This window comes from Aythya ferina (genome assembly GCF_964211825.1).
Source record: "Aythya ferina genome assembly, chromosome: 2".
Lineage (NCBI taxonomy): Eukaryota > Metazoa > Chordata > Aves > Anseriformes > Anatidae > Aythya > Aythya ferina.
This window is the reverse complement of record NC_140297.1, coordinates 127,658,961-127,731,049: the sequence shown is the minus strand read 5'-3', so window position 1 is coordinate 127,731,049 and position 72,089 is coordinate 127,658,961. Positions and strand designations below refer to the sequence as shown.

The 72,089-nt window shown below is 39.9% G+C and overlaps 2 protein-coding genes across 4 annotated transcripts; one reads left to right on the top strand and one right to left on the bottom strand.

The window, feature by feature from the left end:
- Positions 1-12,657: 12,657 nt before the first annotated feature.
- RDH10 (retinol dehydrogenase 10) lies at positions 12,658-38,461 on the bottom strand. 2 transcript variants are annotated; one of them, XM_084511021.1, is made up of 6 exons: positions 37,970-38,461; positions 37,424-37,656; positions 17,905-18,003; positions 16,446-16,591; positions 15,961-16,092; positions 12,658-14,060 (listed from the first exon to the last, which is right to left on the bottom strand). In XM_084511021.1, exons 1-6 carry the CDS (start codon positions 38,253-38,255, stop codon positions 13,937-13,939), a joined length of 1,020 nt encoding a protein of 339 aa, XP_084367147.1. In that variant the 5' UTR covers positions 38,256-38,461; the 3' UTR covers positions 12,658-13,936. The 2 variants fall into 2 exon arrangements, with proteins under 2 accessions (XP_084367147.1, XP_084367148.1); XM_084511022.1 differs by having other exon boundaries at positions 37,424-37,653; positions 37,970-38,451.
- A 289-nt stretch (positions 38,462-38,750) lies between these two features.
- On the top strand, positions 38,751-46,516 carry RPL7 (ribosomal protein L7). Of its 2 annotated transcripts, XM_084511020.1 has the most exons (8): positions 38,751-38,780; positions 39,362-39,844; positions 40,478-40,580; positions 41,168-41,334; positions 41,953-42,090; positions 42,427-42,536; positions 43,439-43,649; positions 46,449-46,516. In XM_084511020.1, the coding sequence occupies exons 2-7, from the start codon at positions 39,468-39,470 to the stop codon at positions 43,645-43,647; spliced, it is 1,104 nt and encodes a 367-aa protein (XP_084367146.1). In that variant the 5' UTR covers positions 38,751-38,780; positions 39,362-39,467; the 3' UTR covers positions 43,648-43,649; positions 46,449-46,516. The 2 variants fall into 2 exon arrangements, with proteins under 2 accessions (XP_084367146.1, XP_084367145.1); XM_084511019.1 differs by lacking the exon at positions 38,751-38,780 and having other exon boundaries at positions 39,299-39,844.
- Positions 46,517-72,089: the final 25,573 nt, after the last annotated feature.

Below are 72,089 nucleotides of genomic sequence, written 5' to 3'. Positions count from 1 at the left end.
AGGGTGTTGTGGTGCCCTGGGAGGGTGGGGGGGGGGAAGGGGAGAGAGAGACACTGATCAGGTGGTGGAAGAGGCATCTGAAGAGAAAAGTGGGTCCTGGACAACGGCTGGGTCTTTCTTTTAGGAAACAAACCCAAAACATTTCACAGAATGACAGTATCACAGAATGGCTGAGGTGGGAAGGGACCTCTGTAGTCCATCTGATCCAACCTCAAGCAAGGCCTTACAGAGCTGCTTTACCAGGACCATGTCTAGGCAGCTTTTAAAGATCTCCAAGGAGGGAGACTCCTCAACCTCTCTGGGCAGCCTGTGCCATTTCAATTGAAGGAGGAAGCAGTGGTAGAAGCTATGCCTGCCCAGCACAAGAGAGGGCTTTTCCCAACACGCAGCTTCCCAGAGCCTTTCTGGTCTGAAGCTGGGCCAGAACAGAGGAAGGCTCTTGTTGGGCCAGCAAAGTGGCATGGACAGGACCATGGCTCTGCAGCCAAATGTTGTGGAGCTTGTCTGGAAAGCAGCTGCATTCTTCTCTCTTTTCCTTTTAAACTCAGTGATTATACAGTTTAAAAAATGCATGACCAAGGCTCCCCCAAAATGGGCTGCAGTGTCATGCCCCTTCCTATGCTGTCTGTGCAGTTCCTGCGTTGCTGAACTTGTTCAGAAACATGATCCTGAGAAAAGCCTGGGGAGAGGCAGCATCCTGAGCAGAGCACTGGCTGACAGCATTGTGAAACAGGGAGCAACACGACTGTCACCTGCAGCCTGAGACCTCCGGGGAAAGCATAGTTTCTGACTTTTTTGTTGTAAGCAAACAGGATTGCCTCACAGAGACAGCTGACTCCATCTTTGGTTTCCCATGCAACACCTGCAGTTCCACAAGCTTGGCTAAAGTTTGGGTCAAAAAAAGGGTAACATTAATATAATCAAAAGTAATGTAATGAATTTAACCGAGTGAATGGTTTCTAAACAGCCCAAGGTCTTCTGGGCTGTGGACTGCTGGGATCCTGAACCTGAACGCTTGTCAGTCTTTTCCAGAAATACCAGCGAGCGTTAGAAAGGATATTGAGCATATCCTCACCGACAGCTTGACTGACCCTTTGTTCCCAGGTGCCTACAACAGCTTCCATCCACATGGAGACCTTTTGAGTGCCCTCAAAAGAGGTGCGTTAGGGCATCAGCTCTGGTCCCTCTCCCCCATTTCCCACGGAGGAATTGAGGGATCAGTGCTGAAGGCCATAGTCTGGACATTGACTACTGTACAGCTGAACATGAAGAGCTTGCAGGATTCGCACCCTGAAAAAAAACATGTCCTGATCATATCCTGACTATTCCCCCAACTCTGTATCATCTTTCCTACTTTGTCCAGCTCCTTAGGATGGACTTACGTTCCCAGCTCTGCTCACAGCTTCCTCCAGAGCTCTGCCAATTCCTTCCCACCAGTCTGCTCCTTAGTTTACATTTCTCAATAAAGATATCCTCCTTGACTGAAAGGATGTCCCCTCCTTCCTCAATCCCAAACCTTCTCATAAATCTCAAAAAAAAGTGATGATAAAAAACAGCTTGTTGGTTATTCTCACTGTGTTGGCAGGTGTATCGGTCTACAGGAACAGGGAGTTTTCTGCCCTCATGCCAATGGAGGCTCAGTCTTGCATCCACCAGAGCCAGCAGTCTCCAAGACTACAGAATAAAAACATAAGTTCATCTAAAAAGCCTAGCAAATGAGACACTTTGTACAAATTTGGATAAGAGGCTTCTTTACACCATTTGTTTTGTGTGGGGTAGAGAGGCTGGGGAAGCTGTTTGCTTGCCTTTTGCCGGAGGCAGCATCAGTTGGCTGGGTTTAATGTGGTATCACTTATGGCAAATACATGCAAAACTGATGTGAGCAGTAAAAGAATTGCTTGCAATGTGGACAGATTTGACCAGAGTAAGATGCATGGTTTGGGTTCAGGGTACCAAATAAGAGAAGCTGAAAGCTTTGTGGTGTGCATGTCCATACACAGTCCCTTTCTCTACATACCAAACACTGTTAGCTGCATCATTTCAAAGTAAAGAAACTCAGTAAAATATTGTCAGAAGCAAATGGTATGTGTAGGAAATAACAGTTTTAAAACCTAAAATCTCTTTTCATTCTTTACTTCTAGTCCTTTCCAGTTTCAGCAGTTGCAAAGACCTTTCCTGACAAAAAGAAAGAAAAAAGCTTGAGCAGCAATTTGAGTGTACTCTTTGTGTAAGTCTCAAACCTGAGCTCGAAAAATGTTTTCCTCTATCTTTGATTCAAGACACAAGCCTCTCAGTTCACTAACACAGCTCAGATCCTACAGGCTGTCACGTGGTTGGCTCCATAACCCTGGCAATTAGCTGAAGGATCTGTCCCAATGAACTATTTTTATTATCCCGCCTTTTTTTTTGTTGTTGTTTTGTTTATCTCCCAGTGGAGGAGCTTGCCAAACTCATTGATATACTTTTTGTGAATAAGCCACTGGGACACTGAGAGCACAGGTGCTCTGAAAGGTGTGCAGTGTTAGGTTACAGAATGGCTCTGATGTGATCTTTTGACTTTTGGGGTTTATTGTTAAAAGAAAAAAAAAAAGAAAAAAAGAAAAAAAAGAGGAAGAAGCAGGAATTGACTACATTTCATTAGAGCTTTCAGTGCAGCAAACAAGCCAGAAGAATTTCTTAAGCCTATACACTAAAATTTGGAAATTTATGTGTAATATCAAACAGATTAAATGAATTGCATCACTCCCTGATTCAGCATATGCAGACCCTTACAGTTGAAGTTTCCCAGTCGATCCATCCTCTTCCCCCTAGTCGTAAATAAAGCCAGGAGTGGAAGATTCCCTTCAAGTAAATTTATCTCTTTGACAGTCAAACAGGTGGCGAAGTTAATGCTAAGTCTCAAGAGAACTTGGTTGGTAAGAATGGCCCTGCAATAACTAACCACAATGATTTACAAGGGACTAAATTGCCAGATTAGGCCTTGATAATTTTTCAACTCTTGACTTCATTATTACCTTGTGGATCTGGATCTTACATCACCTCTAGGAATGCTGGGGATCAAATTAAAGTGGAAACACCTGGTTGAAAGTCAGTTCAAAATACAGATTTAAGAATGAGGGGGCTATTTTTGTGTGCTGGATCTGCTTTTTATGTGTGGTAGACAGCTATAAAATTTTGTTTCTCTGTGTTTGAACTTAATTTTCAAATGCCAGTCTGCCTTGTGTGTGTGCTTGCTAATAATCACTGCTCTTTGTAAACACACTCACTGCTTAGACATCCACAAATATGATCTGTGAGGCTGATTTAGTAGTTAAATGAAGTGTCCAAGTGAGGTAAACTGCAAACTCAAAGACCTAGACCACAATGAAAACCTGTGGTTTGATCTAACACAGCACAACTATCTCGGGAGGAAGGCAGAGGTACTCACGCAACAAGGATTTGTGAAGAAGCAAGACGATACTGTGGTTAAAATGACATGCAAACCTTTTTTAAGTGGCATGTGAGATCTAAATGTTTTTTACTAGGAATTTGTAGCCTTGAACAATAGCGAAGCACTCAGACTGTGATTTAATGACTGGATACACAGTAATGCTTCATAGCACTGTTTGTGGACACTCTTTTGCAAGCCCTTATGCCTTCCTTCCCTTTGTATCTCAGCTCTTCTGCTGGGCCAGGGTGGCTGCAGCTGCAGCCTGGGCTCCAGGCTGGCTTATGCTGAGGCAGTCATTTAAGTGCTGGCACAGGACACACAAATCTGTAAGGCACAACAGCAGGACCCTTCTGCAGGACACCGGGTGGGAAGCCAGCAATTTGTCCAGGTCAAACTGCTGCCAGGCCATCTAGGAAGGTGGCTATTTATAGAGTAAATACATTAAAAAAAAAAAAAAAAAAAAAAAGGAGGCACACATATGGTGGCTGTTTCAATAAGGAAAGCCTCCACCCTCCCAAGGAGTTCCATGGATTTTAATGGGAGCCTGCCACGGTGGCTTGGTGTGACAGATCTTGCCTAACAACCTCAATCCTTGAAAAGCAATCAGTTCAGCCCTGGTGGCAATCTGGAGCAGATGAACTTGGTCTGGAGCCATTCCTCGAGGGCAAGCATGGCTGAGAGCAGAGAAGGGCACAGCGTGCCATGCAGAGACCAGGGTACCTGTGAGGCTGGCAAGGGCTCATCATGGTGCTTCACCAGCTGATAAAGGCTTGTCCCCTTTAGTGGAGGAAGGTGAGGTTCCCCCACCTGCGGCTGCTTTCAGCTCAAGAAGGCTGCACGTGAGATTTGCTCCCACCTGGGGAGGCATCAAGGATTTCGGGAGCTTTTCGCCACATCCCTCATTAAGGACACATGGCACTTGCCCCCACCCCACCCCTGCCATCTGACTCATCCGTGCGAGTGCAAAATGCCAGCCTGGGTGTTTATTGTGTGCTGGGTGTGTCAGGAATATTTTTCTTGGCTCTTGCAAGGAAAGAGGGAGCCAAAGCAGACTCAGCCCACACAGCAGCACAGCCAGCCCTACCAAAGGTCTCAGCTCCACTCCAGGTTTGTAATGAAGTGGGAAACGGCTGTCCTTTGTCTTTCAGGGCAGAAGAAGACAATAGATATATCTGCTGCTGGAAAATCAGTTTAAATACTGGAAATTGGGTTGCTTAATAGCATAACCATGTATGTACACTCCTGTTCACATACCTAGATCCACCCCCTTCCTGCTTCCCTCCATTTTTTGGGGGGTGATGCTTGAAAGTTCCCAATATATGAAGGGAGAGAAGCGAGAGCAAGAAGGTGACAGTAACAAATAGCTCCGTTTTCCCCTCTCAGGACTGATGTGGTTGCCTAGGCAGGTCACCTCCTGGCCTCTCTGGGTCAGACCCCAGTGCCCCAGCAGGCAGAGGGGGCAAGTTTTCGGCACCTCGGCAGGTGAGAAACCTCAGAGTCCTGACCACAACACTGGGATTATCTTCAGGGAGTGGGACTTGAGGAAAAACTCCAGACAGTGACAGAACAGGAAGTTACAGCAGCTGTAGGAGCTGCGGTTAATGAATTTCCCTGTGGGGCTTTAGCTTTTGCTCTGCCTCGCTCCCTCTGGCCCAGAGTGCCGTATTAGTTTCTCCACTTCCCAGCCATCCCAGTCCCACAAGCTGTTCTGTGTAAGAATTTTCAAGGCAGCAGATTGTGTTATGAGTCCCCAGTGAGGGAATAATTTTAGGTCCAATTCCAAATATTTAGTAACAAAGGCTCGGCTTCCCAAGGTGAATCCCAGGAACACTGACAGCATCTCCACATCTGATCATTCAAGCATCAGGAGGAAGACAAAAATGAAAATATGCGTTTTTGAGAAAACAAGAAACTTGGGTCTCACAAGCTCAAGGGTCATGGAATTTCATGTGCAGTTCTGCCCCTTCAGTAAAAAGGGGCTGCCTTGGCTGACCTGACTGTTCATATTAGATGCTCTAGGTCTTCAGAGAAGAACCTTCACAGGGGACTGCAAATATTTAAAATACCAAAAAGCCAGGGAAAGTTAAAAGTTGCATCTTGGAGACTCTGGGAACACGTACCTCCAGGTCTATTATACTTGCTCATTTTAGCTAAAATCTTGCCTCATTTCCAGGAAGGGAGAATTTGGGCAGAACTTTTCCTCCAGTCCCTGTCCCAGACCCAGCTCCAACACAAGACGGACAGTGACTTGACCAAAGTTACTACTGTTGTCTTTCAGTGAAGGTGAAATAAATTATTTTCTTGAGAAAACACCATCTCACCAACAGCCATGGCTTGTAAATTCTCTGTTTATGCATAAGGATTACATATTAAAACAGATTTCAAATTATTTTTAAAACATACTTGCAAAGCTTATAACCTTTTCATACACCTGGCATTACCGTAGAGAGCTTAGTTTGTTCCCCATTTTGTACATTTGCACATCTAGTACTGTTCTCTTTGTTTTACTTTGCTACATAAAATAAGGATGTGAGAGAATACTGTACCCAAACAGATAGGCTGAACTATCACTTGATCAATCTGAATTTTCATAATCGTCCAAGTACTCCTCAGAAATTACCAGTTTAGTCCTGGGAGTAACGAACTGCCTTATTTTGCACGTGCTAGAGGATGATGTATTATGTGAGCCACACGTTATTTTTACATGTCAGAACTGTTAGTTAAACAACCAGAGAAATGGTCACTTCTGTAAGTTCAGAAATAAAATATAGAGAGCACTTGTTTAAATGATTTTTATTTTGAGTCACTGCAAACAGAGAAAAGCTGGTATTTCTTATCAGGTTGTTTGGATTGTGGATACAAGTGAGAGATGAGAAAACCCATGTATCACTGTTTTTTCTGGACCGTTCTAGTTTGTGATCCCTCCGCTGGAAGCCTCGGTTTCATCTGCCTCGTGCTTATTTCCCACAACTGCAAGCACTTGTTAGAGGAGAAGCTGGCAATCCTCAGCATTTCAAGCACTGCCGTTCACAGGCCAGCCCTGGGAAAGCTGAGGCCTTGAGGAAACACCGGTCCCTGGGAGATGTGTCCGCATTAGGGCTCCCACTGCTGCTACCAGAAGCAAGGTTGAATGAGGAGGAGCAACACAACAAGAGCTGGTGACGAAACCTCTGTGCAGACATCCACAAAAGCAAGAGCACTGGCACTAGGCTGATCTGAGGTACTTCTGAGACCTTAATTCCACCCTTGCCTCCAATCTTGCTGTTGACATGACACTCCTCACCTTACATGCCAGAGGTTTAACTAGCCAGGCATGTGTTTCAAAAAAAAAAAAAAAAAAAAAAAAAAAAAAAAAAAGCTGGAAAGCTCAATATTCCTGGCTGTCAGAGCGGCAGGGACGCACTCTGAAAACCTAACATCCTAATTACCCTGGCACGCGTCCGCCTGGCCATTAGCTGCTGACGTACGTAAAGATCTAACTTGTGCAGAGAAACGTTTCTTCTAAACAGTGGCTCTAAATGCTCTTGCCTGGTAGAGGAATAGAACAAGTTCAAGCTAACTCTGCTTATCCACGGCTTAAGTGGCCGTGTCCCAATGAAAGTTTGTAATTATCTTCTAAGGGCTTGTTTAGATGTGACAGTTAATGTAGGGGAGAGCATGATAGGCATTCAACATGAGCTGGATGATCCTGAATAATTCCCAGCGCACAGACCTTCTTACCCCAGAGCCTTGTTCTTGTTTAAATTAAACTGGAACAGTTTATGCTGGTTGCAAAATAGAAGGGTACACACACACACACACGAGCACACACTTAGACGCAGTCATTCCAGAATAGCTTCTGAGCTGGGATGTTTGTGGATGAGCCCTGTACATGAGCTCAGGGCTATGGCTGGCTGCAGATGCCAGCAGAAGAGAGGGCTGGGTGTGAGCACAAGGCCAGGATGCTGTGCATGCACACACACTGCAACGGGAGCTGCTAACACAGGGTACTGAAGAGAAATCCCTAGAGCCACCTTAGCACCCCATTCCTCCTCCCCACTAAAAGCCTGGCCCTGGACACAGTGCCTGGCTTTGCTAACGGCTCAGCTTGAGCTGTTCCCCATGCCTCAGTGCCACAGCAGCTGTATCAGTAATGGGATTAGGAAAGAAAGGCTCCAGTTATCCTAGTGCCACAGATACTGGGATGGGCCTATTGCTTGCTGAGAACATTTCAGTCAGAACAGGCTAATGTTTTGAAGGCAGTTTGGTCAGGTTGTATGGGCAGGGCTGTACTTAAAAGTTTGTTTCTGAAAAAAATGTTGCATCTCCTTGGTTAAAAGCTACAGTCGCCCAGTTTAGGGAGAGAAAAACAAACATCCTGCTGATCTAACATATGCACACACACACAAACACTTGATCGTGACTTCTGCACATTCATCACTTAGCTCAAAAGCTTTTTTTTTCTTTTTTTTTTTTTTTTTTCTCTTGTGGACAAAATGAATTGTTTGTGTATTGCCAGCAATAAGCAGCTAGATAAGTATGCAAGCTGGAATGTTATTTCTGAAGTTATTTTAAATATTTGGTTTGTCCACTTAAACTATGTTTAAATAAAGTTAGTATTAATTTCTTCATTTCTTTGATGGCACAATAAAGCCATTCTGTCTGCTACTACGTCAGCATTTAATGGCCAGGCTGGAGCATGGCAGGCTAATTAGGGTATCAGGTTTTGGGGTTTCCTGTAACTACATTTCTAACTTTGTCAGGAGCTGTCCCTAGACTTCCCAGCTTTTTTGCAAGGAAGAGGAGCAGCTGTGTGACTGAACACCTGGCATTTGGGGTTTGGAGCTTCCCGACAAAGTCATCCTTAAATCATCTGCCCTCATCAACCATTTCTGCCTGTTTTGGGGGCTGTGAGGAAAGTTTCTCTCTGTGATAGAAGATTTTATTTCCTGCTTGTGGAGTATGAACTTGGCAGCAATGGAAAAGTAAGTGAAGCCTCAAGTTTCTGTACTCAGAAAACTTAGGTTTAAAGCACCAGTGGACGGAAACAGACTCTGAGGCTAAGTACTTAATGGATTACCATTTATGTTATGATCATCTGGTTTGGTCGAATAAATGCTTAGGACTTGTTTACTCTGAGACACTGAGAAATATTAGGAATCATATTGAGAGGTTACGTTAACGCTTTTATAGGCATTAAACTCTTGTGCAGATGCATGCTTTCAGAACCATAGTGGCCCACGATGTAATCCTTTTATTTATGTGCATCAGCTATACAGCTGTGGTTCCTCTGAATTTTCTCCCGTTCCTTGTGAAGAGATGGCATTTCAGAGTTCACTTACACACGAAGGCTACAACAGACTGTGGCAGTGTCTGAAAGCAGAGAACAATGGTTGCTCCTGAATTATTTATTCATCATTAAGTGAAAGGATATTGTTCCTGATTAGCTTACCTCACTGAGAGATCCTCTGCACAAGTTATATGATGTAAGCTAAGGTACACACTTATTGTGTGTTAACAATTCACCACCTGAACAGGCCTAACAGGGTGTGGGGGAAAGAACAATCTTTCCTACATTAGACATCCAACTTTGGTGCTCCAAGCTGCAACTAAATTAATACATAAAATAACCAACATGTACCTGGTATGAGAAATTACTAACACTGAAAGCAAAGATATTTAAAGCCTAAACTTGTCTTATCTCACTCCAATTACTTAATGGGTACAGCCAGTTTTGTGGGTACAGACAAGCTTGCTCCCCCAGACACCTCTGTCACAGGGACAGAGGACAAGTTGACATTTATGGGCTCTTATTTAGCTATATAAAGTTACAAGATTAATCCAGGTTCTATTGTCCATTGGGACTGTCCATATAGGAGGTTGATGCATTGAGATGTGAATTCAGATTACTGTAAATTTTATTCCTACATAGCCAAGACCTGAAGAGATGTTAGCTTATTTTCATAGCATGTCTACCAACCAGAATCAAGGCTCCTTTTTGTCTAGAAGAATCACAGCATCATAGAATGGCTTAGGCTGGAAGGGACCTCTGGAGGTCATCTGGTCCAACCCACCTGCTCAGGCAGGGATACATGGAGCTGGTTGCCCAACACCATGCCCAAGTAGTTTTTGAAGATCTCCAGTGGAGGAGACTCCACAACCTCTCTGGGCAACCTGCGCCAGCGCCCCATCACCCACACAGTGAAGAAGTGCTTCCTGGTGTTCAGAGGGGGCCTCCTGTGTTCCTGTTTGTGCCCACTGACTCTTGTCCTGACACTGGGCACCACTGAACATAGCCTGGCTCGAAGGAACTATTTGTGTAGACACTTCCATGGGAACTACATGGATAAATTCTCAAAGTGTAAGCCCAGGAGTAAGCTACCACAAGATAAGCCTGGTTATGAACACATTTTTGACATACCAGTTACACTGCAGAAACTGCCTGTACACATATACTTACCATGGGGCAAACATGAGGAAGTTTACTCCTTAGAGAGGGAAAAGGATTATCTCATACCTTCTGAGGTCTGGTTTAAACAGAACACGTGTAAACCCTTAAGGTACCATTCCTCTGACCAAGCCCAGATGATAGTATCTGAACTAGTCATAGAGACATCTTCTATAGTGAGAAAGAAGTAGCCATCTCCTGCATAGTGAAAGTGCCTAATCCTCAGGTAGGCACAACTCAAACAAGCCAACCCCTCTCTTCCCAGCCAAGTTCCTAACTCAGGTAGTGCCTACTTCTCTCTGCCTATTGCTCTCCACTGACTGTTAAGTCTACAGTGCCACTGTATTTGTGCTGCTAAGAGAAGGGTGTGATTTGTCCTGCTTACTAGGAAACACAATGCTATAGAATGATCTTCAAATACCTGGTTTACAAGGCTATAAACTTGGCATCATTAACATAGGTGCTTTTGGTGAAAATTTCAATGAGCTGCATATTCTACCTGGTTGTTACAGCAAGACAAAGACAGAAAGATACTAAGAGACATGCCATATTTGCTCCTCTAGGCTTAACAGTAAACTTTAGTGGCATTGTACTGCAGAATGAAGGAAAATGTTCCTGTGTCACTGCTTGTTACTTATTGTTACTTATGTCCTGGTTTCAGTTAGAACAGAGTTAATTTTCTTCCTAGTAGCTGGTGGAATGCTGTGTTTTGGCTCAGGATGAGAAGAGTGCTGATAACACCCCGATGTTTTAATTGTTGCAGAGCAGTGCTTATACCAAGCCAAGGACATCTCAGCCTTTTGCTCTGTCCTGCCAATGGGCAGGCTGGGGGTGCAGCAAGAGCTGGGAGGGGACAGAGCCAGGACAGGTGACCCAAACTAGCCAAAGGGGTATTCCATACCATCTGACGTCATGCTAAACAATATATAGGGGTGGCTAGCCGGGGGAGGGGGGCCGGACTGCTGGCTGGGCATCGGTCAGCGGGTGGTGAGCAATTGCATTGTGCATCACTTGTTTATACACATTATTATTAGTAGTACTATTATCATCATTGTATTATTATTTTCCTGTCTTATTAAACTGTCTTTATCTCAGCTCACGGGCTTCACTTTCCATTTCTCTCCCCCATCCCAGAGAGGGAGGGGGGAGGGTGAGCGAATGGCTGCGTGGTGTTTAGCTGCTGGCCAGGTTAAACCACGACAACTTGTATTAACTTAAAACCTTTACCTGAGCTATTTAAATTACATTGGCTTTGTGCTGAAGTAATAGTTTTATTGGTTGATTTGTTGTGCATAGGCAGAACCCCAAAGAGACACAATAATTCTCGTAATTTCTGATCCTAGCTTTAAAGGAAGCTCTCGGCATCATGTGGTATTTGCAGCAATTTAGGGCAATCTAAGTGGGGGAAGTCCCAGTTCCTACTCCATACTCAGTCACAAGCCTTCACTTCCTGCTCTGGCTAAGGCACCCATGCAACTGGAAAGCCACCACATCAACAAGAACATCTTGGATGGGTGACTATCATTCTTACTGCTATTTAAGGCGTGGCTAGAGTTGTCAGAAATTCCAGGACTGTTTCTAAATCAGCTTCTCCATTTCAGGAAAAGTAACATTTTGAATTTGTTTCTTTTGAGGCTTGAGTTGAATTTAAGCTGTTTACCGTTCTGCAAGACATACCATCCATTTTGTTAAGTTCATAGTCACGGCTGTCTTCAAGGTATAAAATTAATCTCAGAGAACCTCCTTAATCAATTCAAGGCATCTGTTACCTCCTTTCTCTATATGTGTCTAATTGACTTTTGAATAGGAAATTCAAAGTTAAGGGTCTGAACCCTTTTAGAAACATGGTCACAGAGGGCTCCAGTCAAACAGTTCAAGAACAGAGATGAACCATATGTTCAGGAATGGTATTGAATTCACAGAAACATATTTGCTAATTAAAATAGAACCTTACGTGCCCTAAAATTTGCTTCTTAAGCCAGTCTATTACCATCATAAAATGTCATGTTGCTTTACAGAAACTTTACAGAAACTTGATATTACTGGTCAGCTTTTCATTTCTCCATTTCCATCAGGCTAGTAAGTGTCTTGGGTATCAATATGTCAACTAGAAAAGCTGCTTCTTAGTCTGAGACAGCAATATAGATTAAGACATTCTAGAGGGGAAAAAAAAAAGTGCATTAAAATGATGCTGTGTAATGGAATGAAATTTGCTGTACTTACTCTTAGTGACTTTGCTGTAAGAACATGAAGTTAATGACTTCCCTAGGGTCAAATTAAGAGTCTTTTTCAAAAGAGCATGGAATTTGGAATAAGGGCTAATGTAAACAGTTTCTTCTACTTTGGACTATTCTCTAAACAAGGCTTAGTTAACAACACTATTCTCCATACAGATATTGGATTTTTTTTTTATTTTGTATGTTATATATATATTTGCAGTAATAACTGCAGTTGTAATGAAACTACATTTACTTTTTAAGGCATTAAAGCTGCATCCACACCAGACTATTTTGTGTAGATCTAAATGAAACTCTATAGAAAACCAAAATGGGTACTCTTCAGAAGCTCTTTGACCAGCTACTTTGTTGATGAGTTTAGAAATGATAGAAAACTGTCAGCTCCTAAAGCCTTATTTCACAGTGCTTATTGATCTACTTATGAGATTAGACTGTAAACCATGTAGTTGACAAAGCGGATACAGGAATTGAGCAATAAATATGTGAACAATGTTGATACTAAAGAGCTGGAGCAGGCAAAAGTAGTTTGAAGTAGTCTTTCAAGGAAGCATTCCAATCACTGCTTTAAGGAAAAGGTGGCTCACTTTAATAACCACACGCATTGGTCACTATTTAACAAGACATTCTAAAAAAGTAATCACAAATTGTCCAATAGTAGTTTACAAGTGGATGGTATACATTAAGATACAGAGGTAGAAGTTCACTTTTACAATGCTTCACTAATACAGGTTACCAAATTCAAGGCACAAAATTGTTCGCTTTACAAAAAATACTGTAAAAATGTCATTTGCTGTTCTACAATGTGAGTACAACTCAAAAAAATCTTTACACCCTTCTATACTCCACATGTAAAGTTGCATCAGGCGTTATTCTATTCTTCCTTTGCTAATAGTTGGCATATGACCAGCAGTTACATAAACAGTTTGTATCTCAGCTGAGTTGCTTTGTCTTTTAGGCACAAGTCCAGTTATAGAAACTTAATACAACAGCTTCCTCAGGGGGGTGGGAAAACTCTGTCAGAAGTATGAAGAAGTAGGAAGAAAATAAATGTATAATCCGTAACAACAGGTTGGATTCTGACATATGCAGAGGGAAACAGAAGAGAGCATATTTCAAATCAAGCAACTTGAAAAAAGTCAGTTTAAATCACTGACTGAACTCCTAGAAAGCCAGATGCCCAGTACAGGTTTGCTCAGAGTATTTCTGAGACATTCACTTGCCTTTGAATCGGCAGAGATTTACAAATTTATTTTTATCTTTGTTTAAATAGAACACACACAATTGCTACAAAAGAGAATTACACCACAATTTGGCCATGTGTCCTTTAGAGAGCTTGGGATAATATAGGAAGAGATGCATTCAGAAACTGAGAAACCGTCCTTGAATTTGTTAAAAGGTCATAAGTAGTAGCTTAAATCTCAAGATTTCCCTCCCTTCCCAAATACCATAGGGAAAAATGAACAGCTTCTGAAACATTGCATCTTCTAGTTGTAGACAGCTCTTATAAACCTTGGCAGGCTGAGGAAGAGATATCACACAGTGCATCCCTACAAGTAGTAGTATGACTAGTTTACTGTACATACAGTGATATTCTAAAGGACAATGGTGGCAGCTACATTGTAAATTCACTTTACCTATCACATTTTCCAAGTACTCTAGTCAGTTTTATTTACAGTATATTTAAAAAAAAGATTTTTAGAGTTCAATACACAGGTTTAGGACCCAAGAGAATGCCACAGTAAGATGTTGACATTTGCATCTCATAGATGCAAGTGTGCTTCACAATTTACTTATGTAACATTATCATATTCACCTAGAAATCTTAGTCCATCCAAACCAGTGTTAAATTCCATTTTTTGCTTCATTGTTGTTTGTAGCCTGTTTCCTTTGAGCAATGAAAGGGTACATACACTTGTCTGCTCCCAAAAACCGATACATGCATACAACTGCTTCAAAAGGCAGAATACTGCAAAAGAGAAGTTATAGAATTGTTAGAAGACAGTATAAAACAAAACCTCCAAGTATTATGTACTTGGTCTTCTTAAAAGCACCATAATAGCTATTGTGGGGGCTTCCTAAGAGTCTTAAAGGATTTTTATTTGCCAGGAATACTTACCGAGAAAGCTGAAATTCTAGAGAGTCCGAGCCATAGAGGCAGGCAGAAAGGAAGAAGCAGCTATTTATTCACATGGCTCCAGATTAAGACTGTATGTTCTGCTGCTTCTTTAAAGGCTTGTTTTAAAGAGATGGGGGCAATTGCACCACAGAAAGCCTACTAAAACCAAAGTTTCTGCTCAAAGCAGCATCAACAGAAGTCACCAGGCATTTAGGATACTCTTTACTTTGGGATTAGGATTAGTTAATGCAATTCTTTGGTTATCAGGTTATCAGATGTCTAACAAGTTTTACACGTGTTCTAAACTCAGTCATCCATCCTCAAAGAGAGGTCTGAAGCAAAGAAAGCAATTTCCTTTTTGCCCCCAACAGATAAAATTCCAAGAGTACATGATGAATAGCTGGCTATGGACCCTCCCCCTTTCCTCCATCCACAAAATATTCCTTTTATTTTAAGGGTGTTACTCAGGAGCTCTAGTGAAGGACTAAGATGGGCTTTCCTCAGCCCCTGGAAACAGTGACAGACACTCAATTCAGTGGAAAGCAACACATAGAATCTAGGCATTAGGAGAAAGAATCACTGAAGTAGATGTCGCTGGTACAGGTGTCTTCGCTGGCAGTAGTACTGCTTGTGTAGTAGCCACTGGAGGGCCTTTGATCTGAATGCTGCTGCCTGGGGCATGGATTATGCAGGAACTTTGATCTCCCTGTTGGAAGCTAAAGTGTTGAATGCAAGACAACCCAAAGGGCCTTTGATGTCACTGCTGCTGCAGAAGGCACTGCTTCTAGCACTGAAGCACCCTCTGAGCATCTGGCTAAAGCAGCTAGCTTTTAAAGACAGTAATAGTGATCTCAATTCACTGACAGAAGGGACACATACATACTCTCTTCCAGGAAAGATGTGAGCAGTCAAGGCCTCTAGTCTTTGGTGATCATGTCCACCAGGAGGGACTTAAAGCAGAGGAGAACAACTGCTTGTAAGTAGAATAAAAATCACCAGGACACTCAGTTTCAAACATCCCTTGCAGAAGGCCAGTAAGACAACACTATATTTTAAAGGTTCCTCCTACACACTAAAGATTAAAAAAACAACAACAAAACAAACAAAAAATAAAACACCAAAACAGAAACAGAAAAACCTGTACAGTTGTGAAACTGTTTTCTCTAAACTAGTAAATTATGTTGAAACAGTGGAATTGAGCCAACTCCTGTATTACCCTGAATCATTGAAATGGAAGCCTAGTTAAAGATTAAGCGGAGTTCCCATCCAAAACCTGTACTGTTTTAAGGCAAAGGAGATAATTCCATTAATTATCCTTTCCTACAGCTCTGCAAATTGGTTCTGAATGTGCAGATTTGCAGCTTGTCTACCATATCACTGTAAGTCCTAGGAGATCTGCAGGCAGAGCTACAGGATCCTTTACTCTAAACTTCCTCATTCCTAAAGAGGAGTCCACAAAATGGAAGAAAAGTCTGTTGAGGAGAAAAGGAATCTAAGGAGGATGGAAGATAGCAGAAAGGCAAAGCCAGGACGAATAATAATACGTAAGATCTCAGTTTTATGGAGCTTTCCATTAAAAAACCTACAGTTGTGCAAGCCAAGAAAGAGACAGGAATTATGACAAAAGAGCACCTATGGCCACCCCTATGTGGGTAGGAGGGCATTTATATCTAGAAAGTGGACATGCTCACATATTCCACCAGCATTCTGTTGCTTGTATTACCAACAAACTGGCATTTCAGATATTTACCTTTTCATGAAGGTGACCATATACATTAGGCGAGGCGTGCAAATCATCGGCTGGTCTGTAAGGATAGCTCTCATAGCCTGCTTCACACAGTATTCTGGCTTCAAGGGCGGAAGGAAAGGCTCGATTTCTTTTCTGAAATATTTGATTAAGATTGATTAAGAATATATGTAAAGGACTGCCAACCTTAGAGAAGCCCATTAACCCACTTTTTTTTGGAATGCCTCAACAATGTCAAAGGCTTCAATTTTTGTGTTCACTATTCAGTAACAACAACTTGCCAAAAGGCAAAACTTGTGCTAAGAACAACAAGACAAAAGAAAATCATTGAATTCAGAAGTCTTTTTCTGGAGTTGGGATTACAGATTCCATTAACATATATTAAAACACACAATATTTATTTTAATATTCTTATGGTAACAAAGTTAAATTACCTTCAAGTATATTTTGCAACACTACATACACAGGAAAAAAATTTTTACGCTCACCTGATCCTGCACCCCCTGAACATTCCTGTATCAACAAGATAAGGGCAGACTAAAGTTGTTTTGATTCCGTCCTTTTCAGCAGCCTTCAATTCATGGCTCAAAGACTCGTGAAAACCTACAGCTCCAAATTTGCTGGCACAATAATCCTGTGTTGGCAATGATTAAGGCAAAAAAAGGCAACTTAAAAAGGACAGATATGAATCGTGTTTAAAGCCAAAACATATTTGATGTGATTCTGCACAGATTTACAAAGCAACAACAAAAGACACCCACTGAATATAGCATAACAAACTCATTTATCACTTCACTTTTAAGGCAATTAGCACAGAACTATGAAAGCAGGAAAGCTGAACGTAGGAGGAGATTACCTGGGATTCAAGTCTTTGAATCAGGCAGGCTCATATGGCAAGTTGCTCTGATTACCAGTTTGCTTAATATTAAATGCTGGAACAAAGGACTAAGAAACTAAATACTACCTAGGGTCAGATTTGAAGAAGCTTGAATATTTGGCAGGGCATAGGTGTAGAAATCTAAAATGCTTTATTTTTTGTTAGTTTCAAGAGGAGGTATAATGGATATTTGAGTGTATATGCTTAATTTTCAGAAAATTTTATAGCTTGCTTATCTCATAAAAGTAATAAAAACTGCGGAGACAGCAGTAACATTTAATTTTCAGTTGGATGTGTCCACCTCTGCTGGTCATCACACCCACAGTCTAGGAAATTCTTTCAAGAATTCTCAAGACAACAAATACTCTAAAAACAAATACTCTAAAAAAGCTTTTATTTACACTAGCTTAATTCATTTCTATTAAGAAACACAGCAGGTTAAGATCCTGGACTGAGCCTAAGCCATATGCAAAGAAGCCTACATCTATCTTACGGGGTAATATGACTGTCATTCCATTAGACTCATTAACTTGTTTTCACTAATTGAATACTTTTTGTTCCCATTTGCATTTGTGCTAATGACCCCAAATGCAAGCTAATATGCTCTAATCCTTACTTAGTTTTATGTACCACACAGATTACAGAAACTGTTGTCCTCAAATGGCTGCTAGCAACTAGATGACCTAACACATAACTTGGAGCCTAGTGAACCAGGTGATCCATATGTTCTGGAAGGAAGGCAGGCAGCCGTTTCCTCACAGAAACGGGAAACAAGAAACATTATTTTTGAAAATCCTTGCCTTTGGCTTCAGGCTTAGCACTACAGTTCTTGGCAGGAATAGGTAGATGGACACTTTTCAGGTTACTAAAAATCACCAGGTTGTTCAAAGATAATTCAGCATTCTGAAGTCGTTAGCTGTCCTAGGCTTTCATTAGGCACTGTAGATCCCACACACATGGAGCTGTTTGGTGATGTGGTAATGAGCACCATAACTCCCAAATATCTTTGGAAGATCTGACTTCATTTTATGCTGCTAACACCAAATAAATAAATAAATAGTCTAACAAACCTCCACTCCAGCAGTACTGAACAGTCCCAAGGAACTTGCAACCGTCACGATGTGCCCATGATTCATTTCCAGCATCTTGGGAAGGAATGCTTTAGTTGTCTATGAAATAAAAAACAAAACAAAGAAACACCATGAACATACTACATTAGCTACAGGTGTTCAAAACCTTTATCTCAGTTTGTTATCAAGAATTTAGAAGATCACTGTACAGGTTTTGAACTTCTGAATTTTTCAAAAATACCAAGAGTATCTACAGCATGTTTGTGATTTCAAACAGCAAGGCAGCAAGGATTATATCTTCAGAAATCCTAAGATTGAAGGATCAATTGGGCTCAGACATGTTTATTTTTCTGCAAGAGACTAGTTATCAGAAAGAGATAATTTGCCCCTAAAATGGAAGTCACTTTTTTTTTTTTTTTAAGACAGAAAAAGGAATGCAAACTGTTTAATTATGCCATCCATTACATCTATGTTAAGATCAGTGCCAATTACCGGTTCTAATTATTGACAGCATGTTTTGTCAGTTAGATATGCTTGGTATTAACCACTTACCAACTTTTACAATAAAGAAGTACTGGAGACAGAGGTTTTGCTAATGTTACCTTTTCCACATAAAATACACTGAAGATGTAATAGTTTAAACCGCTTTCCATCTTTGTTAGTATCCATAAGCATTGCTCTAACTAAAACTAGATGGACACTTCTATTATTAATTCCATATTTTAAAAGGGTTTCAAAGATAAAACAAATTCAAGTGTCAAGATGAAATTATGAATGATTTTAACCACTAATCTTTATGCTTTGATTATCTCAAAGTTTGTTTTAGTTTAAACAACCAAATCAGAGCTAACACCTTTAAAAAATTAAGTGATAAATTGAAGGCAGTTGCTAGAAGATCACCTTTCTTAGAATACCTAGCTGTCATCTGTTTTCTGAAGCTGACTCAATCCTTTCTTTTTAAAAACCAAATAGAGGAACATAGATGCTAGAGAACAATTCAGTAGTAAAATCATTTGTTTAGTTATGATTTACTTTGGCTTGTAGATTATCAGCATACTACACTAGATTACTTTTAAACTGCCAAAGAACTTCAAACAATGCTTGTTAATCACAAATGTGTCTAGTTAATACATAAATCTCGTGGCAGAGCTATTATTCTAACTCTCTCGGAACCACAAATGCTTCATCCTTCCAGAAACCAGGCCTTCCCATCTAATTTGGATCCAAACCCAAAGCAGGCAAATGCCCCTGAAGTATTTGCTGCTTGCTTAATTGTTGGTCTGAATCGTGTCAGCTGCATTGTTAAAAAGACGTGCAAGCTACAGCTGAATCCATCTAATTCCATTCTTATGCTGTCTGCATTTTCCAATCACAGACGTCAGGACAGTTTTGCTCTAATGATTTTCACATGTTCTTGTACAACGTTTTTGCCTGCAGGTGTTAAATGACTAATCCAGACCTCCTAACACCACACAAAAGACTGTTTTCACTGGACAGCTGGCAGATGATAGAAGATTAACAGACCTCCTGACTCCTTGCCTTTTCTACTGTTGATTCATATAACTCCTAGATTCTGTCATAACCGCATAATGAAGCTAATTATAAAAAATAATCTGAGAGCAAACCGCCTTGCATTTGTTTCTTTCCTCGTGGCAGGGATCATTAAACCTCTTATACAGAGCCTTGGAAAAGAATTTAGTTCACTTGTTAAACTAATCTGTGCCAGGCACACGAAGTTTCAGCCTCTCTTCCCGGGTTGCGTGGCAACGCAGCTTAGCCATCCCGGGGCAGCACAGTCTGAAAAAGGTAAGAGCAAAGAGGCAAAACTTCGCTTTGCTCAACTTTTACAGCACATCGTTCCTCTGCAGCCTGCGTTACACCCCCCGACACTGACCAGCCTGCGTTGGCCCAGATCTTCTGCACCATCCTCATTAGAGAGCCGTGCTCCCAGCTCAGTCCTGCTAACAATTTACTCCCCTCCAGAGCATTAGTCAGCTCCCTCGGCAGTTTCCACTTACGTCTCAGTTATCTGTCCACATCGCATTGGAATGACTGATTGCCACCCCACACTGCCAGAAAGCTTGATAATGCAGGCTGAAGCTCTGCCTGCAAAGCACAGTAAGTACAGAAAGGATGGGCCACTTGCCTTGGAGTTTGTCTCTTTAGAAGGTGGGGGGGGGAGAAAGAAGGAAAAGCAGCAGTAACAGGTTTTTTTCCCCACCACTTCCAAAGCACAGATCGTTGTTTTCTTCCATTAAACAAACAGCAGGAAAGTGCACGAAGCTTCTTTGGGCTGTTTTTCTATCATCTTCACTATAACACTGCCTTTATTCCTTCTCCCCTCTTTTTTTTTTTTTTTTTTTTTTTGGAGGGAGGGAGGAAAATATGTTGTTCTATAACTGTGCCCATAAATACCTGTACTTACCTATGGCTAAAGATGACCAGAACTTTCACAGGCATAGATATAGACATGGGAAATAATCAAAACAACTGCAGAGCAGTAAATCTCAGGAAGCATACTCTTAACTGTGCAACGCCCCTTCAAGGGAGCATAATGATTACAGAGCCTGAGTTTTCAGAGGTTGTGACTAAAGTCACCCGTTTTCAGTCAAGAGCAAACTGGCACATGACGAATGAACTCTGTTAAGGACCTTTGGGGTGATGTCTTCAGAACCAAATAACTTCCAGCAGCAGAACTATGGTCACTTCATGCAACTCATCTCTTCAGTGGCCCTTTACAGCTGCAAAGGAAAAAACGCAGCCACTCTGCTCTGTGGACAATTAGCAATTCATGGAAATCTTCGCATGAAACTTCTCTGTTCTGAAGCAGCCCATTCAGAGCAGGGCCCTGTACTTTGTCATGGGACATTATCCTGCTAATCCAGTTAAAACCTGAAGCTAAGGCAGCCTATAAAGATAGTTGCACTATCTTACGTACAAAACTTAGCAGCCAACTATGAACGTCTCAGCTAAATGGATGACAGAGAAAGTCTTTGCTGCCATCCTCCAGCCATCTGCTACAGCTGGGAGCCAGTACTTAAAAAACAAGCGCTGTAAGAGGCAGACACACCCTATCGGGGGACACATTTCCAGTCTCAGAGTAAAGGCTTGCCCACTGCTCCTCCCAGCCTCCTCTGGCTGGGAAAAACAATCCCAAAGTGAAGTTATTCTCTTTCGTGGTATAAGCAATCCCCAAATAAATCAGTGTTCTTACTGAGCTCCTGGCACAGCCCCCTTCCTTGATCAAAGCAGCTTCCTCCATACTCTGGTCCCCAGTTTTTCTGCCTGTTACATAAACCAGACCAACCTAGTTTCTTGTCTCTAGTTTCTTTCGGCTACAGCTACATCTGCCTACCAGACCTGGAGTCTTCTGCGTGCTTGCTGTGCTGCTCAGAAACTAGTTAAGAGTTCGACTGGTTCAGGGGCAAGATGCCTCCTGGGTGGCCTTCCCATCTGGCGTTTGTCTGAACAGGTAGCACGGCCCACATTAGTCTTCCGAGGTGATGCATGGACCTGCTAATCCTCCACAGAAAAAAAGTATTATAAGATGCCAAGCAAGAAATGTGGTATTGTCCATGGCATTAGAGGTCATGAACCAGGCCCCAGAATAATTCAAATCGACTCAAGTGATTTAATCAAGCTATCTGCCTTCGGGTTTGATCCCTTAATTTTGGTTTTACCTTTCACAGCTGCAGAGGAAGACATTTAACTAAAACATTTAAGTACTTAAAGTCAGTACGTAGGTCTTTTATTAATGACAAACGTCACACGCTTTTTAACACTGAGGAGAAAACAGTGAGTATAGTAAATGAAAGGAATTGTGAAAAATCAGGAAGGATATGAGTGTTTAACATCAAGAAATTGAAGTTAAGCATCCTCTTTATTCAGAATTAGCTCTTTATCTCCCCCGCCCCCCCCCCAAAAAAACAATAAGCATGGTACAAATATGTCATTTCTAACCCGTGTTTCAGGTTAGATAAAGCAGGTAGGTTAGATAGACAGGACATATGAAGCAGTTCTGAATAGAGAGCAGAGCTATTTTTTTGAGGTCTGATCTTTAAGTTTTGTGGAGCCTAAAGACCAATTCCAAACCTTCTAAGCAATTTCCTCCATGCCTCTGAATATACCAGTAAGAACAAACAGTTCCCAGTAGCTGTAACCAAACGTATTTCATACGCACACAGCTTTAATGACTTATTTCTCATAAGTGTGAAACTGAACAAGCGTTTACATGTCACTTCATAGCTTTCATAATCTGTTCTCAACATTTTGGTTTACGGCAAATTAACTTCTAACAGTCTAGCACTTCTTCCCTCCCCTTCCCCAAATTCTTCCGTTCCATTCTTAATGAAACAAAACTCAAAAGATTGTGCAACACAAAGAACAGCACAGCTGCAATGTCAAGACAAATTAGTCTAAACACAGCAAATGAGAATATGAAGAAATACTGTGTTTGGGAAAGTGATTTTTTTAATTAAATTTTGGAGTAATTATTCTTCAAGTAGAAAGCAAGCATCCACAGAAAACAATGTTAGATGTAATGCAGCTCAAGACAATGAATTCTGAATGCAGAAAGCACACCAAAGTGAAAAAGTACATGCTGCCTCATGTTTAGAGACTTGTCTTTATATCAAAGACACAAACAAAGCAGGTACCAACACGTAAGGTCCTTTATGTTTCTATTTTTCAATATAGTAATTTTTTTTCACACTTTCTGCCTTCTGTCAATGCCCAACAGCCATTTAAAACTATTTTGATGGCATAAACAAGCTGCTTTACTCTAAAGCAGAAATTCCTTTATGCCAAAAGAATAGCTCGTTTTCCATATGGCTCCTTCATGGAGGGTGGATGGAGCACAGTTGTTTTTCAGGGGCTGATCAAAAGAGCTGAGATTTTACATCACTGTTATTCCACAAGAGTGGCACGCTGCTATACTAGATATGACATTTCCCCCCAAGCCAAAGCTGTTCCTGACTGCCAGAATAGCCAGATGCATGAACATGTGAAAGGGTACAACATTTGGGTAACTGCATTTTTTTTTAATCTTCATGAGGCAAAATTGGTGTGATTAGTCAAGGACTCATCCAGAAAGCTCTGGTTAAACCTGGAACTAAGGTACCAGAAATCATAACGGCCTGATGCCACGCATGTAGGCTAATGCCATGATAGTATTATCATGAAACAATGGAGCCAGTGACAAGAAAATGGTGTTCCAGTTTTTGTCTAAAATGCAGGTTACATCCTCTTTCTACCCCACATGGACATTCACTTTCCCTTTCTTCCCATTCCTCATGGATCACATCAGGACACTGCAGGTTCTCCTGCTTCCACGTTGGACAGTGCACGGTCGCTCACTCCACCACGTACCAAAATTCAGAGATTGCACATGCCTTGACTTCCCTTTCCATGCCTCTGACTGGGAAGTTAGGCACAAAAGTCTGACAGAAGAACACTTCTAACTCTTCCACATACTGGCTGTGCAGCCTAACCCTTAAAGTAGGTTTCTCCTAACTGGGTAGAATAGCACTAATGCACTCCTGCATGTTAAAAAAACAAGAGAGAGGTGCCTGAAAGGCAGAAAAAAAACATGGCAAGCTTATCGGTAAATATACTAAAGTTATTTTCAGTTACAGTCACACAGCTCATCTTATTTCAGAAGATAACCACTTTAAATACATTTTAAAAACCCTGGGTAAAACTTCGTTTACAGGATTACAGCAAAAGTCACTGCCAAATACTTTTAGAAGAGGTCTTGAAAGTATACCCTAGAACTGTGTAGCTCTCAAAGGAGAATTTAATCACGCTAGAGGTTATAACATCCAAAATGCCTTCTCAGACACCAAAGCATGCCATTACAAGCCTGGATTTAACTGTTTATTCTCCTTTCAGTTTTGATTTGGTTCCAATGAGAACTGAGCATAATAATTGGACATTTGCACTATCATCTCAGTTACTTTTTCTGTATTATCTGCAGAACCTTCTTAAATTTCATTATACAAGCATCTCTGAAATACGTGTTTAAGGTGAGATTAGTAACCGTGCAAAGAGTACATTCAAATACCAAGTACTGTGTTGGTCACTAGAGAGACTGCACAGCACACTGGACAGGGCTCTGTCAATAAAATGCTGAATACAGAAGGTAGACAGAAGTCTACAACTACTATTGACCTTGCTAAGGTAAGGGACCAAAATTGTGCCTTGATGTAAAAATGTCTCGGCTGGCTGTTTTCAAGAAGGGCTGGGTCCCCTCTGGATAATTAATCACTGTCTAGGTAAATATTTAAATAGCTGTGGAAATCAGTACTATTTTTGATCTTCAGTTTCTATTCTCAAGAAGCCGTAATGAAAAATAGGCCAGAATTATTCAGTTTTTATAAAGTAATTAATTAAATAAAGAAAGCCATGCATTTCTCTGGATTGTTCATGGGTCTACCCGGATCCTTCTGTAGTAAAAAGGATCAAGAGGTACATATGACTTCTGCAAGCCAAGCTTCCAGAGACAGCTGTATTAAAAGCATGAAAACAAACTACTCAAGGATTGCCCTCAAGTGTGCCTTGAACAGGTCTTGCGTTCAAAACAAAAAGCTAGAGCTTCCAATATTTCATTTTGAAAGGAGTCCCTTAGTTATATAGCTCCTGGCAGGCAATACAACCTTCAATTTCTCACTAAAGCTTTGCTTGTCCTTCACATAAAAACCCACTGTTTTGGGGCCATGGGGATTCCTTTAATATTGAACTGCTACAGCAGTTAATGCTTAACATACATACAGAGTAATAACGTTCCAGTTGCCTTGCAACCAGAAGCTCATGAAAGAACAAGATAGACTTAAACAGAAGTCTATAACGATGACAAGTAACAAGGAAGCAAAGCCACACACGCGCACACACCAATACTTCGTATGCCCTACATTTGCAGATAGACTGAAACTACAGATAAGATCTATCCAGGTTAAGAGGTGAAGGTAACAAAATAAAGTAAATACCCTGAAGAACTAAGTCACAATGAAAGGCAACACCAGTTAATTTAAAACTGTATTTGATTTACAGAGAAAAAAGCATCTTTTTTCCTCCCTCCACCTCTGCGTGAAATACTGCTTTGAAGTACATGGAGTCTTCACTTAGTAAAAACATAAGCTATTACTTGAATCACTTGTTTGGTTTTTAATTCATTATTAATTCATGTCAGTAATTAACGTTCCTGTTCTCTCCTCCCTCATGGCTGATCCATACACACAAAATCCCCTGCTTCTCAAGAGACGTACTTAGCCAGCTGAGAAGCATTGAAGTTGTACAAAAGTAGGTTAAACTTTATTTATTGCAGTTTATAAGTAGGTTACGTCTGTCATGCCATTTGCTAAAGAAAAAGTATGTTACAGACAAAATTTACACTTCTACATTGCTTAGCATTTGTAGTATTTACGGTCCAATTATAAAATTTCTTGAATTTTCAGTAATAATGGCTACCATTGTTTCCTGGGAATGTTTCGGTTATTGTAGTCGTTCCTCTTACACTGAGTAAACTCATGCTGAGTGTATCAGAAGAAAGCTGAAACTGAATTAAGTACTTTTCCTTAACCAGAACTTAGTGCCACAAAGCTGTTTACAATGCGTAGACAGTAAAGATAAGATAAGTAATGCTATTCCAAAAAAAAAAAAAAAAAAAAAAAAGGCACAGGAAACTAATACCACTAGTTATCTCCCAAACATTAATCATTGTTTTCCACTCTTTACTACCAGAACTAATTACGCCATGCCTACAGCAACTGAACCTAGCCTGGCTAAATTGTCTTTTGTATAGTTTGTTAACGGGGCTTAGCTGAAAAAGGGTTGTGTCTACAGAGAGTGGAATATGAAAAGTGGTTAGGAAAGGACATTGCAACAGAAACTTTTGGGACTACTGCCTTATCATGTCACCACATTGTCTCCCCCTCCCCTTTCGTGATCCTACCCCAAATTGTGCAACTAGGACTAGAGCAGCAAACAGCTTTGTTCTTCCCCTCCTCTGAAGTGCAGGTAAGTACTCAAACATGCTACCTAAATAATACAATTTCTGCTGCAGAAACTTTCTGCTTGAGAGTCAAGATGGAAAAGGTATCATTACCTAAGACTTATGGTGACCTAGTGCTTATCAAACTCCCAGTTGTTTCACATAAAGCCTTTTTTTCATTCACCATCACAGTAACGCTACTGATTTTGAGTGCACCTTTACCTAGGGCAGGGATGTAAGTACACGTACCACAGCTAAAAGTAATCCTGATTTCTCCTTAAGAATATTTCACTTTTGTTTAGAGAGGCCACTGGTCTATATGCTTTCTGGGCATGAAGAAGCTCAGGCATTCAAACTGAACTGCCCTTGTTAATTCTATAACAGCAAATGGAAATTTGAGCATTTGAGGTACTGGTAAGCAGTGTCCACCTTTCTGCTCCTAAAATCTTTGTGTTCTCTCCTCCTGCTAAGAAACAGATTGTAGATTTAGATTTTCAAGCTTTTAAAATTATTTCCACCCGCAGATGTCAGATCCGTCCTAAAAAGTGTCTGATCCTTCTAATGAGTCTATGTCACGAATAATTCTTGTGGAAGCGTCTAGCTACCTTTAATGGACATGATTTTATATATACTACCATACGTGCACATAAACTTACCTACTTAGATCTGCACTTGGCAGACAACAGCTTGTATAACTTCACATACATGCATCAGTATATACCATTGTTTAAATCACTGATTATATATTTAGGGCTCTTCCCTCCACTTTTTGTAAATCTTTGATTTCATGTGGCTACGAAACATGGAGCACCTTCTCTGCTTAAGTCAGCTCCCTGTTCAACAGACCATTTCTCTGCCTCTTGCAGATGAAGAAGTTCATAAGCCATCCGAGACATTGCATTCTTCATCTCTATGTTAAGTGCAAGTTTATAAACAAAAAATCTCAGCTTGGATGTTTGGAAAGGATGCTGATTCCTATGTCACTTCTCTCCTGTATTTGCCCAATACAGACTTTTGACTGTAATAAATTATCCTGCTCTGTCTGAAATAGTGCCTGTTCTACTTTCACTCTTTCCCCTTAGCTCTTAAGACCTTTCAGATGCAAAGAGAGAGTCCAATGAGGCAGTGCAGAGCTCAGACAGTACAGTCATATTAGATTCACAAAAGCTAGCAATGAGCAGGGGGAAAGACAGTGTATTTGCTTAAGCAGTGCAGAAGAACCAAACATAAGTTGCCAATGGCGTTTGTTGTGTACTTCAAATGTCAAACTAAAATTTAAAGGCAGAGAAGGATTAGTAGTAGGTTAGATACCATGCTAAGTGGGCTGTTGGAGGCTCAGCTATGTGTTTAGTCTGCCTTGTGTTGCAAAACAAGCATGATACAAGCCTAGTCTGAAGTGGGACTCAGGAACAAATGCATACAAGCAGACTTCTCTAGCCAGCACAAATTTAAGGCATAACCAAGCATGAGAACAGAAGGTTTCAGACAAAGTAATCATGCTCAAAAGCTCAACTCCTCCCTCCTGCCTAAAGATATCTTATTAGGCGAGCTGATGTTTATTCTCTGCAAACATCTCATTATACCCTCAGACTATCACAGCTACCAAACCACAATTACTATTCAATTTAAAGCAAGTACTATAGAGTTGGCAGCAGCCACTGCAAAGTAACATGCAGTTTAAAGAAAGCAAATCCTTCTACTTGGATCATGTCAGCATTCAAGCTTTCCATATACTCAAGATTAATGCAGACCTCCAAACACCACTGTGACAGCCCAAATACACTCCTGGAAGTTAAGGGACTTAAGTTACAATCCCAATAGGCAGCCCTTCCAACCTCGTATTCTTCCACAGGCAGATCTGTCAAGTAAAGAAGACCTAATTTGCATTTATTCAAACGTCAAATTTGGAATTACTTTAGAGTTTGCTTGTCAAGCGAAATAAAAAGTTAACAGTTGGCCAATCCTTCCCGCAGAAGTTGGTTTTAAGTCCCGTTGAAGTCAAGTGACTAGAAATTCTACTTTGTTTATATACTGACAAATGGCCGAGTCAAAGGATTTGTGGTGTTTCAGAGCAATGTTGACATTAGTGTAACAAACACGTTAGTCCCTCACCTTCATTAGCACAAGTTTGTAGCAAATGTCCAACCATTTGGAGAGAAGTTATTTATTGCCAGCTATTTGATAATCTTGACAAAAAAATGAAAACATGCCTCTATGAGTCAGTGAAAAATCCACATAAATTCATTTTAGCACAACTATTAGATAAGAGCTCAGAATATTCTGTTCAGTGAACAAGAACACAATCCAACTTCCAAATACACATTTTTCTCTAGCTTGCCATAAGCTTAGTCATCTTCTGGAATATTTAGTAAAGCTTAGTATTTTAGTCTGCATGTTTCCAAGGAATTACTAGAGAACAGTACTGTCAGAACTACTTATGGAAAATATGAAGTCATCACTCATGTTTTACAATTTATGTAACAGGCGTTTCAAGAAGTGGCTAAACAGAAAAAAATTGTCTCGAATTTTACAGACACCTTAAGGCAGTACCTCCACAGTTCTGCTATCGCTAAGCAGTATCTGCACGCACACGAAGGCTGAGTCACTTCACTCATCCTTCACAATGTGGTAACTAAGTCATTGTTTCAAATCAATTACTTTATGAAAGGGAAAGTGATTATGCCATAGCAATATCTCATAAGGGGAACAAGATTAGAAGGAGAGCTTCCCTTTTCACTTAATAGTCTTACTTATTGGCACCAGAAAAATAAAGAAGCATTTACAATGGAATTAAAATTTAGCTGTAAAGTGTGTTTAGGAACCAGTAAGACCCTACTAGAAGGCTCCAACTTACTGTGAAGTAACTCATTGAATGAGTAACACTTTTAAAACATACAGAACTAGGAGGTTTTTAAGATAATAGAGAGTGGAAACACTTCTCCCTACTATCCCAAAAAAAGGGTTTGGGGAAAAAAAAAAAAGTCTTAGCAGGTAAATTTTTGCTTCATAAGCCAATAAATGCTACAAAGACAAAAACTGCAGCTAATGCAGTGACGGAAACAGTGGCTAATACAGCTTTCAAAAATTCCACTTGCACGGGCATTATACAAAACACCAGCAAACTACTCACTTTCTGAGGGAGTAGATACTCACTTTCTAAGCAGAGATTTACTTCCTTTCTTCACCTTTCCCTGGAAACTAAGCTCATTTTCCACAAGCTGAAACACAGCTATGGCCTGTTTTTCCCACACTGAAACAGTAGTAGCACAACTGATTTCCAGAGTAGACAAACAGTGCAGGAGGCATAGAGATCATTGCTTTCTACGGTACGCAACAGCAATGACAGTATCAGTGCAAGGCAATGAGCTAGAGCTGTTAGCACAACAGAAAACTAACCTACCTGTATCTAAGGGTTTTTCATAGTAATTAAAATAGTGCTCTCTCTCTAGAAATCAAGGTGTAACATTCAGACATGACGGTGACAGATTTACTACAGCTTGGAAACATTAATGCCTATTTAAATATTTTAAACCTGTAAATCCTATCTGTTCTAGAAAATCTCTTTAAGAATGAGGTTTCATTAGACAGCTGTAGAGATCCTGTCCACTGCCACACAATTTTATTCTGTTCCTCCCCACCCTTTCCCCAACACCTAATGAGGTGATTCTAGTCTTGAAACAGAAATACTAATCAGTTTAACCAAGCAAACAAATAGCTTTTCCCTGCACCCTCTAGACAGGTTAGCAAGCTGAACTGGCTCACCCAAGGATCAGATGAATACCAAAACCAGTGCAAGGTAAGATGAAGATTTAAGGGATGGTCCCATGTGTCAGCTTGCCACCACTAAGCTCCCTTGAAGTTTCATCATAAATCAACACAAATTTTGGACAAGTTACAAGCATATGCTCAAGTGCTTTTACAAACTAATGCTGTGAGGGGAGTGCTTGAGAAGCTGTCACGCAAGTTCAAACAGATGGCAGAAGTGACCAGGGCACATTTAGGTGCAGAATTCAACAGCCAAACAAACTTGAATTTCAAAAGGCTCACGCCACGGCACTCACCTCTGCTCCACAGCTGTTCCTGCATTCTTTGGCCTATAACGCCCTCCCCTCCCAATCGTGATAACTCACTTGTGTCAAGTGTTAATTTGACCAGCATATAAATCATTATCCTAATACAATTATTTACAAGAACAAAGTGCTCATTCAGAAGTTTTAAGCACCGATGTAAATCTCTTCCCCATTTGTGGCATATCTTCTTTCAAACTAAACCCTCAGGAATGGAGATTCTACCAGTCTATGCCCACTCATTGACACTGTAACTTTATTTTGAGAGACTTTTTCTCTTTCCTTTAATGAGCAGGCTACGAAGACCACAGGTATGAGCACATAGCATCGTATGCAATTCACCAGCTTCTCTATGCAGAAAGACTTGTACCATTTTTCACAAAAGACAGACAGGTCTCAATAACTCAGTTTTACCATTAGTGTGAATAGCCAGAAACCCCTGAAGGCTGGGGAGCATGGTTTATCAAATAAATGAGCGCTGTAGAAAGATTTAGTATTACAGATGCATAACAAAGGCTCCCCCTCAAACAAACAAACAAAAATCCACCAAAACAAAACAAAAAACACAGAAGTGAAATCAAAGCAATAGAAGCATTGGGAAACAATAACACTTTCCAGCTGATAAAGATAAAAGTAGAGAAGATTTTAAAAGTGTGGTGCTAAAAATGGCAGGGATGGTGCTAGAAAACACAACATTCATCTTTCCTCGACCTGTCTAGTCAGGGTAACTGATGACACTCGGAACTACCAAAAAGGATTGCTAACCCACACAGTTCACTTAAGACAGGGCTGAGGCAATGATGAAAAGACTGGGTTAGCAAGACACTTTGGCACATCATAATTAAGATTGCTTTTCTCTATATTTGAGCACACAAACCCATCTGTCTTCTAGAAGTGTGCTATAGTCACTCGGTTATTACAGAAAGGTAATAACGTACTAAGATCTCATTAACATTAGCTGCTTTTTGTAAAATTAAAGATGCTCTTTGCAGACAGAGGACTCTGGAACTTTAAACTCTTTTGTACCTGATCACCCCATTGCTGTCCTATTCTGCATAGGACAAGGAAGACACATACATCATCTTTTATACTGGGTATTTTTTTGGAACAGTGAAGAGGTACCTCTCCACTTCTAGCAAGGTTAGGCATCATCATGGCAAACACTACTGCTCCATTCAAGGTTTCCCACCTCCCCAAACTCTTCACGTGTAACACTGTAATATCAGATCAAAGTCAGTGCAGAGGTTTTTGCTTATTCAGCTGACTTAACTCATTCCGTAAGAAGGAGGAATTTAATCACCACACTGATTGCTCACCCAGGACTGTTTCTTCAGAGCAGATTAGCAATCCTGAAAGCACTGATACACTTTGCTGACAAGTCTCTAACCCTCAGAAAAAGTCACAGGAGACAAGTTGTGAGATTATCCCAAGTGCCTGACCTCTGGCAAGCTATATTGCACTTCCATCTTTATTTTAGAAGACTGTAGAATTGAAAAGCACTAGTAATTGACTAATACTTTGAATACATCTCAAATAGTTTAAGAAGTCTTGGCATGTTCTCTCACGTCTCCCCTTACTTAATTGGACTTTCCCATTGCTTTTCTGTGAAATATATTACTGCTTTCATCTAAACTCTGCAACCTTCAGCAAGTTAAGCACCTGGAAGTAACTGGCTGACCCCATGGCACGCTACTGTCACAGGCACTCACCTACAGGTGACAAACAATCCAAAGGTTGCAATGTGAGAATCTTTATTTCCTGTTGTTTGAGTCCAAGTTCCACGCACCTTTCAAATGATGCAGCAAACTCATTTCCAAAGCGTGACTGAGCGTAGCCACAAGAGCTCGGTGTAATTGAAGCAGTTGAAGGAAGACCTGCTGAACGGTCATTTCAGATTTGTGTCCGATTTTTGTCCCAGGTGGTTCACTTTACACCATCACATAGAAGGGAAATGCATGAATTCAACCGCTCCTTGAACAGAGGTCTGTCTGTGTTCTCTACCACGCAAGTAAGATTGCCTAGCACGGAATGTGTTCGTAGGAAAGCTGATGTTGTAATACATTCAAAGAATCTTTGATACACTTTTCCCGCTACCCTGATGGAAGTGTTGGTAATTAAACAAAATTCAAGAGCTCTATAAGCTGTTTCATTCAGACTCCTTGACGCGTGTCTACTCATTTACCATCAAGATACTATAGACAATGGAAAGCCATGTCTGAAAAGGCTCAGTAGACTTCAGGGAGTACACTTCAGTAATTTGTGGAACAGCTACAGCTCAGCTGACAGCACTCTGGATTTTCAATTGTCTGTGCTTGAGTTCACACGATTCCCACAGATGGCAAACTACGGGTTGTTTTTTCACTGCATGACTTAAGACCCACCTACCTATCCATCCCAATGTGCTTAATTATGCTTGCTGACTCTGCAGATGACTACACTGTCTGAAGACTCATTTTTATCCTTACTTGTGTCTACTCTTGAAGTGATGTAAAATCCTTCCCAAATCTTACATATCTAGGTGCCTGAATCAGATGTGCTTTTTTTGTTGTTGTTGTTTTCCCCAAAAGGATCAGAAAAATGCAAGACCTTCAGTAAAAGAGGCTCATTTTTTGAAAATGATCACTATAATATAAATGTGGCTACAAGGCTGAATTACAGATGTGATATACAGGTAATCAGTAATTATAAAGCAGAAGATTTCAAGTTGCTAACACCTGTGCTTGTCTACCAGGAGCATGTCCATAAGATACATCTATGAGGAAAGCTCCAAGCCAGCCTCATGCCAACTGAAGCTTCAGAAATATTATTTCCACACATTTTATTTTCTAAAACTTAAGTATGTTGCTACATAGGAATGGAAAATGTAGTTTTCTAGAGCATGAATCTGGAAGACAGTATTTTTCCTCAACTGATAAAAAATTTCCTTGAGAAATAAACCCAAGAACATATGAATTACAGAACCATGCTGAAGTTGCAAGTATGGCCAATACCCATTTCCATAGGGAAGACAGACTGCTTTTGGTTCGTATTTGTTACCCAGCATGCTACCACATCATATGAAACACATGTGCTGTCTAGGGTAATTTACTGGTGGCATGTAATTGGAATCATTTTGCAAGGGAAGAGTTAGTTTTGATGACACTTTTTGGATCACATACACATGGTTTGGCTTGAACTTGATCCAACTCATTTTTCAAAGAATAAAAAAAGTAAAAAAACTCAAACTTCGTAAGTAAACTTATGCTTCTTTGGATACGTTACAATGAAATTAAAACAAATTAAAGCAGCTAATTCAACTCAACCAAAATACTAAGTACAGCTAGCTGGCACGTTAGTAGAGTACTGTGTGTACCTTTGATCATAAACACTAGAATTCTCAAAATGAACACAAACCAAACTGCTGTGCCAATGGTCTACAAATGATTTGTCCTGGTTTAGTTTCAGATAATAACTTGATCTAATTGTCTCTTCTGTAGAAGTGACAGCATGCACACAATGTGCAACATTTCCACATTTAAACTGAAGAAAAACTACACATATAAGGGAGATTTATTGAAGACTAGGGAACTTGGAGAGGTTAGAACACCACTACTTACGGAATAAGCCACTTATTTTTCCAAGGTTTTAGCAAGTCTTTCAGTCTAATTAGACTGACAACTACAGTAGTTGCATGAATATGTATTTGATTTAGTTAATCCTTCAACTTCCATTAACTTTTTCTTTCCAAGGTACATTTAAATTCCGGGGATTACATAGTCCAAAATATCTAAGTTATTTTAGCAATATTCCCCTTTTTACTCAGTATTTATCTCTTCCTGTTATCAGCGTTAGACTGCCAAAGAGACTTTTTACATCCTTGCAAAGATAAATGTATAGGCATAACTTCAAGAATGGAGTAGTTTGTAAGTGAATGAGCAGCACTCAGAGTAAGGCAGCAATACACAAGTCTGGGCTGTAGTCTTTCACTATGCTTTTTTTTTTTTTTTTTTTTTTTAATATGACAGAGCTAGAGCTAAATGCTTTTGCTTCCCCCTTTTGGTAAGTTGAAGAGAACTCATCTAGCAAGATTGCTTCACATTGAGAATTTTAGAGGCTTCACATGACAGGGAAACACAGAAGTGATACCACTGTTCTCTCAGAGCTGGATACTAAAGATCTGCTGTACAGAAGGACCTTCGTATCACTGACCTCAGTGGTGCCTGACTTGCATTGCCTTGCCCCTAATCCCCCACTATGAGTCCCTATTCAACATTTGACTCTAGAAGAATTTCCCAAGAACTATGCTGATGTATAATATTAATATCTACTTATTCAGCAGTAGCTTTAAAACCTTATGTTCAGGAAGAATAATAGGTACAAAATCTCAATCTGTTCTGAAGTAATTTGTACAATAGCTTTTCTGTTCTGTGCTCTATAACACAGTAAGTTGGTACTTCACTTAAAAGCTTTATTGCAAAACTGTAAGAACAAACAGAAGTTTTTTTTTTTTTTGCTTAAAATTCATTAAGCAACAATTTAATCTTGCACTAACTTAACACTCTTAACATTTTTTTTAGATCTGGATTCTGACATATAGGAAGAGAACTCTGTGGTCTGCAGAAGTTCAGTTCCAGTAATTGACAAGTGCAGCCAAGTAACTAATTATTCTCACAACAGACTGGCAGGAAAGATACTGTTACATTACAGCTACAGTTTTATGCATCTGCAAATTATAGTATAAACCAGAGCTGGCTTGTTTCAAACTGAGAATGGATTCTGTCCCTGTGTTTTCAATATCAGAAGCATTTGAGTTATCACAGCATGAAATAACAGGTTTTTAATACTGCAATGGATTTTATGCTGTGGAAATTGCTACATGATGCAGTGGCGACATGTTTATACAGAACACACATAGGAAGGCTTACACAAATCATGGATGTCAGCAAAATGGAAAGCATCTGTTTAGGCTGTGGCATGCTGCTAAAGCTCTCCTTACTGCCAGTTTGGGATACGGTACACAGCCCAGTCAGAGTCCCCACAGCAAGCCAGTGGGACTTTTGTCTTGCTGTCTGCTGCAGAGGTTGGACAGCCTCTGGATCATACATGTAGCTGGTAACACAGAGCAAGTTTGGTTCACCTGCACTCTGCACAGAGAGCAGGCAACCCGCCTCATTTCTGAGAGTTCAGGGAGGACAACACCATAGTCCCATTTGCCATTTTTAATATAGAAGCACATGGAGGCTTGATAAGTGATCAAGGAAAAAAAAAATCCTGTATTATACAGGAGAAGAAAAACAAGATCCAGGAAGCACAGACACTGAAATACAGAGCAATGTTACATGGAAGATCCTTGTCTTTATGAAATCCATTTACAGCTTTTTGGATGAAACACCCTCCAAGAATACTTAAAAGTCTACATAATACTCCAGAGCATTCACTTTGCTTTTGGACCACCAGTTTAGCTGACACGGAAAAGTCTAGCTGCATACGACTTCACACATCTAGACACATTGTTTTATTTAAGTCAGCATTGACTTGCAAAAAAAAAAATTGGCTTCAAATCAGCTGATTCAGATGATACCTTATGAATTAAGTATTTTTTATTTTTTTAAATAGAAGTCCACCCACTGTTGGTCAAGCCAACCTTTTCTGGGATCAGGAAGGGGAAGACTAGGAAAAAAGCTTTGCCAGCAGCAAGAAAATAAATAAAAGGAAAAAGCAAAGCAGGACACAGGATCTGCAGGAAGCATACGTATGAACAGATCCTCAAGTAAATATAAAGGGTGTTGACTGCTCCTTAGAAACTTATGCCAAGACATGAATTTTCACAGTTCAGATCTAACCATACCTTTTTGGATTTAAAAAAAAATTAAAGTCACTTTACACTAACATTTAGAGATGAATGAAACTTATGGAAAAACAATCACAGTGATCCTAGACCAAGTTTAGTTTTATATTACTGTAAAAAGACAGAACACACAGGGTGCTTTATAAAGGTCTCTGAAACAATGTTATAAATAAGTGTATGACTTGGGCCTGAAGGAAGAACAGCTGGAAAATTTAGGATCCTCCCATATTTTAATTCATGGTGATGTCATAATTTAGAGTTCTTGGAAACTTTGTCAATTCTGCTTTTAAACCACATCAATAATAGTCATTAAATCTAGTGTACATCTCTGTTTGCTTAAGCATCAGCTTAACTTTTATAAAGGGGAACATGCAGAACTTTTAGCTGTTGTAGGAAGTCCTATGAGCATTTTCATCACTTTCCAAATTGCCTTAAAACATACTTTAAGGTTTAGGAGTTTCTAAACACAATCTCATGTGCATTGAAGTTTAAGCATTCTCTCAGCAATGCTTTACAATACATTGGAAAAAGACTGCTCTGCCATTAAGTGTTTCACAGAACAGATTTGAAGGGGGCTCCTTTAGGGTTATGAAACAGCTTGAAGCCTCCACATTAGAAACCCAGGTCTGATAGGTCCTTCTAAGTTTTGAAGATGAGGAATTATACAGAATTTTATTATCAAAAAGGTAAGAACAGACAAGAAAGCTCAAGTTGAAGTATATTTCAGATTGCCTAATCCTTTGATTGTTATGCAAGTGTATTTCATAACCATATTTGAAGGACCAAAGAACAGTTCTAATACTAACAATAGGCTCGATCTGACAGCTAATGCTAACCCAAGTGTGCATTGTGCCCTCCTTCGACATAGCAATTTATATAACTCCACACTACAGTGAGCTTCAAAATAAAACACACAGGAAAACAGGACTTAGGTAGAAAAGAAGAATGAGATCAGATAACTTCTCCTTAATTAGTAACTGCTACTTACAAAGACAGTATCACCTCAGAATTCACTTTAAAGGTTTTTCTTACTTCTACTGGCAGCCCCAGGATAGAGCTATGAGGACAAATACGCAGAATTCCTGAAAGAGTGTTTTTGGCTTGATTTCTTGAGAGATCTTTTGCCTTTTCTCTCAGCCTTCAAAAGGAAGGGTTTGCCTCCAAGGCAATTTAAGCAAGATTTCCAACAGATTTTTTAATAAGTATTTTTTCTCCAGAAGTGTTTAAGTTCACTACTGTAACTATTATTAAAACAGCATTTTAAAGCTACTGACATACTAGTATAAAGCTACAGGAGGAGGGGAGTGAAGTCATTCATTAACAGTAACAACCTTTAAGCAGATTCAGAGGTTACGGTTGCAAAAGACTTCATGCCCAGGACTACATAAGAGGGCATGAGATTTTAAACTCCAGATTCTAGGAGGACATTGTTGATTTAGGGCTATTTATTAATAATTGTAATACCCACCATTCCTGCTAGACAGAAAGTTAAATTAAAGAATAAGAAACCTGCAAAGTAGCCAGCTTGCAGATTAAAGGGAACAAGTGCAAAACCCAAGAAGACAGGAGTTAGGCAACAACAGTTAATTTCCTAAAATTAAGTGACAAAAAGGGCAGCATAAACAAGTTTATAGTTACCCAGAAATGTGCGTGACAGTTGACCATCATGGTCCTCTCGATAAGCTCATCGGGACACTCCAGGAGATGGTGCCCGGAGACCACGCCGGCGTTGTTAACCAGGACGGACACCTCGCCAACCTCTTTGCGGACCCTCTCCGCTGTCGAGTAGACATTTTCTCTCTTGCCCACATCGCAGGTGTACGTGTAAACCTGCAAGCCGCAATGGGGCAGCGCATCTTTTTCTCCATCTACTAAGGAACACAGACAAGAGAACAACAGGAGCCTTACTTGGGTTCCAAGAGGCAAACTGAGAGGTGAGCGGAAAGCGCGAGCCGGCTTCCATCGGGCTCAATAAACTTGGGCACAGCGGTGCCACGGGGAAGAACGAAGAACTCAGCGCTTGGCTGTCGCTGCCAGGTTTGAAGGACGCTCCGTGCCCTCCTGGAGCTGCCCCATGCCCGGGGGGGTCCCTCGGGCACGGCGGCTGCGGGAAGGGGGAGGGAAAGGGAAGGAAAAGGGCACAGGTGAGCTGCGGGGGACATCATGGGGGACCCCCCCGCTTACCTTTGGGTGCGCTGGCGGCCTCGGCGAGCTCGCGGTAGATGTGCCGCACCATGCCCGCCGTCTCCTCGTTGCTCTGCGTGTTGATGTCCCACAGCACCAGCAGCGCCCGGCGCCGGGCGAACTCGAGGGCGAAGAGGCGGCCCAGGCCGCTGCCCGCCCCGGTGATGAGGCACACCTGCCCGGCCACGCTCTTCTCCTTGGGCCGCACCAGCCACTTGGCGGCGGCCAGCACGAAAGCCCAGAGCACCCGGAAGGTCACCACGAAGAGCTCCAGCAGGATGTTCATGCTGCCGGCCCCGAGCCCCCGCCGCGCGGCTCCGACACCCGGGGCCGCCCCCGCCTGCGATCAGGAGCCCGGGACTGGACGGGACAGGACGAGCCGCCCCGCACGGAGCCCGGCACCGCCGCCCCGGCCCCGCACAGCCAGCCCGGGGAACGAGCCCCAGCACGGCTCCGGTCGCCCGCCCCGACCGCCCGCGGCCCCGCTGCTGGCAGTGAGCATCTTGCTCGCTCGGCGCCCTATATAGGGCGGGCCGGGCGGGCGGGAGGGCTCCTCCTCCCCGGCTCCCCGGCCCTCCCCCGGGCCGCTCCGCCTTCCCGGGACCCCCACACCCCCGCCCAGCCCAGCCCAGCCCAGCCCAGCCCCGCCGCTCGGGGGCCGGCGGCTGCGAGGCGGAGCTGGTGCCGGTGTCCCCCTCCCACCCGCCTCGGAGACTACATGTCCCGGCGAGCACCGCGCCGCCCGCCGCAGCGCCATCTTGAGGCGAGATTCGGGGTGCGGGGTTTTGGGGGAGCTGACGGGGAGACGGAGGTGCGGTGGCGTGGGTCTGGTTTCTCCTAGAGAGATCTGGGTGCCCGCGTCCTGATCTTTTTTTTTTTTTTTTTAATTTTATTTTTTATTTTTATTTTTATTATTATTATTTTTTAATTTGTTTCTCGATGGAGAAAGTGAAATCTCTTCCTTAAAAGAGTGCAAAATCTTTTCGGTGCTTAAAGGGGACTTATAAAAAAGATGAAGGGCGACTCTTTGCTCAGTCAGATAATGACAGGACAAGGCGGAACTGTTTCAAACTAAAAGAGGAGAGGTTTAGATGAGGCGTTAGGAAGAAATTCTTCACTCAGAGAGCAGTGAGGCCCTGGCACAGGCTGCCCAGAGAAGCTGTGGATGCCCCATCCCTGGAGGTGCTCAAGGCCAGGCTGGATGGGGCTTTGGGCAGCCTGGGCTGGTGGGAGGTGTCCCTGCCCATGGCAGGAGCTGGAACTGGGTGGTCTTTAACGTCCCTTCCAACCCAAACCATTCTATGAATCTATAATTCCTTATGCTTGAGATATTTTAAGTCTTTTATTATCTCTTTGTGAGCTGATAGATTTTAATCACCCCATTCATTACAGCTTTAACGAGACCAAATGATATGAGCTGCTGTGTTAGAATAAAACAATGCTATTCTACGAACATCATCCGGCACCTCTGTATGCAGGCAACAAATAACCCCAGCAAATGCCGAACGCCCTCAGCCTGGCTGCCCGCTCTTTTATTACCACACCGAACAATTCTTTGCTACTCCAAGTTCTGCCACTTCTCCTGCATACGTACGCCAGGACTAGTTCCTCCAAGGGCAATTTTAACAACGTATGTAGTAAGAAGCAACTTTCTAAATTTAAAAAAAAAAAAAAAAAAAGCGACGTGCCCCGCCGAGCCACTCAGGCACTCCCCGGCCACTCCTCCCTCCGCGCCGCTATCAGGCAGCTCCGCGGCCAGCCCAAGGCCGGGGTCCTGCCAGCGCTGAAAGCCCTGCCGCGCAGGCGGGAGGCTTTAGGCGGCCCTGCGCATGCGCCCGCCCTCTCTCTTCCGGCGCTGAAGATGGCGGACAAGGAGTGAGTACCCGCGGCGCCTCGCTGCCATCCGCCGCCATCCGCGGCCGCGGCCTCCTTTGGGCTGACGGGGGGATGCTGCCCGGCCGCGGGGGCTCTGCCGGCACCGAGCGGGAGGAGTAGGAGGGTGGGGAGCGGCGGGGATGCGGCCGCAACCCGCCCCGTCGCTTCTGCTGGCGGCCGTGGCTGCCCCGGTGGCCTGTGGTGAGGTGGAAGAGAGGGAGGGAGTCGTTATTGTATTGTAAACGCTGGTATTGCAGCTTTCGAAGCATTTAATAGCTTTAAATTCCGGTAAGTTACAAAGCTACGAAATAAGGCTTTTAGTTAGAGCCGTATTTTTATTTATTTATTTATTTATTTTACTCTTAAAGTGTTTGTTGAAATGTTAATTAGCCATAATCGGCGTTCAGAGAGCACATAAGAACGTTAGGCTTCCTTGTTTCAATGTAAAAGGTGATCCTTTTAGGAGGCTGTATTGTAGCTTGATAATAATTGAGCTAAGTTACATACAAACTGGTTGCAGGCTGTGGGGCCTGCGTGTACATCCTGCCTCTTTGCGTTGGTATTCGTAATGTGCTGCTTTTTGGTAGTTTAAAAGGAACTTGCCTTTTAAGAGTACTTTCTTTTGTCGTTTAGAGCAAAGAAGGTGCCTTCTGTACCAGAAAGCCTCCTGAAGAGGCGGAAGGCTTATGCAGCTGCAAAAGCCAGACGTCTGAAGAGGGTGTTGGCTCAAAAAAAGGTGAATGTCATGATTACTTGAATGGCTGTTGTGTAGGCAGGTCAGAGGAACGCTACCACTGGTAATATTAAAGCAACGAATAACTTCAGAGTATTTACTTAGCTTTAGTACTTTAATATATAGGTCTGAAATAGTACTCCCCCATATCAAGATAATGTATAATACGCCAGATCTGGGCAGAGCAAAGGCAAAGTGTGTGATTCTCCATCAGACTATGGTTAGTCAACTGTCTCAGAACCATTGGGTATCCGGAGTTGGAAGGGACCTACAGAATTATCGAGTCCAGGCTCTGGCTCCTCACAGAACCACCCAAGAATCAAACTGTTTCAGAGCATTATTCAAATTCTCCTTGAACTCAAAAGGGTCTTTGTAAAGATAAATACTGTGTGATAATACTTATAAATATTGTTCAAAATAAAGCACTATCATGATGTGGCAGAACTGATAGTTATTTTAAAGTCCATATTGCAGATGATCCTGTAATCTGTGGTAACTGGGGAGTTTGAAAATAGGCTGTGTTATTTGAATCTGTTTTTCATGTATTAAAAGGCATTATATAATCTTAAGCGATGCTTGATTAATTACAGTTCCGTAAGGCACAAAGAAAAGTCATTTATGAAAGAGCCAAAGCTTACCACAAGGAGTACAGGCACATGTATAGGCAGGAGATCCGCATGGCCAGGATGGCCCGAAAAGCCGGCAATTACTACGTTCCAGCTGAACCCAAGCTTGCCTTTGTGATCAGGATAAGAGGGTAAGAATTAATACAGGTGTAGAATAATGCGTTTTTATTTTCATAAGCACTGAAAATACCCTTTGTAGTCACTTGCATGTTTTGAAGGCTTAAATTTTCATAAATAAATTCAAGCCTTCAGCTGGTTGCTTCGAAAGTTACTGACAGTAATATTTTGGATGCACTATAGGCTTAAATGTAAAATCACTAATTCTGAGCATGTCTGCTGCCTTAGGAATCTTTTTTTTAAGACAAGACTGCAAATATACGCAGACTGTTCTGTTTCACTTAACTTTGAATGCAGCTATTCTGTACTGAATGTTGTCAGAAGTGCTTGTTTAACTGTGCTTTGGTGAAAGAGTTAAAACTAATAACTGTATGCAGGAGAGCACAAGGATGTTTAGTTCTACGCTGTGTATTTTTTGTTTCAGTGTGATTCAGGGTGTTAGATCTGCCTTAATACTGAAATACATAGAGATAATAAATAACATAATAATGTTGCTCTGTGGAATAGGTGAAATAGTAATACCTTTAAGATGGGACAACAATACTGTTTGTTTTCTTTTTACCTGTTACTACTTTGGTGATACCTGTGTTTTCTGGGGTACTGATAATTGAGTCTCTTTCTGCGTTCCCTAGCATCAATGGTGTCAGCCCCAAGGTGCGTAAGGTGTTGCAGCTTCTTCGCCTGCGTCAGATTTTTAATGGCACATTCGTCAAGCTCAACAAAGCTTCTATCAACATGCTGCGGATTGTTGAACCCTATATTGCATGGGGGTGAGTGAAATAGTCAATTCCGTCAAGTCGGGATACAAATATTGAGTATCTTTTGCATTTTGCTACCCCAGATGTGCAGGTTTTCCTGTGTTCAAAGTGTTCTCAGTGCAAAGCAGGGAAAGTACAAGGACACAGAAACACGGTTAAGGCAGTGCTTGCTATGATCTTGCAGTAGGCTCTTGGAAGTGCAGTATGAGTAAAGTTTGCTCCTCTGTTGCTTTTATGTTTATGCTTGGGACATGCTGAAATGATCTTAAATTATCTGTTGTTTAAAACTTCATTTGGAGTGCAGTTCGTGGAATTTAAGGGTTGCTAATTTTTACTCGACTGTTTCAGTTACCCAAACCTGAAGTCTGTGCATGAGCTGATCTACAAGCGTGGTTATGGCAAGATCAACAAGAAGCGCATTGCTCTGACTGATAATTCCCTGATTCGGAAATGCCTTGGTAAGTAGAACTTCGCTTAAAAACCAAACCTGTTTTGTTGCATTTGTATGATTAGTGTTAAGTTGTACAGCTGTCTCTCCTTATCTGTCTCTGGAGAATAGTAGTGATTAGTTAATTAAATCTATCTTGGTCTTAATGCAAAGCACACTGGAAGTAACTTTCATTAAAAAGTATAAAAACTCAAATGTCAAGAATCAAATTCTAGGATTTTACACTTCCAAATGTTTTACACTTCCAAATGTTTACTGTAAACTTGACCTTTTAATAGGACAGTAGATCCTTCAGTAAAGAGCTTACTTCATAAAAGCAAAATACAGCAGTCATTTGTCAGGAAACAGACTGATCTAGGAGGCTCCTCTTTGGCCAGTCATGCTGGGAATAAAAGCAGATCTTTCTTGTTTAAATCTCAGATCAGACTGTCATGTTTGTTTTTTTCAGACTGTAGAGGTACAAGCATTATGGTACAAGGATGTACCTTTCTAGCATCGTATTTTACAAACAGTTTGCTTGTAACATGTCAATGAAGAATCTAGGAAGGCATTAAGAAAATGCGTTACTATGTTACTGAACAGCATAAATAGTTGAGTGAATTTCCCTGAGCTACATGTAGTTAGTATTTAAGTATGTTTAACCTGCTGTGTTCTTTGAAGAAAAGCTTTATTATCCTGAGGTCCACTAGATAGTTATTTTCTTGTTCCTCTTGCTGCCTCAGGTACAAATATCAAATAGTGTTGAGTTAGCTGCAGCTGATGAATTTTAATTGGAAAAGTTGGTCATGGGATATCTAGATAAAGTGGATGCTTTCTTACTTGAAGTTAATCAAGCTAAATAGGTATAACATCGTTACTAGTCACTGGTAGTGACTGCGTAGCTCTTCTGAAAACAACTTTTCTGAATTTTAGGAAAACTTGGCATCATCTGCATGGAAGATGTGGTCCATGAGATTTACACTGTTGGCAAGAACTTCAAAGTTGTGAACAACTTCCTTTGGCCCTTCAAGTTGTCCTCTCCTCGGGGTGGAATGAAGAAGAAAACGATCCACTTTGTGGAGGGTGGAGATGCTGGTAACAGAGAAGATCAGATAAACAGACTCATAAGGAGAATGAACTAATGGTAAGATCTTACTTTCTAGTTAATAGCATCCCCTCTTCTGTCTCTGGTATATAAGCTGAAGCTGTTAGTGGTTGATGATTCATGTTTAGTATATGTTCACTCATGCTTGAGTGGTACTTAGAGCAGCCTAGATACTTGTGAAGGAGTTAAATCTTGTTTACAGCTGATGCTTTCATGACCTGTAAGCATTCCTGGTAGTTTATTTTCCATTTCCACTGATAACTTGTTTCAAAACATTTATGTTTTATGATGGTAAGCCTTGAGATTTTTGGCTACAATTTTAAGTCATTTATGAATTCTTCATATAATTGAAGTCTATGTTTGTAAGGACAATATTCCTCCAGATTGTCTGATTTCTGGAAAAAAAAAAAAAAAAAAAAGGTTTGGGATAAACTAAATTCTCAACTTAAGTCATTTTAATGGTCTGAAGTTCCAGCTTTTTTGATATTTATTCAAAAGAATTCAGTTGAAGTTTTTGTTAAGTAAGATTGTCATTTTGAAAGTCAAATTTGCCCATTTGACTAAACTATCCTTTAGAAATGGGAAAGTGAAGTTGACACTTGACCTAAAGCAATTTGAGAGTGACTACTGAGTCCTGAAGTTAGTATCTGCTTCAAACAATGTCATGTCTTTTATTGTCACTCCTGCTGTTCCTGTTCTGAGAATTCTGTGCCATTTGATGACAAAACTAAAACTTTTTAATTAACCTCAGAGTTCTCAGACCTCCCATTGATTTTTTTTTTTTTTTTCCAGCATTCTCGCACTAAACTAGCTTCAGTGTTGCCTGAATCAATTTTCCATCAAGGATAAGTGTCTTTTTGTTATGACAAATATGCTGGAATTTAAGAAAGCTTTGTTTTAGGATGCTTGGAAAAAACAGTGGGCAAAAGCAATTTTTCTCAAACTGATTCCTCCAAAGGCTTTACTGCAGAAATCAGACATGTTCAGTTTGCTTAAGAATTAGTAACTTCCAGAGTTGGTTAATGCTGCAGCAGGTAGTCATGAGACTTCAGAGCTTAAAATATGAATAGAAGCTGTTTGGATGAGTTTTTTCAGAAACTTACCCTTTTGCAGAGAAGGAAGCCTCTGCTTTTTCTCCTTAAGCCTTTTTTTAATGGTTTTGTTCAGCTCAGTCATGTCTACTCCCTGTCCAAGGACCACCTATGAAATAACTTTCCATTTGACTGAGTTGTTTTGTTGCAGCAGAAATATAAAGCAGGCTCTGCTCCCATTCCCCTGAGCTTCTTACCTATTCCATTTTGTTTCTGTGGGTGAAGCAGTGGAGTTTTAAAGCACTGATTACATGGCACGTGGAAAGTTGGTGCTTGAGGAAAATCTTTGCTTACTGGTGACAGTGTTCCCATAAAGCTATATAGCTCGTCTATAGGAAGAAGTGGGTAATTTTGAGAAGCAAAGCTGCTCAGTGTTCGATGCCCGGGGTGATGTTATGTTACTTGTGCTAGCATTCTGTAGAAATTTTGCTGCTGGTGGCACAAACTGCTACACATTCAGTGCTCGCAGATGCTTCCCTTAAGAGTCTTGATAAAGATTGAGCACAGCTATTTTCACTGCATGTTCCTATGTGGTTCTTGAGCACTAGATGAAAGCTACTGTATCTAATTGAAACTTGGCAGCTCTTCAGACAGCGTGGGTCCTTTTCCCTCCATTGATAAGAATCTGAAGTTTTCTAGTGGTCTTCAATTTTTGTGAGCCTTTCCATAGGAGGTCAGTTTCTAGTTGACTATTATAGTGGCTATAAACTCCTATGACAAGTAGTATGTTGGCAGAAGAGTTAGGAATACTTATGGCTGTTTGTATTTTTTTCATTGTACTTCTAGCTCAGAACCCCATGTAAGTAGCAGATAGCAGGGCCTAACCACATCTGTCAGTTTTTAAGACTGGAGCTTGTAGTTTCTTGTTTCTGGCTTATAAGCACTTGTTCAGCTTGGACTGCAAACAAACATACTTCTGGTTTAAAGCTAGGGTGCTGATTGGTCTTGTCTCCTGCACTTCACTGTAGTTATTTTCCTGCTGTTCAGAATTGAGTGTGCTTAAAACATGAAGAGCCTGTATGTAGAGAAGAGAAGAATGTTATAGCTTCTGCTGAGGTTATGAAAACTGGAACGGTAGACTCAGCTGAGATAATGGCAGTATTCTGGGCACTGTCTGTCTGAAGGGCCATTTATCTGAAGGAGAGTTACTCATTTTTCTCAATATGTAGATGACTTCCTGCTATTTGTCTCTTTGTTAGCAGTAATTTCAAATAAATTGAGTCCTTCGTCTAGCTTGGGAAAAAATCAGGGCATACTGCTTGATTTTGATTTTTTGGACAACTCGTAACTGGCAAGATACTGAATTCCACTAGCCCTCAAACAAACTTTAAAAGGAACTTGTCTCAAGTTTGCTTTTTGTTTTAGTTCTTGTATATAAACAGACCCTGAAAGAAACTTGCTGAAAACAGGGTTACTGCAGAAGGAGTTAGAGTATGTGTAGTGCCTCAGATGTCTTCAGATACTGAGTTCGTTCCTGCTAAGCTTTTATACAAATAGAGAAATAGGTACCAGTAATTAACAATAGAACTGTTTTATTCTGTTAGTTCTGGCATTGGAGATCAGTGTTTTGAGTAAAGAAATGTCTTGCACACAGTAACTTGTACGCTGACTGGTGAAGTTTTAAATATGGTGAAATAGTCAATATTTTTAGCCCACATTATAAATGGAAGTGTATGAACTCTTTGGGTGGCCAAAGTAGTTTCAGATCTACATGTGTCTAATGATGTATATATTTTTTTCCTTTCAGATTCAGATGCCCAGCTGCAGTCTTTCAAAATCTGGTCTGTTAATAAAATCTTGCACAAAACAGTCTCATCTCAGTAGTTGTTTTTATGATGCTTTCTCACAGTGGTGTTAGTTGTTAAGTTTGGGGTAATCTCTTTCAAGTTCTAAATGCCTTCGAATTCACATTATACAGGTAATACTGTTTCAGCTTCATTTGGTGAAGGTCCTGGGCAGGCAAGGGATTAGTTTTTGAGTGCCAACAAGTAATTTTGTTGCTTTAAACGTAGAGTGAATTAAGAGCTCAGCTATCTGAGCTGTATGCTGTGGGGGATAAGATTTGTACTTCTAGTACACTAGAATATAGTGCACTATAGTGCCCTAGAAACTTAATGTGAGATTTCTGTACATAGAGTCAAGGTTAGATCAGTTCTTAAGATGTTAAGATCCTGATTTTAACATCATAGTAATTACTTCAAGCTCTGAACAACTTAAGATTTTTTTTTTAAACAAAAAAACTCTGCCAACACAGTTTCTGTTACTATTTTCATTTTTTTCCCCTTACACACATTCTACTATACTAGCCTCTTAGTAGAAGAGCATTGCACACATGTAGTGAAGCAAAACAAATGGACAGCAAACTTCATATGCAAGGTACAAGCAGAGGATAAAAGATTGTCTCCTGAAGTTACACTCCTGTCAGACCTATCTGCTGTCCAATAACATTGCACGTTAGGTCCCAATTTTTGTTTAAAGAATACATACATTAGTGAGGAGGAACTTGACTTGGTTTTCGTGGTACTTGAGCAACAACTTTTTCTTAACCTGCCTCTAAAACCCACTTTCAGATAACTTCAAAATGTTAATACATGGTGTGGATACCAGTATTAAAAGCATAGCTATGTTAAAAGTCTAATTTGTTGTAGTTAGAAGAGTTGATCACCTTTTATACTGGCGTGACTTTGAGGATTTTAGTTTTGCTCTTCAGGCATATCCTATGGCATTCAATTATAGGAACAGCTCATGATTGGATAGTTGAGGTCAATTTGCGCTGGAAATGAGGCACGTTCCACTTACACAACACATGAATAATATGTTTTGGAGCACTTACAAAGTAATATGAGTTAAAAATGTAGCTGTTGAAGAAAATCACTTGGTCCCTAAACGATAAATAATGCAAATCCTTTATCAACATTTTATGATAAAGTTCAAGTTCTTGCAAACGTTCTGTTATTTTTTTCACTCTTCATAACTGCCAGAGACTGACACGTTCTGGAATAAAACTTCTGTGAACTCTTATCCTCTTTCAGAATGGCAATCATCTTCCTTTTTTTTTCTCAGAACTGGAGCCAGAAGCTTTACCTAATAGCTATTGGAGAAGCAACAGGAGACAGTTATGAAACGCTAACAACTCGCTTATAAAGTTTTCAGGCATGCTAGGGTTTATAGGCTTTACAGTTAATTGGTATTCCTTTGCTGGTGTCCAGCTCGGGCAGCCTGTTTCACTATCACCCAGTGTAAAGTCATACATCTGGAAACAGAATGGGAGCCCATCCCAGGAATCAGTGTTTTGAGAGAAAGTTGGGAGATGTGATGGATGGTCAGCTGAACGTAAGCTCCCACTTGGCCAAATGCAATTCTTGGATGCATTAAAAAGGGAATATCATGGTATGGGGGAGATAATATTACTTTTGTTCCAGTAGTGCTTACACTAGTGCCAAATGTAGTATCCAGTTCTTGTGCCAAGAATCAAGAACGTGCCCTATAACGCTAAGAGACCTTAATTTATTCAGTTTAAAGACAGACATCGTTATGAAATGATTATCTACCTATAATTACCTTTATGGAGAAAAATAGTTTGCTAGATCAAAGAATTCTTTTATCAAAGTTATAATAGGATGAAATGTCTTGCAATTGAAGCCAGATAACTTTTGGCTTCAAGCAGGCAATTTTAATGGAAGGTAATTAGCCGCTGGAACACTTAACCAGTCGTGTGCCAGGTTCTTTGTCAGTGGTCATTTCTAAATTGAAGTTTATTTTTTTTTCCTTCCCTTAAAACATATGCTGTACTTTCAAGAGATTTGTAGACAGCAGTGACAAAGCCTTCTTCACTCAGCAGAAGTTACTAAGTGCAGGCTCTTTAGGTACTCAAAGGGTACTAGAGCCCTGTTTTCAGATGTCTGGCCACCCACAGTGGGACTCAACTGCAGCGGTGGACGCTCCATTCTTCACAAGGGGATTTGGAACAACGCAGCACACAGCAGGAAGTCACTTAGCTACGTCTTAGCAATAGACAGGGCTCAGGAGAGGGAGGGTAGGTGTTCATGTACCTCTTACAAGCTTTGCAGCCTCTGCCCATTTCCATTCCTGCTGCCTGCTCCCGCGTTCCCCAAGACTCCTTTCTATGGAGTTGCAGGTGAGAAAATCTGCACGTTGCTTTTTATTGAAAAGTTATGGCAGGGAGATGATCATGATTTTAGCTTAGATTTGGAAACTACAGAGTGGACACATAATATGAATCTAAAAGCAGTCAAGTCTCATAAATCCTGGGAAAAATAGTCTGCTCAACTAGTTTAATTAGGTGCAAATTGCAGTGGGAATTTATCTTCAGGGATGTTTAAACTGATCATTCCAGTTGTCTTTTGTGTAGTTCCCATTCTTCTTCACTCATTTGTTTCTTTTCAAAGCTTCTGTACCACACCAGATTACCACAGGCATGTAGGATCCCCAAAGTATCTGCCTAAATACAGCTTTTGATTGAAGCAGGCTCTTCTTATATGGTGGAGTTTTAATGACAGAAGAGCCTGAAACATCAAGTGCTAAACCCATGAACTGAAGGTGCTAAGAATGAAGATGTTCAGAAACAATTTTCCACACAAAGCTTCCATCATTTTTGAGCCTGTCCCTAGATGAGTACACCAGCCATTTCTAGTCTCATTTATTCATGAAAACCAGAAGTACTTGTGACCTTGGGTCATGTTGCAAGCAAGCACATTTTCATGGTTCACAGTTGTAAGCAATTTTCCCTGAATTATTTTTCTAAAGATAACAAACTCCACAAAAGCAGTTTTTTATCTGGTATGTTTTCATATAAACTGGTCGTTGCACGAAGTGTCTTTCACTATGAAATAACAACTTGGAGGAAAACAGTGAGAAATAAGGGAGTGTGCTGCCCGTCATGGGGCCATGTGATGGATATGGGGAAGAAACTACATGTCAAGTAGTACCTAGGGTACAGGAGGAAAAGGGAGCATATGGAGGGAGGTATAAGCAGCAGTATTATACTTTACTTGCTTAGCACTGCTTTGGCAGTGCAGAGGGGCTGTAAATCCCTTTTAACAAATCAGCACACGATGTGCTTTACATGCTTCCCATCATGCTGGGCTGCTCTGGAGGTACCAAGCAGAGTTGTTGGTAAAGCTCAACCAGCCTCATAGTCTGCCTAGGGCACTCACCATCTCATGGCAAACACGTGCCCAACACCACTGCAGCAGTGCTCTGAGCTCTACCTGTGGCATGTGTGTCCACTCCTACTGCACTTTGTTAGCAGCTATGTGGGGATTACCACACTGCCATGTCTGAGGGCATCTGTTACCAAAAATACTGTGCTCTTTCTTGACTTCACAATAAAATTCAACTCAAGTTTTTAAGTCTTGATCACTCTCAACATCTAATATATAGAATACCACATCAGTATCTAATAGCTTCTTCACAATGCAAGTTTCAAATTTTGATACTAATATTGTATATCACATGTCGTTATAATAAGGCCTCCAAGTTAGAAACAAATACATTATAGTGAGCCAAGAAAAGCAGGAAAATGGGATTCAAGCAAGGCTCCAAGCATCTCTAATTTTAGTTTGAAAAACAGGTGGACTCCTTTTTTTTTTTTTTTTCTTTTTGCTTTTTGCTTCTTTTGCCAGGTATTATTTAACACAACCGAATTGCAGAACAAGTCTAACTTGCTAAATCATGATACTGGCACTATACTTGTGTGTGTGCCGATCTATTCAATCTATCATAATCTTAATTTTACTACTATTTCGCTATTCTCTTCTGCTACCGGAATATGCTTTAGTGAAAGGAAAATTAGGTGAGGCTTTTTTTTTTTTTTTTTTTTTTTTTTGTATAGATAGTCTATCAGTATATAGAGCCTTTGTAGGAGAAGGCAGCAAGTTGGAAATCAGACGAAGTACTGAGTGGCAGTTTGGTTGGTTTTAGTTAGGCATAGGAAGCGTTAATTAGCTGTTAAGAAGAAACTGACCTAATTATTTGGTAGTGCCTAGCTCTATAACATTCTTTACTCTAGAAGACTAGATGAGTCAGGATGTAAACATTGCATTTATTTACAACCCGAAGTGTTGAAGGTGAGGGGGTCTTAGCTCTTCCTTAGGTACAATATTAACCAGGAGATTGCATTACTTTTCTTATTATTCTGTTTTAATGATCGCTTTGTTAGATTGCAGCCTCATGGCTTTGGGGACTTCTGCATGATCTTTGCTATTTTACTTCTCATGACCCCCTCTGAAACTACTGATCACACGTGTTTTGGTAGAGAAAAGTTCTAAAACAAAACCAAAAACAAACCTTCAATCTTTTTATTTATTTTATTTACCGTATATAATACAAATTATCTGGCTCAGCGAATGACTCCAGAGGCATGTATTTTGAATAGTGCTTCCAAGCTAGCTTGTTTCCAATACCTGGAAGGACTGACTGAACTGTCTCCTAGCCTGTCTGCCCTAACATCTCGCTTTCTACTGTCTTGGTGCTCATTTCTACTCCTGAATTAGTCACTGGCTTTCTGAAATGAATGGTAGGTGTTTCTAACTATGCTTCACAGCTTCCATTGCTAAAGCCTGTGTGTGACAGTACTTTTCTTATCAGACTTTGAAGTACTTCACTACTGACAACCATCTTCTTTCTACTAAGAGCAAGACATACACAGAAAGAAGAACTTGCCAAGTTTTACCTGTCAGACTAGTAGCTGAGCCAAGACTCATTCCAAAGGAGCTGGAGGGGAATCTACAGCCTGGAATTAAGCTTCTGTGTGATGCCAGGGAGCAGGTGGCTGTGGCTATAAAAGGGATTTGTGCCAGCTGGTGTAGTGACCAGGGAGGGCTCTGAAGCTACGATCTCAAATGAGGGGTGGTGTACCTGAAAACCTATAAAATATAAAGCTGTGAATGCTTTCTCCCACCCCACAGCTCCCCAGCTGAACTGTTTTTGCAGGCAGGGTTGGGGCTCACCATCCAAAACCCTGTCCCAGATTTAGTCTTCTTGAACGTGAAAGCCTGACTTAGGTTTTCAAAGGAACCCGGAAAGGATTGTGCTTTTTAAAACAGATTAGCCTTGTGTACTTACCTGGAAAAAGTTTGCCCCTATGCATGTAATCTTCTGTGATAGAGATAGGTTCAATTTTACATTTATCAGTTTGCAGCACAGATGACTTCTTAGAAAAGTGAGTATTTCTGAGTAATGGTTATGCTTTCTTTTGAACTCAGCGTTACATATGGTTTGAGTTAATTTACTGGCTTGAATATCTTCTGGTGTATAGACATCTATTGTGGCCATTAAGTAAATTCAAACTTTATATAAATATTGAGTTTCTTTGTCCTGCCAAAATGTTCGTTATTCAGGACAAGCACAGTAGGAGAATTTTAGGAGATGGTTTTGGCTACCGTTCTACAGGACTGAGCTTGTAGGTATTTTAATATTAAATACCTACCATTAAATACCATTAAATACCAGTTCAGGCACCTACCTTCAAAAAAGGACTGGATCCAGAACTAGGTCTGAGTCAGCAAAATTTTCAGTTGCAGTGAGGGCTGGACTGGAATGGCAGAGGAGCACTGTCCTTGGAGCACTCCGTCTTAGCTCTGCTCTTCTTACATATGTTCAAATGAGCAAGACCCTCTCTTGAAAGTCACTAGTTGATCGTTTTTTGGCTTATTTTCTTGCAGATTTTTCCTCTGTTCCATGAAACTGAAGCTGTGAAAAAAACAGGGAAAACAAGGAAAGGGAATGCAATAATTTCTATTCCTCCCATTAACATGCTATTTTTTTCTTTTCTTCACCAAGCCCATTGATTCCCCACTATACAAATAATCTGGATTAGCAATCAGTTTTGTGGGAGTAGCCAGGACCTCAGACAAATTTGCAGTTTTCGCTCTGAATGCTGTAACATAGATACTAACACTTTCTTGGAAGAGTATTGTACTGAGGAAACAAACTAAAATGAATGGGGTTTATAAATTGAGTATTGGCCTTTGATCTTTAAAATACAATCTTAGTGAACCAAGTTACATTAAAAACCTTTATGTGTAATTACATTTAAATTAAAGTTAAAGGCCTAGATTATTACTGATTTCATTCATTCCCCGGTCTGCTTCTCTTAGAAACTGGATCCCACAAAACATGCATGCTTGAGCAAAAGGGGCTATTTCTGCCAGAATTATGCTTTTCAGAATGTAAATCTTGATTCTACTACCTAGTTTCTTATCATGTTTTTAATCTGTGTTTCTGAACTAAAATTTTGCAATGGGAATGCTTTTCTCTAAACTGCTGCTCAGAAGCTGATCTTTTGAGGTGAATATAGATTTTTTTTTTTTTTTTTTTTTTTTTTTTTTTTTTTTCCCAATGGTAAGCTGTCACTTCTGGGAAAAAATTAGAGAGATTTAGAGATTTTTTTTTTTTTTTTTTCTGATTGTTTACATGATTTGGCCTTCAACAATATCAATAGATATGTTCAGGTAACAGTTGCTGTACATGGGAAATTAAGGGAGATCTGTAGGAAAAGTCTGTTTATCCCTAAGGAAAGACAGGACTTTTCTCTGTCTGGGAACCAGGATAATGAATTTATACCTCAACAGATCATTTTTTTGAGTTAAGAGTTCGGCTTGGACAGTCAGGGACTTGTGTTGCTTAAACATCTGCAAAGTTTTCTCTTGAAGTGCTGAATTTCCATGTGTATTTTTATGGTATTGCTCTACTATATGAGTCGTTCCTTGGTCTTTAAGACCTTCAGGATCCTATCAAGATGGAAGAGATCATGGTACTGATAGTTCTGGCTGATTTCCTCCTTCTGCGCTAACATGATGTGGGAATGTTCCTCCCAGTAACAGCATGGTACAAAGCTACAGATTGCCAAAGGCTACAAAGAGGCAACTGCTGTAGTATGTTGAAACTGTTTTGTTTTAAACAATTGTGTCTTGACCAAGACCCAGAAACACTATGAGTTTTGTGGATGTACAGTAGAACTGCATCCAGAGAAGACTTTGGATGGGAAGAGAGAATAGCCTCAGTCCAAAAACTACCCATTATCCATCTGAGCCTTCAAAAGTGATGTAGGGTTCTGGTAATCTACAGTGTAGGCTGCTGCTGAGTACCTATGAAGTAGGATGTTTCAGAGTATGTCAAGCTATAACCTCTGCAGAAAGTTTTAGTCACTTTCTAAAAGTTCTCTTGGACAAAAAAATCTACCTTTTAAGACTGTGTTTTGTTGAGTCTGAAGGGATGGCATGTGTTGTTGAATCAGCTGTAATCTAAGCATTAAAAATAGTTGTGTGTGTGTGTACTCTGCTTCTTGTACTTTTTTGGTGTCTTACACAAAGTCGACATGGGTATGGCAGATGACTGTACCACTGTCAATTTGTAAACGAATCTCTAGATGGAGCCAAAACAGATCTAATGTGTGAGTTTTGCAGACAAAAAAATGACCATAAGATTTTTTACTGAAAGACCTACAGCTATGAAAAAACATCTAGTTTCACAATGATCTTTGTAAGCACCTGAAAGTCGCTTAGGTTTCTTTCTGATTTTTTAAGCCCTTAAACCCAAGAGTGTTGTAGTGCTCATAGTCTGAACAATTGCATTTCACAAATGCAATTACATATCACAGCACTTTACTACACATTAACTGCCAGTGGCATGATAGAATCCCTCGTCTCAGACTAAGTCTGCACCTTTGCATCCATTGCATATACAAAACCAGAATGATAATCTCATAGTGCTCCTCAAATATCTTGTGCGTTAATGATTTTCTGAATTTTCAGTATTGACAAGTGCCAGTCATACATACTGCATTTTGGTCCTGTGTTTATGGTGTCACGTCTGGTTTGCCAGTCATTTACCTGCACAGTTTTAGGAAAGCACTTGCCAGCTATGTTATATGCAGAGTTTTAAGAACACCAGCAGTGCTGTTGCCACAGGTGTTATTGATAGTTTATTACAGAGCAATGCTTGAAAGCCTTCTTGTTTTTGAGAAGGGAAATTGTTGAGTACAAATGTAATACTCAGTAAAATAACCCTTGATTGTATGTGCTATTGTCAGTTACTTCCATAATATAGACCATACTGTAATAAAGAGACTGTTTGAAATTGCTTTCACTTTTATTTTTTCCTCACACAACCTTATAGAGATGTGTGGTTTTACAGAGTCACAATGGTAAGTGCTGCATCTGGAAAAGCAGAGAACCATCTATACTAAAAATAGAGAAGCATCTATATTAGAAATGACTGAATTTTAAAAATAAGTAAATAATTTTCTTAGCTATCACCTTTTTGGCATCTTTTTTCTCCTCTGTCCTCCTATTCCACTGGAGCTGAAGGTGGCTGCGCTATAGAACAGGGCCTTTCCAGCCAATTCTGTATCAAAACACAGTGATCTTGTGCCACATTGTGTGAGACTAAGAAAAAACTATAGCTTCCATAGCTTTCTGCGCTGACCCTGTCTGACTGACTGCCCAGACTGCATGGTCTCTAGTGGATGCTCCCAACCTTGCTATTGCTTCCTACCTTGCCAAAAAAAGGTAAGATCCCAGCAGTGACTGTGCTCACAGATACTGCAGAATCCAGTAAAGCAAGGCGACCATGATGAGCATTGCTTTGCATGGAACCTAGCTGACACTAATTCCTGATAAGTGCCCCTGTGATGTTGCAACCAATCCTCAGCAATGGCTCTGGCAGAGACTGCAAGTAACCCTTAGTTGCTCAGATAGAAGTTCTCATGTTATTTTTGCCTTTATTGCATGAGATAACGTGAATACTATTGCCTGAAAAGAGTTCAGATTGTCCCAGAAACATTTTGCTCAGTTTAGTAGATGATCCCTACTCTTAGCATGTGACAGAAGGAAAACTGCAAGCATGTACATCTCTCTGCACACTCAGTTGCAGGGCAGAACTGTCTTTGCTCAGGCTGTTGCTGATGAAAGGTGTCCATTCAGCACAAAATGTGAAAGAGGTTATAGGAACTTTGTCACGCTAATAAAGCCATGTTCTGTTTCAGTGATTTATTGCTATCACAGAGAGCTGAGAAGAGAGAATGAGGTAGATGTGGTAAATGTATACAGAGAGCATCTTTGCCATTATCTGCTGTTCAGCGTGGATAACTGCACTAAATGTTATGGCAGCTCTAGTTCTACCACAGCATTCCTCCATGATCCCTGGCAAAGCACCGAGGCAGATAAACATTCATAGTGAAATGTCAAATAGTAGGACATTATCTCTGGCTTGAAAGCAACAGTGAAACATGATTTATGAGAGCAGAAAAGAGTGTGCTCTGTAGTGACAAGGAGCTAATTTTAAAGTAAATGAGAATTTGGATAGATAATAGAGATGAAAAAAGTAGTCTGGACAAGAGCTCTTGAAGTCAATCACCTGCTCAAAGCATGATAATCACAAAATTAGTTCAGGCTGCTCATAGCCTTTTCTGTAGGGTTATTAAATTCTCCATGGACGGAGGTGCTATAGCCTCTCTCCATGTTACCCAGTTACTCTCATGTAAAGAATTTCCCTCCTTGCACCTTATGGCAGTTGCTTATTTTGCTTTTGCTGTGTGCCTGTCTGAAGATGGAGGATGGCTTTATCTTCTCTCTAACGTCCATCCACTTAGATAGGTTCTAACTAGAGACAGAGTCCCCTCTCCCTTTTCTTTTAGTATCTCCCCCAGGCAAAACAAACTCAGTTCCTCCAGTCTCTCATCATGTATGCAATCTTCTTAAATATCTCAGTGGATCTCCTTTAGATTTTCTCCACTTTGTTGACATACTTTTTGGGAGGCCCAAAAGAATACAGAACTCCCAATGTAGCCTCACCAGTAGAAGGGAATAATCCCTTTCTTCGTTCTACTGGACATGCCCTTGCTAACACAGATGAATACGCAGTTAACTTTCGTTACTGCAGTGGCACACTTATGGGCTCAAGTCCCCCAGGACCCTCATATCTTTTTCTGAAGAAATGCTTCTTAAACCTAGTTTAAAGCCCTCATCACTAGGTTAGCAGGTCTGTTGGCAAATATGCCCTTGCCCCTCTTTTTCTGGGGCAAGGATCTTATCTTTCCTTGTCAGTTCTCATTCTTCATGGATGCCAAAGCTCTTGTGACACCAGACAGGTATGAAGCTGTTTTCACTTGTGCTCAAACTGTCTCTCCTGACCAGCAGGGCTGAGGAGAATGCCATCTGAAGCTCCACACCTTTCAACCTTGTCCCTAGAGAACTGCTCAAAATCTGCACTAGCAGTATAGTATTGTTACTGCCCTTGTAGATATGGATGAGAAGCAAAGCACAGTAGACCAAAACCAAGATTAGTCAGTCAGGTCTCCACAGTGCACCAAATGCAGGCCTCAGGCAAACAGCAACCCTCTGGAGACAGCAGCTCGGTGCAACAGATGAGTACTTCTGTCTCCCCCAGAAGGCAATCCCCCAGGCACTATCACCCATTACTTGCTTTTTTTTTTTTTTTTTTTTTTTTTTCTTTTCTCTATTTGCACTGGTTTCTATCTGTCAAGCATGGCTGGCCCAGTTGCCTCCTCTTGTCTCAGGGTCCTGTAATTGGTCACCAACCAAACCACTGCAGCTGGAAAAAGAACTCTGCCTTGCTCCAGGAGTCACAAGATCCCAGTATCCACCTTGCCTTCTGCTAGAAGCAGAGCTTCCAGCTCTTCCTCCCTCTGCACAACGTGGGGCCTGAGCTCTCAACTCTGCTAAGGTCCCATTTTTTTATCCTCTCTGAGGCTACAATCAGTTGAGCTCCTCCCTTACTCCTTCACCTGGTGGCTTCCTTGGTGACTTGACCAGGGCACATTTGTAGCAGATGACACTGCTGTTGCCCCAGCCCTGGTCTTGGCATGTAGCACCCAGCACTGGTTGCCAGCTGAAACCTGTATGGCTAAATCCTCCCACGTTCTGCCCTGGGATGGGCCTCAGCATCTCACAACTGCACCTCCTAGCCTTAACTTCCCACACTAGGGAGACAGATCACATCACTTTACCCTAGATGGTCACCTCACAAATATACCTTGATTTCAAAGGCTTTTTAATTGTGCTTGTATTAATTACATGATCACATGCAGGTGATTGACATTGTGTGCTGAAGGGAGCTGAGATTTCTGTTCTGTGGCATCCTCTCCGTTTTCCCTGTGAATTGTCTCCTAATCCCTCTAGTCTGTTTGTACCCCTTGCCTCTAAGAATGAACCAAGTTGGTGTTGAGAAGTTCATTTTTGTTTTTAGAATGAGTATCTGTTTTACTGCTGAAGTTTAATGACAGTAAATAAGATATGGGGGTGCTGGGAGAGAAAAGAAGTCACAGTTCATTCCACCTTAAAGAATTTAGTTCCACTGCATTTATATGTTTGTAACCACATGCTTTCTGATTTTCTATGTGCCTGGCTAGAGATCTCAGCCTATAACTTGTAAAAGCCTTGAGAACTCACAGTAAGAGCAGTGGGGTTTATATTTTAGCATATGAAGGGCTATTCATTGGAAATACTTTGAAGAAACCAAATCCAGAATGCTTCAGATTAGGCAACCAAAACCAGCAAATAATTTTGAATGTAATCTCTCTGTGGTGTAGCCCCTCATCTATAACAACAGTAAAATAACTTGCTTTGTGAGACACATGCGTGCACCCTAGCATGGAAAATTCCTAAGAGAATCCATAGCTCTGTCCTCAAAACAATATGCAATAAATCAGTTTGAGGGCCACACACTGAGTAACCAAGGGAAAACAGTACTGAATTGTTGTTTATTAAGTGAGCATTGTTCATCCACTACTCCAAATGAGGCAAGAGTGCTGCTGAATAAAAAGCTTGTGAATGCATAATGATATGACAGCTTAGTAGCTTATTCGAAGGGTCAGTGAAGGAAGAACCTGACTTCCATGATAGAAACTCTAGTGGAAATATGTTATGAAGACATTAAACTAGACAGAAACTTCCCACCACAAGTATTGTCAGGAAAACTTTTGCCTTTTTGCTAAATGCAGACCAACCTCAGCGTGTCTCATGCCACTTCCTCAGTATACAGCACAGCAACACCCTGCACTTTTGTTTTTTTAGCTGTTGTTTCCGAGCTTCGTTGCTAATAGTTTAACAGCCTTCCCTGCTAACCTCTGTTACCCATTTCCATCCTTCACACTTTATTGACCTTAATTTATCTGAGGAAGAGGACAGCGATGAAAGCATAACTATTCAAAAGAAGGCGGTAAGATCATCAGGCTTGTCATCTGGAGGAGATGCTGGCTTTCAGGAGGATGGTGTTTGTGTCTGAGCTCTTCTGGAACATAAACATCTGTCAAACATTGTCACTTTATGAGGCCAAAAGCCTGACCTAAATTATTTCTGTCTTTTTGCTGCCTATTTCTGAATGGTTACATTTTCATCATAGTCATCATCTTCCTCCAACTTGAGTGAATTTTCTATCAAGGATGAAGGATGAAAAAACAAAGTGATGATGTACAGGGGTACAATAATATTATAATATTAATTGCTTAATACAAGCTATGTGACAGATCATTCTGAAACATCTCAGCTTCCCCAAAACCAACATCTCCAACAAGAAGGTGACCCTTCTTCTGTCTCTTCCAACTCCCACTCCATATGCACTGTCCTCATGTATTTAAATCATACTTAAGTCCCTGTATGCATCTCCCTTCTATTGCAGTCATTCTTATGGGATAAAAAAAATTGCTTTGCTATCTGTTGACTTGCTAATAACTGCAATTTTTAGGAACACATTCTTCATGGATAGAGGAGAAAGTCTGTATCAAATTACCCACAGGGATAGCTGCTTTGTGAAGTTGGGATAGATGAAAATTTTGTTACAATAGTTTTTGTCACCATTCCCTGAAACCTGCTGATACAAGGAAGTGATCCTTTATCACCCCAGGCAAAGTGGACCAGCTCATTTTAATCCATTAGCAAAGGCAGTTTCAACTAACCTCTTTGACTTTGGCAAGGCAGTAGGGAGCACTCTCACACATACATTTGCAGAACATGTAGAGGTAGTAACCTCCAAATGGTGGGCAGTGATAACCAGCTAAGTGCAGTGCAGCTAGAGTTGAAAGTGGACACTTTTCTAAGGATTTATAGCAATGATAGCTTAAAGTTGGCCTTTTCTAACAATAGGAAGTAAAACACATTATAGAGGGAATACAAACCTTGTTTATGTTGTTGCTTGTCCCTCCCCTCCTTTTTTTTTTTTTTTTTTTTCTTCCCCTGTAATGGATTCATAACAGTTCAAAGGCAGGGACTGAAAGCACTTGTTTGCTGATGTAGGGTACCTGACTACTGTAATGAGTATTACAAAGACTCATGAATTAAGCACCCTTTAGCACCCTAGGTCAAAGTGCTGCAGTGTCTCTGATGGCTCCCTCTCCTATGTGACGAAGGAAGAATACCAACCGTAAATGTCTCTTCTGACAACAGAGGAATACTTTATTTTTGGGACACACAAATACAAGTAGGAGAAGCCACTTCCCATCATCTTCATACCACATGTTCCTGGAGATCTCAGGATCTTAAAGATTTTTTTGCTCCAATCTGTATTTACTCAGGATAAATATAATTAGAGGCTAGGATAAAGAAGGCTTTAAGCAAACAAAATAATGCAGCAAAGAATTAGAGCTAGCTTTAGCAGTTCTTGCTGCATTTCTTGTTCCAAGAAAGAAGCAGCCCAGTTTGTAATGCTCTCGCACCACAAGAGGGGTGCAAGCACAACAACAGTGAAGTTGGGCTGATGTCAGTGTTTTCCATACCAACAGTTTGCTTGAGGTAGCTGTTTTAACAATCAGGTCTTATTGCAAGATTTTATCTCTAGTACTGGTGAGAAAGAAGAGAGAACACCCACAGACACTCTTTTCTGGGATGTGGGCAAATGATGGTCTGGTTTTCTTCCAGCAAATAAACTACCAGCAGCTAGATTTCAGTCTGCTGTAGAGATTTCTCACAGGCAGATTCTCCCTCAGTGGAATCAGGTTAACTCCTTTTGCTTGTTCAGTGTTTTCTTTTGAAAACTGCATTGCTTTACACAGGAAATGTTAAATGTTTACAGTATAGTTAAATACTCCTCCAAAATTGCAAATTTGCAAATTTTTGTACTGAGATATACAATGACCTCTGTGTATATACAGTAATAGGGTCTGCTTTATCTCCAATTATGGAGACAAAAACTTTGAAAACATGGAATCTAAGAGAGAGAGTGTGATGCAGAAACCCCTGAGTAGCAGTGCAAGAAAGTGGTTTGAGGTGAGCTTGATCTTTTTTGTGTTAATTCTGGCTTAACGTTGGTACTTGGAAGTAGGTGTTGTATGGTGACTCTAATGGCTCTTCCTATTGCTCCCCAGTACTCTGGGGAAGATTTATTAGTCTATGCAGAATCCCAGACTAGGGTTTTCTCAGTAATTTGCACAGTGTCAGGGACAAGTAAATAAGCCTTCTGGGAACCTGAAGGCCAGAGAAGAACAGCCCGGAGGCATCTGGATAACTCCCACCTGGGTGTCCAGCAAGTTGATGGTGAGACTGACCTACTAAAATGCAGTGCACCAAACTGGACTCATGCAGAAACCATTTGCATTAATGAAACCTGCCGTTGCAGTATCGTTCTCCAGCTGTGCATGAAACCAGCTAAGGAAAAGCTATGCTAAATCTGTAAAAAAGAAAGTAATGAAAGACGGACGCCTCTATTAGTTCATGTGAGTGCTGCAGCAGTTAGCACAGCCAGAAATAGGTTAGATTTTAGTGAAGCCATTTCTACATCTGGGGAATGGTTAAAATGCACACCATAAATAAACTCAATAATGGAAGGCTGAGTAATGAATATTGCCTATTTTTGTTACCAGCTGATATTACTGATGTTTCACTGAAATCCGTGTGTGTAAAAGCTACAAATACCAATAAACTCAAGACTCATTATCTAGGAGAGACCAGCATGTGTCCTCTGCAAAAGCAAGACACAGCAAAGTCAACTTTTTATAGATTTGGCAAGAAAGAATGAACATAGATATGAAGTAACCTCTTAATTATCTTTGAGTAGTCTCTCTGGTTTGCAGATTAACTGTACCACAGACAAATGCACAGCTGTCTGAAACTACCAAGGTTTATTAACTAAGGACAGAACTGTGCTGGTATGAATATGCTTCTGTTAGGCCAGGTTATCAACAGGTTAATCTCTGGAGCTCCACAGGCCCAACTATGATATCCTGCTATTGCCCCATATTATTCTTTGGAAGAAGTTCCTTTTAAGATGAGCTTATAAATACAAACTTTGTCTAGCTATTATTTATTAAGAATACATATCAATATATGTTGAGAAAAAAAAACAACCCACACAACACAACAAAACAATCTTGACAGAAAAGTTATAATGTAAGAAAGTGAAAGACAGGTAACAAAGGATAATCAGGTTGAGGTGTGTTATTCTGTTGATTAAAAAAAAAAAAAAAAGCAGGAAGAGAAAAGTTATGAAACAAGGAGAAAGGAACTTCACGGGTTTTGTTTGTTTGTTTGTTTTTTCCATATAGGATTCCAAAATACTTCATGTAATGTTTGATTCAAATGTCAAAATGGAACACCAACAGTTGTTTACTTTTTTTTTTTTTTTTCCTTTATTTAAAGTCTGAGATAATGAGACAATTAGATAATTTTTATTTCAAACAACTGAACTCTAATCTTTGACAGAAGACCCTGACTAGGCAGACACAACCTGATGTTCCTCTCCACCACCGCGGAAGCCAAACAAAAGCAGTTCAGGATGGTTTGTCATGAGATTGTCTTCTAAATACACATTCCCTGAAGATCCTCCATCTCAGGCATTCTCTCCCTCACATTCTAAACTTGAGAGTGAAAAATTCCCCTTTTTTTTTTTTTTTTTTTTGGCACCTCTTCCTACCTTTTCTCATTTCACACACATCGTTCTCTCTTTAGTGAGTCACAAGACTTAAACAGAGCTTTGAAAATTGAAGTATTGGTGACTTTCTAATATACTTTGCTGTCTTACCCAACTAAATCTAAATATTGTTGCCAGTTATTTATTTGGGAATAGCTCAAAATAGAAACATTCAGTTCATGCATCTGGCACAGATTCAGGGAAACTGATAGGCTGAACTTGACCAGATTTTCACCAGTTAAAATGTATTAAGCATTTTAAAGCATTTTTTAAAAACAATTTGCCTAGTATAGGTCAATGCAAAAGTTCATGTAATGACAAGGAAAAGTTATTTTTGGATGTTGTCTATCAATTCTAGATTGTCCTTGTTTAAATAAAAGAAAAAAAGAAAAAAAGAAGAGACATGCCACAGCACTTATGCATGAAGCTAGAGTGAATGCTCTTTAAACAAAAGAATCAGCATGAGAGCTGTGAGCATATTATAAAACTAAAATCATTAACATTTTTTTGGAGTCTTACATATTTATTTTAAGGCTGAACCTAATTCCAGCTTTTACATACTCATGACTCTTTACCAAATAAGGCAGCATATTGCTTAGTTTCTTGAGATAAGCCATAATTTCAATGTTCTTGAACAGCAATTTAATCAACTAGAACTTGAAATATTGAAAAACAGCTGTTCAGAACTGTACATTTTTCTATATTCCATCAAGAAAGGTAGGAAAATATTCTATCCTTTTTTTTTTTTTTTCTCTCTCTTTTTTTTTTTCCCTTTCCATTGGTCTATATGAATTACAACATAGCAACTATTTTAAAACCATCAGCTTTTAATTATGCCAACACAGCTAACATGTAGCATTAAAAACACCTTTTTAAGAATCAAATTCAGCCTATAAATCAAAACTACACTCTACAACCATTTGGCTAAGTCAAATCCTTAAACATAGATAGTTTAAGGTTAGTTGTACAATAGTACCTGCTTATCTGTGTCCTAGAAATTCTAGGAAGGATTCCTAGAAAAAAGTTCTTCTGTGTCACAGGGAAACAGCTGAAGGGTCCAGCCCAGGCCAGAACATTAAGTGCAGACTGTGGCATTCCCTGGTTCAAAGAGCTCTGACTCAGACACAAGAATTGCTGGACTGATATTGTCAAAGTGAAGACACGCAAGTGTGGAAATCAGTCTAACGTGTAGAAGAGAGTACAGAAGCTGGGGAACACTGACATCTTGGCTGATTGTAATAATTCAGTTTTCGACTTCTGTACTGGACATCAGGAGTAGCTTTTAGAATAAATGATTTCTGCACTTCCATTTAGTAAAGATGGTTGAGTTAACTAGTAAGAAAGATTTTTTTTTTTTTTCAGGAAGGAGATTGTCCTGAGTATTCATCTATAAAATGACCAGCTCATGGATCAAATTTTTGAGAAAAATGAGGGATATTGCTGTTGGACAGCTTGATGGAGATGAGGATGACTAGATAAATATCTGAAATTCAGAAGAACCAGAGCAAAATGATACATAATTAAACTACAGGAAAGAATAGGTCTTCCTCATATATGAGGAGCATCCTTTTATTGCTGCAATTAAATGATATCACGAGCCATATGTTCAGAGATTGACTACATATTCAAAAGTTTTCTGAACCAGGTCTTCAAAGTCATACACTCAAAGTCCAAAGAAACATTATTGGGAAACATTAAACAGAGAATGTATTTGACTTGAACTGGAGCATAACCTAATGCAACTGTCTGTATTTCAATTGGTGGTTTGGATTTTAGCCAACAGAAATATGTCAACATCCAATGTTGTTAAATGTAAGAAAGAGTTCCCTGTGAAAAGAAGAAAGGAAAGAGAGAGAAGAATCTGTCTTTCAATTTTAAAGCCTGTGGAGCACCAGTTCAGCAACTCTTCTCATCTTCTTGGATCCAGACAGATATACACTTCAACTACAATTTTACAAGCTAACAAAATTTTTGGTAAGGCCTCTGAAAACACACACTTGACCAGATGAAGTTGTGATGACTTGTCACAAAATGAGTGTTTTTCTCATTTTAAATTAACTAAACAGAAGAATTAGTTATTGAGGAAATACTCTGAAAACAGAACAGAGATCATTATGCATACTACACATTGGCAAGATGGGAAAATTAAGATGTCAGGAAAACTTACAGAAAGTAGAAACATTTTTTTGTCAAAGACTAATGCAAGTAAAAATTCAACATGTCAGAGAATGACTATATCCATTTGGAAGATTCACAGTCTTTGAAACAAATGCAACTGAAAGTATGTGAAAATCTTGAGATGCATGAAGAAGTTGATAAAAAAATAAAACAAACAAACAAAAAATAGGGTTTTCAAATTATAACATCCATGACTAGTTAGGCAGACTTTATTGGCAAAACTTTCGTAAGACTAATTTTGAATATCATCATAAGTATTCTGTTTAGCTACATTGCAAGAGGAAAGAAAAATACATAGAAAGAACCCCCCTGCAGCTTTAGCAGCTGTGACATCAAGATACTCTCTTGGAGAAAGACTGGAGGTTCATAGTGTGATTCATGAATATATTTTATTGTAATACTGAGATACAAAGAATAGATCATATGTAAATTTATATAATGGTTGGCAAGGTGTGACTTACACACTTTTACCTGCTCTGTTCTCTTCCACAACCCATAGATGATGGCCTGAAATGGAATAAGTGTATACTTTCTAACTTTCCAGCAGAACACTACTTAACAAGCAAAACCTAACTTCTGTGTTTGGGAAGACCTAATGATTTGTTCACCACATTTGCTTCTTTTGATAGTAGTTGGTTTCCAGTACTTAAGAGAGAATCAAAGATTTATCTCCCCAAAGCTAAATTAACAAACTGCAGGCCTTTTTCATCAGTATACTATTAAGTCACTTTAAAAATTCACTCTGTAAACATCTAAGCTTTGGGATGTCCTTCAGATACACATTCTACTAAATAAATATTTAATTTTGTACTCATGTGTTAAAAATCATCTATCTGTTTTCTGGCGGGATCCCTCCTTCTAACCTTGTACCACTATAATATTATATATGAATGAAAAATGGAGTAATTTACTATGCTTTCCATATTCTTTATGTGTCACCTCAATGGTCATTCCTGGTTCTAAAATGTAGAGTGTTTACTGTCCTCAGAAATACCACCAAATTTCTAAATCATTCATTCACTAAAAATGCATAGCAAATGTGTTTATTATCCACTGATTTGTTGCATAGTCTTGTCTTAATTTTAAAAGTGGCAAGCACTTGCAGCTCCTACAGATGCTTCAGAAATCAGAAACAATCCTCTTTTTTCTTCCCCCAGAGACTGCCATCCACACAGGGAAAATTGGCATCTTTATGTCCTCACATTTTGGCACAAAGATGAGTGTTAACTTCCTAAAAGAGCTAAATTTAGAGTTAAACATCTGACAGTGCTTATAAGGTCTGAATGGCTCTCAAGGCAACCATCATGCAAGGCAAGGTTCAGAGTTGGTATGCAGATCATGGCATTTTTCTGCCAATCCTGCTGCATCTTCTGCTTAATTGTAGAAGATCAATATAAAAGCTATTTGCTAAATGAAATATTTCTTAAAAAATTTTCAGATAAAGGATAAAGCCCACTTATTTGGCAATAAAGTTATTTGACATCACTATGCAACATTTAAGAAGTATTTCTATTTCAAAGCAGATTCCACAGACATAGAACTTTTAACAGACGTATTAGTTCATTGCTTTTCTACCCATTTGTCTGATGAACTGTAAATCAAAAGAGTGTGTCAATAGGGAAGTATATTCAAATTAAAACTGTGTTCCACCCAATTACTAAGCTGAATCATACAGTATATAATGAAGTGGTTATTTTTTCCATTGTCTGAATGTTAGCCTCTCTTTTGGTTTGGAGAACTAGACATTTGTCCTTATATTAGATCTGGGTAAGGCAGTGGAATCATATTCTGGGAGGAACTTGCTGCTGCTAACCAGAAAGTATAGAGAAAATAACTATAATTAATAATTAGAAATGAGATGATAGATGCCACTCAAACACTACATGCCAGGAATTGTCTTTTTGTATGTTAAAAGAGTAAGGTGAGACATACATCCAAAGATCTGGAAGAAATCCAGGAAATATCATATTCCTGGCTGTGCACATGTCACTTTAGTAGATTACACTGATGAATTTAGTGGAACATTTGATACTTGAACAGCATTTAGATGATTGATGGCTGTTGAAGAGGTCTAGGACAATATCTGTCCTATGACAGACAGCATGCTACACTGGCAGATGCTAACAGAAGACTTACAAATTTCTGTTCCCTCTCACCAACATTTTTGTGCCTGAGTAGGAACTTCATGTCAAGAAGATGGACTAGTTATTCTGTAAAAAATTAGGGATGTAGTTAGGATCAATATTTAACAATCAGTTCAGGAATATTCACAGAAGCTGGCTTTAGGCACAGAAGTCACTGTTGAAGAGATACATTAGCAGAGTTCAGTTTCAAGTTCTACGGACAATTCACAGAGTTGCAGAGCCACAGAATGGCTGAGGTTGGCAGAGACCTCTGGAGGTCATCTGGTCCAACATCCTGCTCAAGCAGGGTCACCTAAAGCAGGCTGTCCAAGTGGGTTTTGAACATCTCCAGAGAAAGGGACTCCATAGCCTCTCTGGGCAACCTCTTCCATGGTCTGTCACCCTCACAGTAAAGAAATGTTTTCTCATATTCAGCTGGAACTTGCTGTGTTTCACTTTGTGCCCATTGCCTCTTGTCTTGTTGCTGGGCACCACTGAAAAGAGTCTGGCCCCATCTTCTTGACACCCTCCCTTCAGATACTTATACACATCGATAAGATGCCATCTCAGTCTTCTCTTTTCAAAGAGAAATAGTCCTGGCTCTCTTAGCCTCTCCTCACAGGCAAAGTGCTCCTGTCCTTTTTTAATTTTGGTGGCTCTCTGCTGGTCTCTCTCTAGTAGCTCTGTGTCCCTCTTGTACTGGGGAGCCCAGAAGTGGACACAGAACTCCAAGTGCCACCTCACCAGGGATGAGTAGATGGGGAGAATCTTCAAGACAGGAGATTCTTCCTATCCCCTTAGTTCAATTTAAGTTTGCTTGTTTCTCTGTTTGCTTTGTTTTGTTTTGTGTGATGATTAAGTCTTTATTCCCTCTTTGAGATTTATTCTAACACTGTTGCAGGCTTCATCTATTGAGTTCTGTAACAGTTTTGGGTACCTGTGATCTGGAGCTATTAGAAAGAAAGTCAAATATCTATTTACTGCTCTTTGTACAGTAGAGTTCTAAGATTTTTTTTTCCCCTAAGATTTCTTTGTTTGTTTTCACTAATACTGTTATCTCAAGATAAAGCTTTGTAAAATTCAGCCTCTTTTACAGAGATAAATTTGTGTGAAGTTATGCTCTTTTCTGCAGATACCTGAGAAAGAAAAGAAGAAACTAAAAAAAAAAAAAAAAAATACCTAGCAATTCTCTTTTCATTAGTCTGGAAAACCTTAAGTCAAAGATTTTCTGCAGATTTACAAAGATACACAGGCAGAAGAAACATATTCCAGAGGGAGCATTTCCTTATGATCTATGCCACCAGTGTGATAACCATAATTGTGCAAAACGTTGGGAAACTCTAATCTCCAAGTTTACTGGAGAATTACATTTACTGTACTTTATATGGGAGAAACTATGCCACCCAGTGGAAGTTTGAATTAAAGAAGCAAAAGTGCTAAGGGTGAAGAGATGGAAAAGGATTTCCCTGATATTTTGAAGTCAGAAATGAAACTCATGAAAAAAAAATATTTATCTAAACAATTATAAAGCTATTACAGAGTAAATTTACCAGCAAAGAATAAAATTATATGAGACTATTTTGATAGTCATAGCTTTTTTTCTTAGGCAGAGGTAATGCAATCCATACACTTTATTACTTAAAGATAAGAAGTCCAATTGATACTGGGCAAAGTAAATAGCTAAATAACTGACTAAATTAATAAATCTTCAAGTTAATTGATTTCCTAATGGCATGTAAATGGAACTTTGGTTGAAGTTTGGTTAGCCCAGAGAAGACTGAAATGAATGCACTGCAGATATGTATCTATATATATGTATATAGAGATAAAATATGTAACACCAAATTGTGATATTTATGATTTACTTACACTGGTAGAGGTCTAAGGAAAAAAATGCTGAGTATCATACTACATATGAAGGTAATTTTAGGATTTCAATGGCAATGAACTCCAAGTTCACAAAGTAAAATTCCTAGAAACTTGTTTCTTTCCTATTAACTTGTCTGCATTTCTCTTTCTTTTGTATTTTTGCTGTTGTTTATTTCCTCATACACAGTTTCTCATTCTAATTAAGCCATTTTGCAAAGCCTCCACAGGTATTCAAGATGGGCTCCAACAATGGGATCTGTGAAATGGTAGTTATGTAAAAGGGAAAGCCCCCAAGCAAAGGCTTTTTATTATATCATGCAAAACTAAGTCTTTTGCAGAATAATTATTTCATATTAGTATTACCTGGAAATTTATTTCGTTCTTTTAATAAATGACTAACACTGAACTGTGGCATTATTTTTTCAAACTAAATCTTAATGCTGGAAAACAAAGAGACAGAAAAACTCAAAGAAGATAGCTATTTCATAAATAGCTATCCTAAGCTATTAAAGCTTATCCTAAGCCAACCTAAGTTCTCATCTCAACACAGTAACTCTCCAGAATATTGAGGTACAGACAGAGGACAAGCAAATGTTTTGAAAAATACACTTGTATGAAAATGTAGTTAAAATAATTTTCTGCTGACAAAACAGAACTAAGTTTGAAGCCTCTCTATTTCATGTTTTTATTGTCTCTGTTGATTTATAATCACCTATGATCACATATAGAAAGCTTAGTTTGCATTAAAAAAAAAATAAACACAACACTTTACATTGTATGTTTTTATTTATGTGTCACATTCACAACTAGCATTTAAAACACTATTGTCAGTGCCTCTTGTCACCCATACAGTTAACAGCATCATGCATCATGCAGGTACAACATGCATCATCAAAAAGCATTTACTATGTAAGTTAGAATTTAACAAATTTTAGTGAGCTTATTCGGTCTAGTCATTTAAGGAATAAGATCTTTAAGAGAAAGTTCTAATAAAGAATAGATAAAGCAACCATTCTAGGTTCTTGAAGTTCTTGCTAGTGTTTATTTTCTCCTTCATATTCTGAAATGAATGTATTCCTCCAATCCTGTCATAAAATACATGGTATAGTGGTATACTTATTAAAGCATTGCAGTGAGTAACTGATAACTTTTGTATTTTAATATAACTACCTACACACTCTTCCAAATTTTGCCTTGCTCATCTACAAAATGTGGAAGATTAAGTCATGTACAGAACCAGATGGCATTCTGAGTGCTAAACATCCTACGTTACAGTTATCATATCTTGTATTCAGTATCTTTCCACTCCAGCTACAAATAAACACTATAATTTCCTATACCATTTTTACAGACTATCACTTTGATTATTCATATAGAAAATCTCATGAAGAGACAATTGGAAAAGCTCAAAAATAATACAAAAACTCTTTTAAAAAAGAGATTTCTATTTATGCATTTCAGCCTTCTCTTCCTCTTAAATATTGTGGTTCAACCAGCAGGCATAAAAGCACCACGTTTGCTCACTCCTCCCACCCCCGTAGCAGGGTGGGAGAGAGAATTGGAAAAAACAAAAAGAAAAAGAAAAAGAAAAAGAGAAAAAAACATGAAATTTGTGGATTGAGCAAAAGACAGTTTAATAGATGAGCAATTTCTTACCACCCACTGACTGAAAATAATAAATAATAATAATTGTTATTATTATTAATAATATACAAAACAAGTGATGTGCAATGTGATTGCTCACCACCTGCCAACAGATGCCCATCCCATCCCTGAGCAGCAGCTGCCCTTCCAGCCAACCCTCCACCAGTTTTAGTGTTCAACAAGATGCCCTGTGGTAAGGGAAATCCATTTGGTCAGGTTGCGTCACCTGTTCTGATTCTGTCCTCTCCCAGCTCCTTGTGCACCCCCAGCCTTGTCACTGGCAGGGCAGCACAAGAAGCTGAAAAGTCCTTGGCTCAGTGTGAACACTGCTCTGCAACATCTAAAACATCGGTGTGTTATCACCACTATTTTTCTCCTAAATCCAAAACACAGCACATACCAGCCGCTTTGAAGAAAATTAACTCACTCCTAGCCAAAACCAGGACAGTACATTGAATTATATTTAAAGTGAACTTCAAAGTATTGTCTCTTTAGCTTTATTTTATTCACTCAAAAAGTGTATTTTCAGAACTTATTTAAAATAATATACTTTAAATGAATATATTTAATTATTAGAATCAGGGAAATAAAGTTAAAATAAGGCAGGAAATAATGTCAAAAAAAAAAAACAACCCAACATATCACAAATTAATGGCTATGGCAATTATTACAGATTTATTGTTTTAAATAAGAATCTGATTAAAATAAGAGAGATTTTTAAAAGCACAAGTGTTATACATGCTTTTCTTATCAAGGCAGAGTTCTTGAAGTGAGTACAATCTAGAAATTTTGTTATTTTCTTGAGCCTATGGTTGTGTTAAAACAAGAAGTCTTAAAATTAATTTCATGTATTAACATAATATTTAATATAAAGTATAAATAGGGATGCCTGGAGTCCTTGGATGTAGCTCCAGTATTTCCTCCAGTGCCTATGGCCACATAAGAAGTTTCTGTAAAGAACTTCCATTCTAGTTAAGGGATTTTACTCCTGCACAGTACTCCTGTGCTATGTTTGTAGGCTATATGCTGAATCTCTAGGCCAGTGTTAATTAAGCCTGGTGTTAATTAAATTATAGTGGTTTAGAAAATATCCCCATCACTTTTGGACTATTGCTTCATCAATGTGTGTCCATGCCATAAATCAGAAACAGTTGCATCAACTTTTTCAGTTAGGATAGGCTTGATTTCCTTTATTTTTCTAGTGGGGTACTCAGAAGATGACAGATATCTCATGATGTTCAGCATGGCTTCTTACCCATGTAAAATTGCAACCAACTTCCTTGTCAAATTGCAGACCAGGAAATTATATTTCAGCACACTCCAGGGACTTCTGTGTTGCTAAAGAGAGTCTTAATGCCAAACCAAAGATGACAGATTTTTCTATGGTATGTCTTGTATCAGCAAAAAATGCATTACCACAGCAATAACAGCACACAAACACAGCTATTTTTGTAGGAACTCTTCTTTCCTCACAACAATTCTAATATATTTCCTACAGACTCTTTTTTCACCTTACCCTTTCCAAAGTTTTCCAGCTGTTAGGATGCAGAGTACAGCAAAAAAGAGATTGGTTGGATTGGTTGGACAGTGAGCCTGTCTAGAGAATTAAACACACAAAAAGCTATTTGCAGTTTCTCTCTGGTAGCTGTCCACCAGTTTTCTGCAGCATTCTGGTATCTAATATTCCCTTC

Bases quoted from the DNA above. Each gene is read 5' to 3' on its own strand.
- RPL7 (XM_084511020.1), top strand. From the start codon at position 39,468: ATGCCGAACGCCCTCAGCCTGGCTGCCCGCTCTTTTATTACCACACCG. The intron at 40,581-41,167 runs GTGAATGTCATG...GATTAATTACAG, and splicing joins GGGTGTTGGCTCAAAAAAAG to TTCCGTAAGGCACAAAGAAA. The intron at 41,335-41,952 runs GTAAGAATTAAT...TGCGTTCCCTAG, and splicing joins TTTGTGATCAGGATAAGAGG to CATCAATGGTGTCAGCCCCA.
- RDH10 (XM_084511021.1), bottom strand. From the start codon at position 38,255: ATGAACATCCTGCTGGAGCTCTTCGTGGTGACCTTCCGGGTGCTCTGG. The intron at 16,093-16,445 runs GTGAGCGTAAAA...CAAATATTTCAG, and splicing joins TTCAGGGGGTGCAGGATCAG to AAAAGAAATCGAGCCTTTCC. The intron at 14,061-15,960 runs GTAAATATCTGA...TCTCTTTTGCAG, and splicing joins ATGGTCACCTTCATGAAAAG to TATTCTGCCTTTTGAAGCAG.